Below are 72,089 nucleotides of genomic sequence, written 5' to 3'. Positions count from 1 at the left end.
TCCCATTTTCTGAGAGTCTCGACTCTTTCTAAATCATAAGATATGGTATATCTGGCTTGTAGGTTGTTGAATATACTCTTGGTCATTATAAGTCAGCCACAAGGGTTGATCCATGGACCTCCCCTAGATTAGTCCAAGGAGTTACCAATTTACTATGGTTAAAAAAAAACCATGCCCAAACGAAAGTGACGTTCTATAGAAATTATGCCTTCCACCAAAAGACTGTTATTTTATGAGGTTGGATGCAAATTCATTTTTGTTGAATTTTCACTGGTACAACCTTCATCACTGACTATAACATTTACACCTAGTCATGATAGAATCCTAAAATGTCTTTCATATGATTCTTTATTGAGGGATGGAAAGATATGTAAAATCATCGGGGTATGTATCCATGTTTCATTTTCCTAGTATTCAGTCAATGGAGCATTGATTCTGTTTCTAGGGGGCATTCTCTTTTGTTTATATGTGTCTATTCAGGAAAGTTGTAGTTAGCAGAGAATGGATTTGCATCTATTTGTTTGTTTTGAAAATTGATGACAACTTTTGAGATAACATTTTGGTCTTCCAAAAATTCACCATGTACCTCAGTTCTAGAGCGTAGTAGTGGAAATATTGACATCTGGTACCTGTGAAGGAGGCCTTAAGCAATGTATTTTTATTGTTTTATAGAAATAATGTGCTTTTCCCCTCGACCTATCAAAGAAACAACTTCATAAGATCCTTCCAGTTCTTTCTCAGGATTTTGATGAAGCCCTTGGTGACTTTAAAGAGAAGGTATGGATGGTTTGGTTTCATATTGCTCATTTTTATTTTTATAGTTTGTGGAAAATGTCCTAATTGCAAGTGTCTTGGCATATATTATTTTAATGTCCAGTAGCATAGATTTTTTTGTAAAAAGGGGATTTTTATTCTCAAGATATCAATATTATTACATATAAATGACAAGTTTTTCAGTTGGGTCCTATCGAGTCTCCACCCACGTTTTGTTCCTGTAAGTGACATGAAAAGAATTTGAGCTTATACATAATCCAGTTTATTTTGGGGACCATCCTTGGAATGATGGGAAGTTCCTGGTGGCTTCCTTGGGAAATGCATCACGTGGAAAAAATAAAAACATATAAAGGCCAGACATGGTGACAAGATGAAAAGTTGTATTGAGAATTACACTGACCCATTACATAATATGAATTGATTAAAAAATCACAAGGCTATTTCGATTTCCATCTTTCTATTTCACTTATTTAGAGAAAAGTATATACTCAAATGCAAACTCAACTCAAATCAAATTAAAATAGAGAAGCTTAATTGTGAAGATGTTTCTTTATCCACTATCTTGCAATGTTATTTTTTTGAATTATACTTGAATTTCACTGATAATAACCTGGATTTATATATTCCTTCTAGCTCCAAATTGACATCATGGTAGCATATGAATATCGCATTAAGAATGACCTAAATATGATTCATATAATCTCACCTTTAGCCTAAGCACGTGACAAAGTAATTTATGAGGTATGAAGTTTTATTGGAGGCATTGTTTGTTTGTTTGTTTTGCTTAGAAAAGGGTTTGTTCTTGGTTTTATGTGACTTTCAATTTATCATTTGTAGCATGTTGAGAAATGGAAAAGAATAATGTGTGACTTTTATCTTGTAGAAATTGATATTAAATGAAAGGATAAAGAGCTTAACCAAGCTACAGTCCCCTTTGGTAAAGGAAGAGGAACATATTAAAAAGCGACCTAAGAATAAACAATATATAGAATTTGAGCACAAATAATATATGGATTTTTGTTTTGAAGATATGTTCTCTTTTCTACCCAAGATATCATAGCAAGAACAATATTGATATTGTAGGAATTGTTTGAGGACCTCATTGAGGTATATTTTTCTTATGTCCCACTTGATTGATACATTCTCATGATAGGAAAGCTCTAAATATGAATTAATATGTTCTTGAAACAAATAAAATTCTAAGTTTATAAATATAAAGGATAAAAATAAATCTCAATGCCTTCATTTAATTGTTACTTCACTCTAGTGTGGGCTAGTTATAGGAAAGGGATTAGAAAAATGATGGGGAGACAATTCAGAGCATGTCTTAGATATGATTCATTTACTGTTGGAGATCCTTTAGGCACCCGATCCATTGACTTTGGAAAGGTTTCTAGTAGGGATTCCTATGTTTTTTAACGCTCAGATTCTTTCACCTCATGGATATTTTGGTCAAGAAGATGTTTTAGGAATGCCAAACACCAGTGGGCAGGTCCATTCCATGATATCCCCTCTTTATTGTTTGATTGTATTTTGGAACATTTCCTTTGATTTTGTTTTTTCTTTTAAATATGAAATTGAAAATACTGGGTATCATGTCCATTAAATAATATCCAAATCTTGAAGATGAAATTAGTATTACACGATATTGATTCCTTTTAGTTCTTTTGTGTTAAAATATTTTCATGAATATTAGAAATGTTTACTTCCATGTTGTTATTTGAGCACACGTTGTCTATATACGTGACCAAGTTCATGAGTTGGATAATGAATTGTTGTTGTGAATAAAACAACAAGGATTAGACATCACACCTCAAATCATTTTTTCTCACAATCTATCTATAGCCTAGGATTTTTATCATGTAACTTAGTTGGCATGATTATGCCTAAGATTTCCCTAAAGGTTGAATACTAAGTTACTAAGGTGTTCTTTTCTATGGTGAAATTTATTTTCTTTGTTTATATAGGTCATCTGGCCACATAGTGGCCACTATCGCCCAACTGAAAAAACCTTGCTCCATTTTCTTACTTTTCTGGAGAAAAATGGTATTGACATTGTTGATGTTGAGGTATATGTCATATAAATCCCTTATAGTCTAATTTAATTTATATTTTAGTGTTCATCGTATTTCATCTCTTATACTCTGCATCATAACTTCTTTCGTCTTTAGAAGAGGAACTCAATATGATGGTAAGAAGCAAGAATTGAAGAAAGGGGAGAACAATAACACTGGAGTGACAAATGTAAAAAGACAGAGAGTAGGGAACCGTCTAGTGATACCCTTAAAGCCAATATCTCGCATGAGACACACACATAGAGACTGATATTCAAGTCTTTAGAGTTGGTGAATTCACCTGAAATGTCTTGGCAACACAATGATAATATTTTCAAGTGATGAAACAATATTTCATGTGTAAATTGTTGTCCAACCAATATTAATATGGAAACTCATATTCTAATACTTTACATTTCATACAATACAATTTATGTGGTTGAAATTATTTATAGTTGTACTTGATATTATCGAGTATTGTAATTAAAATATGTAACTTTGTGTTTTCATATTAGATTAACATGCACATTATATGTAATTTTTTTTAATTTAGTCGCAAAATCATACTAATTAATTTAGGTTGATCAACAATGAACACATAAAATCAATTTAAAACTACTAAATCAGTAGTTGATATGGATTAATGATGAACACAAATAAAGTGAATGTATGACTAAATTAATCGTTTATAATGATTATTAATGAAAGTAAATGAAATGAATATAAACTACTAATTCAATAGTTTATATAATGAAACATGAAACTACCTAAAAAAGATAAATGACTACTATAAATGATAAATTTGTGATTACAAATGACGACTACATTTTTCATATATCCTACTACTAGTAGCTAATTTACAATATTTTATAACAAGGTGAAAATTTAGTTATATTCCTTTGGTCAATAATTGGTTTCAAATGATGAATAAGCATAGATATGACTATTAGTGGCTAATTTATAGTATCTTATAACTCAACCAACATTTTGGTCATTAATTGGTTTTCTCGGATGATCATAGAGTATAATATTTTGTTGTGTATTTGGTCATTAGTTGTGGCAATTAATGACTAAATATACTACTAGACGACAAAATTGAGACAACCAATTAATGACTAAGTTAAAACTGAATAAACGTTGGTCGCATTATAAGATACTATAAATTGTTTATTATTGGTCACCGGCTAAAAATGGTTGTTGATATACAAATTTTAGTGATTTTTTTAGTAACTAATTAGCCATTTTGTACTAGTTTTTGGTCGAAAGGAAGCGCACTTTACCTATAAACCAAGAGTTCTCTCCACTATCTCCATCAAGTAAGCTCCACTCTCTCCAAGAAGTGTGATAGGACTATCTTGAGAGCATGCACTATGAAGGGAAAATGACTTAGGCTTGTGAATGCATGGTGCACCGACACTTAGGATTTTCAAAGAAAGGAATTGAAGACTTGAGAAATATGACCATGTAAAATTTTAACGACGATAAATCACATGATCATTACGGGGATCCAAAATTTAAATGAACTCAAAATTTTGTAGGGTGTTGTAGCAGCTACAACACATGGATAGAGGAATTGCTAGACACAAAATTGTTACCTATACTCTTCAGTAAAATTGCATTTCTAAATGTATGAACATGAATCTTCTAGAAAGAGACAGGAGCATGATCAAAAATATTAATTTATATAAGGAGGCGTGGAAAAGAGCAATGACCATTGCTTGTTTTTTTTTTCTCAATCTGTCTACTTCTATTATTATACAAAAATATTCAAAAAGTTACAGCAAGGCCGTAGCCTTGAAAATCTTGCCATAAGATTGAAAATTAGCCCAGATGAACACATTCCAAAATTGGTGAACTTCCTTCTGTTGCGTCTTCTCCTAAGACTCGAAACATTGCGAAACAGGGACAAGCTGAGACAAACAACCATTGCGCTGCTGTACAGCGCTAAACAAGGACTTTCAGACATACAGACCCAAACAGTCGACACAGAGACATATAGACACATACTATGACCTGACACAGGCAGAATTGCGAGTTTCAAAAACAGAGTAATGCGCCTACTTCTTAGGCTGCCGAGAGCAGAATGCCATACAAGATCAGTCATCATCCGTAGTGTAGGGTTCCTCCACTACCCTGCACCCAAATTGCAAAGAGTCTTCCGAGTCTGAGCGAAGGACCACCGAGCCGGTTGGGACTCCCTAAGCAGGCTCGCTTGGACCAGCAGGGGCAGCTTGAGTCGCCAAGGAGGAGCTTCCCATGACCGGGCGTTGAGTATCAATTGGAGGCGCTATCCCTTGTTCTAGTGGAATTGCCAGATGTGTTGCTGCCTGGCCGCTGAGATTTTCACAATTTTCTATAGTAACAGAAACTAAGAAAGTGGAATTGGCAAGAGTGCAGGGGATACGATAACGGACTGTTGGATGCGCCACATGCTCACATTCAACCATCCTTCCACGCCCGTGACCTCTGCCTCTTCCAGCTCTGGTAACATGAGGACGGTTTTTCTCAGGTGCCAACTCGACCGAGGAAGAGGGGGAGATGGGGGCAGGCCTCTGAGTGGTGGCACGTCCACGGGAGCCTCCACGTCTGCCTCTTATTCTAGGAAGCTCTCTCGGCATTGCAATATACCGAGGGTTGACAAGCGCGCAAATACACGGAGGGGAGTGACTAACTAGAACGTGAGCCCTTTGAACTTGAGCGCGTTGCCTATGAAACACTCTCGAGCCTGAAACAGAGACGGAATTGGGCACTGAGAGTGAATGCCCCTGAGCTACCAACAACACCGCAGAGGAGTGCGAAGAGGCTACAGAGGAATGCGAAGAGGCCGCAGAGGAATGCCAAGAGACCGCAGAGGAATGCGAGGAGGCCGCGGGAGCACAAAGATTTTGAAGCGCCATTGCACAATTTACCAGGAGGCAGATGGAGGAGTAAAAGAACCGCATTAAAAACCTTGCGTGAGACCAGCTCACTCGTTCTGCAAGGTACCTCGTGGCGTGCATGGGCTGACACCTGCCCATGTGAAACGCCACCTTTGTACCATCATACCATTTAAACACCCGCATCCGGGAGATAACCATTGCTTGTTATTTGGTAAACAAATCAACTTTATTTGATATTAACTATAAAATTTATGAAAATATTTGGTTAGGTCAGTATTGTGACAATTCAAACTTAAAATATTTTGGCTGTGATGTCTATGCTATTATTCCAAAGAATCAACGTTCAAAAATTATACCCAAAAGAAAAAAGTTATGTCTTTGTTGGGTATGATGATGTTGTGAAAGGATACAAGTTGTGGGATTCCTATACACACAATATCATCCTTAACATAAACTAACATTTAACAAATCTTCTCTTCTAAAAGAATATGTTGAAAAATATGAATAGAAATAGGTATCATGGGATCAACAAATTCAATTGGAGACGCATGTTATTTTTCCACGCTATTGGTGTCTAGGATAGAATATTAAATAGTTGATGCTACCAAACCAAGTATCACGACAAGTCTACTTTGCACAACAAAATAAGAAATAGTAGAAAATATAATAGTGCACAATATACACAATTATGTACAACAACCAAATGTCGTTATATTAATCAACCTGAAAAATAAAACAGCCTAGCGCTCACGTACCAGGGATAATGGCCCTGATACATCCACAAGTACAAGATACAGAAACCGAGGCTTGGTTTTCATCCATCGACAACCAATATACCCTCAAAAAGATACTCTGACCATCTAGCTAATGTAGTGCTCTCAATGTATTTCATTCATACCCTATGCCTACCCAGTTCGTCAACTACTGATCTGCAACAACACTAATCTGCCTCTATCAATGGTTCAAGTCCATCTGGCCACTGAACCTTGGCTATCCAATCTACTCACTAGTTGTTCCTTAGTCCATCGAGGGCACAACACATTGAGACTTCACGCCCAACGTTTTCTCCTCAGCTACTCAGGGACTTATATCCACTACAATATCCTTACACTGCTCCAATAAAGGCTAACAAACGATGCAAAGGGCTTCCACCTATCACTATAAGAAGTCCTTCTCCCATAATGAACATGGGCTAGGAGGATTTCCCATCTTCTGCTGTAGATTTCCTTCTCCACAAGATAAGATTAGGGCTACTCAAACTGCTCCTAGCTGATCAAATATGTTAGCTCTTCTTCTGTCACTTCTAAAAATACCTTAGTCTTTCAAGGGACTTATTCCTTAGGGCTTGAAGCAAGCTTCTACAATCATCCCAAGTTGTTCTTTAGGCTGCTCCAACTTTTCCTTATCTAGGCCCACATTTGGTCCACTCTCATGATGCCCTCCATTAGATCAAAAGTCTCCAATATAATGTTGTAGCATTTACTCATTAGTTATGGAATCCAACCACTATGATTAACCTTCCTCTTGGTTTCTAACAAACTCCACAAATTTTCCTCTTCTAGGACCCCAATATTGCACCCTTACTCCTTTACTATATCCACTTTTGTGCTCCAAAACACCTTGGATATGAGAAATAATTCTCTTTAGCTCTGAAATGATGAATTCCTGCAATCACACTATGAATTCTTATAATCATGAATTCCTGCAATCATGAACAAATTCCTGTAATCGCAAATTCCTACAATCACTCATGAAATTCTTGTAATTGTGAATTCTTGCAATAACACACAAACTCCTGTAATCACAAATTACTGCAATCACACATGAATTCTTGTAATCACGAATTCTTGTGATCGTGAGCGATTTCTTGTAATCATGAATTCCTCCAATCACATGAGAATCCATGTAATCATGAATTCCTACAATCACGTTCGAATTCCAGTAATTGCGAATTCCTCTGCTTTGATTCATATGAGAAATCAGTGTGATGATTGGATGAGGAATGAGGCACCTCCTCACTTCTATTTATACACTTTCATGTGGTGTCAACAAACATGTCTTGTGGCACACCAACACACCAAGATGACCTAACTTATGTGCCTCAACAACCATAAAAAACATATAAAAATTAATATCTCATGATAGACACCTCAAATTAGAGCAATTTTCACTACCCCTTTATCCTCTAAGGGTCCTCTAACACTTCCATGTGTCAAATCACTCAAATGTCCCATGGTTTCACATCCACATGGTTGGGTACAAATCCCACAGGCTTGGGTTATAAGCCCACAAGCCATACTTGTGTGCCCATTCCTCCAAAAACCTCAAGCCTTGGGTTTGGAGTACCTCCCAAGCTACAAATATCAACACTCCCTCTTAGCAAGGGAGGTACTTCCACAACTAGGAAGTCTTCATGAACATATTTAGCGACATTGGCTCATATGGCATCCATCACTACAACATACTCTGTAGAATGAACCCTGCAATCTCGGTAGTGAATTTGCCTCATCATATTTGAACTTGAAGATCCCAAACCTCCATAGGGATGCTCCCTCTAAAGCTAGACTTCCTCTGAGTCTACATGATCTCCACTGGCTCAACATGTCACTGACCTTATGCCCTACAAGGTCAATATAGGTTGCAGTTGAATAGAGAACATCATCCTCGCAACCCAATCCAGCAAGTACTAATCCTCCTAGATCAAATATTACTTGTGAAAATCCCTCCAATCTCATATATGCAACATCACGATTCGATGAAGGCTCTATCTTGCCAATTTGTATTCCATCGCATGAAGCAATCTCTATCATCTTGATCTCATCCATACCAAAGAAATCCTTGAGCTATCCACATCATCTATGATAACTAATAGGAAGTCTACGATAAACAACTTGTACTACAACAAAATGTTGTTCCCCAGGCTCACCACTAATCCACCAGAAATCCCAACCAATCTCGCTACCAAGCCCGTCAAGACCACATATCCATGTCTTTAGTTGAACCCTCAGCTCCATGATCTAGAATCAACTCCCTCTTAGTTGCTTTGTTATGCACAGTGATTCATTGGCCCTTCAAAGTGCCTCTGATACCATGTTGTTTTTCCATGATACTAGTGTCAAGGATCGAATCTTAAATATTTTATGCTACCAAACCAAGTATCACAACAAGTATACTTTGCAAAATGGAATAATAAATACCAATAAATCGACTAATGCACAAAATATACACAAATATGTACGACAACCCAACTTCATTATATTAATCCAATTGAATAATACAACGATCTAGGGCTCCCTTACCAGGGATAATGGACCTCATACATCCACAAGTACAAGATACAAAAATGAGGGCTTGGTGTCAGTCCATCAATAACCAATACACCCTCAATAAGATACTATGACCATCTGGCTAATGTAGCATACTTTTTCAGCTCCTCTAGGTCATACCTTGTACTTGCCCAGTCAATCAACTCGCGATTTCTAGCAACATGAATATACCTCTATCAATGATCCAAGTCCATCTGGCCACTGAACCTTAGCTGTCCAATCTGCTCACTAGTTGTGCCTTAGTCCATCAAGGACACAACACATCGATACTTCATGCTCAACTGCTTCTCCTCAGATACTCAGGGACTTCTTCCCAATATATTCTCCCTATGCTACTCTAATGAAGACTAACATAGGGCACAAAGGGTTTCCACCTATCACTGTAAAAAGTCTTTCTCCCATAATGAACACGGTCTAGGAGGACTGCCCATCTTCTGCTATAAATGCCCTTCTCCATAAGGCAAGTCTAGGGCTACTCAAATATCTCCTAGTTGATCAAACCTATGAGCTCTTCTTCTACCACTTCTAACAATCCCTTAGTCCTTTAAGGGACTTGTTCCTTATGCCTTGAAGTAAGCCTCTACAATCCTCCCAAGTTTTTCTTTAGGTTGCTCCAACTATGCCTTATCTAGGCCCACACTCATTCCACTCTCACGATACCCTCCATCAGACCATGAGTGTCCAATATTTTACTGTAGCATATGGTCACTGGTTAGGGAATCCAACCATTATGATTACACTTCCTCTCGGATGCTAACATACTCCACAAATTATCCTCTTCTAAGACCCCAATCCTACACCCTTCCTCCTTCAAGATGTCCACTTCTACTCTCCAAAACACCTTGGATATGAGCAAGACTTCTCTTCTACTCTATACTCACAAATTCCTACAATCACACTATGAATTATTGTAATTGTGGATTCCTGTGATCACATACGAATTCTTGTAATCGCAAATTCCTGTAATCACTCACAAATTCCTGTTATCACAAATTCCTACAATCACACATGAAATCCTGTAGTTGTGATTTCCTACAATCACGTGAATTCCTGTAACCATGAATTCCTAAGATCACACGTGATTTTCTGCAATCACGTGAGAATCCATGTAATCATGTGTTCCTGCAGTCACACGAGAATTCTTGTAATCATGAATTCCTCTACTTGGAATGAGGCTCCTCCTCTCTCCTATTTATACACTTTCATGTGGTGTCAACAAACATGCCTTGTGGCACACCAACACAACAAACCAACCTAACTTATGTTCCACAACACCCATCAAAAGCATAGAAAAATTAATATCTCATGATAGGCACCTCATATTTGAGTGATTTTCACTACCCCTTCCTCCTTTAAGGGTCCTCTAACACCTCCATGTGTCAAATCACTCAAATGCCTCATGTTTTTACACCGACATGCTTGGGTGGAAAGCCCACATGCTTGGGTTCTAAGCCAACAAGAAATACTTATGTGCCCATTCCTCGAAAACCATCAAGCCTACTGTTTGGAGTACCTCCCAAGCTACAAATCTTAACAACACAGGCAATTACAAAAAATTAGAAGCAAGAAGAAGCTTCTGAAGAAGAGAATGAAGAAAGTATAAAGGAAAGTGTATACCTTCAAAAAACATTCACTCTTAGGAGGTTTACAAAGGAAATAAATCCTCCCAAGAGGTATGAAGGTTTTGATTCATTTGTTTCCCTGATTATTGAGGATGGGGAACCTTCTTGTTACCAAGAAGTAGTGAATGATGTGGATAATGAAAAATGGAAGAAGGTTATGGATGAGGAAATGGAATCCTTGGCTAAGAACAAAACCTAAGACCTTGTAGAACTTACTATATATAGAAGTGTTCTTGGATTCAAATGGATCTTCAAATTGGAGAGAGATGTAGATGGAAATATTTAAATATATAAAGCAAGGTTGTGTTGTAGCGGCTACAACCACCCTCCAAAAATTTTCCTTAGCCTGTTTTGGAGCCTCCCTACCAACCTTACAGAACACTTTGTCTTGCTTCATCAAGTACTCAAGATTCAGTGTTTTCCTTCCACAAAGGCAGCCTGTTGGTCACAGTCGATCCATTCCCCTCATAGACTGCTTACTCGGACTTGGTCCAGCTGCAGGCTGAGCAACTTCCCCTTGAAAATTGCGTATTCCTAGAGGGAAACCAACCTTTCCCTCCAAGAGTGTGCAATCCTCTCTGACATCCTATTGGTCTTCTAGATTATGCAATCCTGCCAGCCAACCCTCCCAGCAGGAATTGCGCAATTCTTCCCATCAACAGGAAGTTCAGTCCAGGATCTGCACAAATCTAGGCAACATTCAGTTGCTGGGCTGAGAAATCTGCAATCCCCTTGGACAGTCAACCCAACTTATAGTCAGGAATGCACATTTTTCCCAAGCAGTTGAGCACAGGCATGCATGGACAGTCTGGTTGACCAGTTCCACCCAGAACCGAGGAAACTTGACTTGCATCCATGCATGACTTTATCTTCCTGGAATCGCAAGAGGCAACATGGAAAAGGTATCCCATGATTCAGGTAGCTATTTTTAGCAGGTAGGGGTTACATGCAAAGTTGTTTTATAATTTTCCCTCAAAGTGTCGTTTTTTCCTAGATTTGTGGCATGCGCGTCTTGAGACAAGTATTATTTATTTGACACGTCAGAGCTCATTCATTCACATCAATCTTGGAGCTCTAACATCCCACATCACATCCAGGACTCTTCAACACATCTCGCTCAACTATTCACGGGTAAGTGGCCTCAACTTGTCTTTTTCAGCATTTCTGTCGCTTTTTGTGTATTCACTTGTGTTAGTGTTGTTTGCTTGATTTATTTGAATGCCTGCTATCGTTTACATATATTCCATCTTGTCATAGCTTTGTTTCAATTTTCTTTGTATCTCAATGTTTTCACATGCATGAAACTGTTTTGCACGGACGTTCGCCCAAGCAGCGAATGGCCTCACACACATGCATGTTTGTCTATTTTCTCAATCTTCCATTCATTTTTTTCATGCACTATTTATCGCTTCCGTTATCACTTAGTTTCACCATGCATGTCATCGACTTACTTGCTTTTAGTTACCCGTTGGTGAGTCGGGCCAAACTTGGCTTGATCTTTTCCTTCACCAAGGTTGCATTGTGCAATTTGGAGAGGGAAGGCTCACCTTCCTCTCTAGATTTACGTATTCTAGCCCAGCACTAGCCTCCTAGACTAAGTTGCGCATTTCTAGAGGCTAGTGGCTTCTTGGCCCAAAAATTTGTGCAAATCTTCCCTTGGGCCAACAATCCTCCCCAGCTACGATTTCACATTGCGCAATCCCAGTAGCCAACTACCCAACTAGATTGTGCATTTTGTAGATCCATCAGCCAATTCGGCCTCCTAGTCAGTCCAAACTTCTTTTTGCATAGTCCTGGCAGCAGGGAAAATTTTAAGAACCCCCCTAAATTTATATATATAATAAATGGGTGAATCCCCATGATACCTAGGAAAAATTGAAGGAGATTTTATCAATAATATAATATGTATATATAATTTTTTTGGAGAATCTCTCACCAAATTATATTATCTTGTAAAATCATGGTGAATATTTCATTGGATTATAAAATCTTGTAAGATCTTGGCGAATATTTCACTGAATAATAAAGGCTTTGTAAAGGGCTAACAAAGTTCATAATGGCTTGAAGCCCTGCTAATCAATCCATCAAGAACCAAAACAAGTACATTCCTTATAAGTATATTCCTTATATGGAATATAAAGATATTTCTCATGGAAAGTCAATTAGGTTTAGCGCAGGTGGTAGGGAGAAATCCCACATGTGACAATGTGTTGGACTCATAATGAGTATTCCTTGTAATGACTATGAGCCTTGTTTTCTAAGCAATCCCTCGAGGACTGAAATATGTATATTATTCATATGGAATATAAATATATTTCTCATGTACTGGAATATAAATATATGAGTGAGGAATGGGAAATGAGCCACAATAAGTCCTTAGAAAATTGACATGAAGAAGATAAGTGCAAAAAATAAAAAAGATGAAAATGTAAAAATTGAGAAGAAATACAAGGGAAAAATGGTGAAACAACAAATTAATAATCCATGGGAGGAACAATGATTAGAGATAGTGAGGGAAGATATTCCCTCAGCCTAGGGGTAACAAAGGTAGACATTAGAACTCTCACTTATGCAAGTATAGCTAAACAAACATTAAGCTCCACGCTAGTCATGAGAGGGAGAAAATCTGGGAAAGAAATGTGAGAACAAGAATTTAAATGGAACAAAGAATTGGGATTACAATCCTTGCTTGTTGAGTTTGGGTACTTCCTTTGAGGCCTATTGAAAAATTAGGAATGATCTATCTATGTATCTTGTTATATAATTAGTTTGTAAAACAGTTGCCAAGTAGCTATGTTAGAGCATGGATTTTGTGAAATGTTTTTTACTCATCCTACCTATCTTTAGATGGAGATGAAAAAATATGAGTATTGGAGATAGAATTCTCCCATTTTTTTGTTGTAACAAATTGTACAAGTATAGCCATTTCCATCGTTAAGTATGCCCCAACTGTATCGACAATATTCACCAAAAACGTTTTAGTACTAAAAAGCATAAAAAAGTCCAACATTACATACTAAAAGAACATATTAATAAAATCTACATGGTGAAAATCAGCACGAAAGGTTATAGCGCATAAAGGTTTGCAATAGAAATCAGCCTTAAAACTCCTGCGGCGAAGCAAAACAGTGATAATAAGCCCGCGTCTCCCTTGGAATTTTATGTATCAAGATGAAACCCCAAAACGCAAAGCCCTAGCTGAAAATCAGTGAGAACCCCTCGCATCGGTCAAAGAAGAGGTTTCTACCCTGCAAAAATGCTCAACATTTCAAAGCAACTTCCTTAAAATGTAGAGCCCTACATATATTCGCAAGAGCTAAGAAGGAAGATGAGATTTTACTATTTGCGAGTAGGTAAATAGCCTAATCATGATTTAAGTAATGTTTTGTTAAATTTCGAGGGTTGTGGCTTGCAATTCAACTCAAAAGAATTATAATGTAATTAACTTATTTATTCTTTATCTTACAATATTTTTTGAATTGCTAGTTTTTACATCTTACTATCATCCTCCCAACAATCTGAGCGCAAAGAAGCCTATCTTGTGGCAAGGAATATTTTTTTCTACTAGGGTTTTGAATTTTAGACCATCATTGGAAAAACTTGGCTCAGTGTCAATAAAAATAAGTTTTGATTATTTAGTTTTTAAATATGTACTAATTAAAAAAGATTTTATATAACATTTGAAACTAAGGAGAGACTTAGTTTTCAGTTTTGAATATTTATATTTTAAATGTATATTAATTACAAAAGTCTAGGGAGAGATGTAGTTTTGAGAAAGATTAGTAGATAAGTGTTGTTATGATTTTGCTTAGTGAATTTCAGTTTTAAAATTGTCTATATTGACAAAAATTATTACAAAATATTTAAATTTTAAAATGAATATACATGGTCACCTTAGGTACTATGATTATTTCCTTAACATGATTAAAAATGAATTGGCTAGAATATAACAACACTTTAGGATACCTCTAAAGACACATTTAAAATAATAATTATAGTTATCATATTAAAATAATAATTTATTTTTTAATTTAACGGAGTCAACATAATATTATATTTCATGATGGTTAATTTTCAATATATATATATATATATATATATATATATTAGACAAACCCTTGTAACTTGAAATGACCTCTTTAGTTTTACAATTAAATAATAGATATTTTTTTATTATGTTTTGTGAGTGACCTTGTGCAAAAATATCATGTTTGAGTGATGATTATATAAATAAACCATTACAAATTTAATTATATCTCAATTCAAAAATTGAAAGTGAAGATAATAATTCACTCACAAATTTGGACAACTTGTAATTATAATTATCAAATCACCTTCCCTTTATATAATATTGTCTCATCAATAATTTTTATATCAAGTTAATTAATTATAATTTAAATGAATTTTAAAAATTTAACCATTAAGATAGAAAGTGATTAAGTCGTTAATATACCATATTTTACTATACACAAACTATAAAATATAAAGCAAAAAAAAAAAACGTTTTTCTCATGATATTAGAAAACTTGAAATCTCATAACATCTACTAGTGCTTCTACCTTTTTTTCAGCCCCATAATTGATATTTTTCATATTATTTATTTTTATTTTAATTTAAAATGAAAAAAAAAGATTAATTAAGTGGATAGATGTCTTTGTTTTGGAATAGGGTTTCACAATCATGATCACCCTATGCAAACCTCCCAAGTGATATGTAGAATATGGGCACTTAATAGGCAAGGGTCATAGATGCTTCACCTAATCAAAACCGTAATCAAAAGTAAACCATATCCCTATATAAAAAAGCCTTACATTTTGCAAATCCAATAAACTATATGCCTATGTAAAAAAACCTTACATTTTGCAAATCAGAGTATACTACTTTAAGAATTCACAATATACCTCTCTTTTGATACACACCAACCTAGATCCATCCTTAGTTAAGGTGAATGGGAAATGAGAATCAAAACCAAGGGTTTCGAGGGATACCAAGAGGAAGAGGGAGAATATGGATCTAGGTTAGTTTATGAGAATCAAAACCTAGCGAGTGGGAAATGAGAACCAAAACTGATGGTTTCGATGCATAGGAAGAGGAAGAGGGAGAAGATGGATCTAGGCTAGTTTAATCCCCCCTTTAAAAAGACTATATTCCACATGAATATCATGGGAAATACCATGGGTTCTCATAAACGTGGAGCTTAAAAACCACTGGTAACTTCACAGAACAAGACAACATCCTTGGATGCAATAAAAAAAACCTCCCAAATGATAGCTAGAATATGGGCACTTAATAGACAAGGGTCATAGACGCTTCACCTGATCAAAACTAGAATATAAACACTTAATAGGAAAGGGTCATAGACATTGCACCTGATCAAAACTATAATCAAAACTCATCAAAACCAGAATATGGTCACTTAATAGGCAAGACCATAATCAAAAGTAAACGATATCCCTATGTAAAAAACAATATTACATTTTGCAAATCCAAGTATACTACTTTAAGATATCCCTATGTAAAAAAAATCTTACATTTTGCAAATCCAAGTATACTACTTTAAGAATTCATAGCATACCTCTCTTTAGATATACACGAGCCAAGACCCATCCCTCTCTAAGCTTGACAGGTCAACAAATCTTAAGAGATCGACAATTAAGGCTAATGTGAAATGTCAATCAAAACTGAGGGAGAGAGAGAAAGAGGGAGAATGAGAAGATAGATTTAGGATGGTATAATTCCCCCTTTAAATAGACTATATTCCACAAGTATACCATGGGTTCTTATAAACCTTGAGCTCAAAAACTAGTAATGGACAAAACAATATCTCTTGATATAATAGAAAAATAATAATGTAGAATTTTCATTTTTACATAGAGTTATTTTTATTTTTATTTCAAATTTACCTTTACTCAACAAAAATTGATTAAAAAAATAATAACCTAAATTTTTTACATAAAATAATAACTTAGACTTTTCGTTTTAACATAGGGTTATTAATTATCAAATCTCTAGATAGATCCAAAGTTAAAATGGATCTAGGTTTGTTTAATTATTAATTATTATAATTATTAATGTTTTTTTCTTAATGTAATTTCTATTTTTATGTAATTTCATTGAGTCAAAATATTTTAATTTTTAATTAATTAATTAATCAATTTTTTTAATTTGATTGAGTCATAATGTTTAGATAACATAACATGACATTACAATATCTTTTCCATATCAAAAATGTAATAACATTAAATTAAAAAAAAAAACTATAAAATATTTTGATTGTAAAATGAGAGATGGTTTTTGGGCATGTGGTATTGATAAGTCCTGGTGTTGGCCCATGGTATTGTAACAAAGCATGTTCACAACTTAATAATGTCCATGGTAAAGTGGGGGTGAATATCTATGGTTAAAAAAATTGTTATATTAGAAGTATTAAATTTTTATGTGCTTATTAATAAAGTTTAAATATGGTTACAAAATTATTAGACTAACTTATATGGTAAAATGGATCTTCATTGATAACTACTATTTATATCTCATATATTTGAATGTGATAAGGGATTTAGATATATCTTAAAAGCAATTATAATATTTTTTCTTTTAGATTTAATTAAAAAATGTTATAAAATTTAATTCAAATAAAATATTTATAAATATTTTGATTGTGAAATGAGAGATGGTTTTTGGGCATGTGGTATTGGCCCATGGTATTAAAAAAATTTGCGCCCAATGTAAGGTATTAAATCATTTTAATCTCCCAAAGTAGGGGCAAATATCAAAATTCGGCGGTTTTAAGGGAATACGATTTACTAAACCAGCGAATCGGGCCAAATGAAGGTTTAGTTAGTTTATCCACCCATTTTTTATTTTGGGCTAAAATAAAAAAATTAATTATTTTTTAAGTAAAATTGGGTCTAACTATATGAAAATGGTTTTTAATAAAAAATTCGCACTCTTAAAATGTAAAAAACCTCAAATTTCGCCTTTGGGCTATAATTCGCCCCTAAAATTTACCATGCCTGGCAGCCATCACTCATCCTCCCAATGAAATTTGTGCAATCTTTCTCATCAGTTTCCCAGGTATGTGCTGTGACCTTCCTCATATTTGCTTTGTTTTCACTGACACATTTCTTCCCATGCATGCTTCTTGTTTCCAGATATTTCAGGTGTTCATATGTCTCAATGGCTTCCAAGAGGACAGGATCCCAGGACACTAATGGTGTTGCAGTTGGAACAACATTTGAAAAGGTGTCCTCTAGCATGCCGATCTACGAAGATACAAAGTTGTATCTAGACAAGGACATCAAACTGAAGTGGCAAGAGGTGAATGAAACATTCGAGGGTACTTTTGGGGAAGACCTTGAAGACCCTAAAGTGTATGTGAACATTCATAAGTCCAGCCTATACCGAATTGCATGCAGATACCTCGCGTTCCCATGTGCAGATATGATTCACTAGATCGTCTCTCACACTGACCCCAAGACGATGACCTTGAGTAGTGTAAGTGGGACGAAGCTTGCAACCTTCTGGGCACAATATTATGTTGAGATGTATCATATGGACAAGCCTGTGACTATCATGACCCCTATGTTTAGCTTGCCCAACAACAAAGGCCACTCCAGAGATATTCTGAAGGATTAGGTAAAGGAGCCAGCTCGTTTCAAGATTACCCTTAACCAGATCTATACGACGAAGATATTGAGGAAGGCATACCAATACTTGGTCATATTCACATATCGACTGAGTAGCCAAGCGAGCACTGAGACCTTCCCTCAGAGTTGGGTGGTCACGCTAGACCAACTAGCTAGAGAAGGAAGACCATGCAAATGGTCCGACATACTGTCTCATCAACTAAAGGAGCAAGTCACGAAGGCTCGACAGTCGCCCGAAGTAATTCATGTAGAAATTTATATGTCTGCCTACATTCTAGATGTAGTCTATGACCAACATAAGTTCCTGGGCTTAGAGTGGGCATGGTCATCGGCGAAGACTATTGTGAGCACATATTTCAAGCTATTCTCCGAGTGAAGCTTCAAAGGAGTGATCAAACGGTTGTCCGACCATCTTGTTTCTCCAATTTATAGGTTGATATTCGAAAAGGATCCACCCTGCATGTTAGAAGAAGTGATGAAGGCATTGTAGATTGGTATGCCTCAGTAGATGACACGTTCATCCAAGTGTTCAGTGCGGAGAAGGCTGCACATGTTCTGCCAAATTTTTCTTTGGACGTGATTGTCATGCAGGAAGTAGCGTATCATATCTTAGCAGGATTAACAGCTAGACTACAGTGGAAGAAGAAGGCACCTTGGCCCACTCTTCCATTGCAGATTTGGTTGTACGAGATCTGGAGCATCAATAAAGCGGATGTCGAAGCTGAACAAATGAGGAAGTACCCATTCGACCTCCGAAGCTTCAACTTGTATGACCCACATTGCATTGTGAAGGATCACTGCATGAGAGTTCAGTTCAATTGGATCCATGGGGCATTTCATTGGGCTGAGGAAGACTCATGGAGGTATTGTTACCATCATTCCAGACCAAATGAAAAAGTTGGTTTCACCGTAGAATGGTTAGCACGACAGCATGAAGCACCACCATGGAGAACACCAGCAGTAGCAGCAACAACAGAGGCAGCAAAGCCAAGCATACTTGCGTGTGACAAAGGAAAGAAAAAGATTGTGGAGGAGGAACAAAGTTGCAAGTTTCGAGTAGATTCACTTGTAGAACAAGTAGCTAGGGCTATTCAATAGAAGAGGCAATAGTGCAACAAGAGAATCACGCAAAGGCAGAGGGATCATAAGAGAATGAAAGAAGCACAGAAGGAGTTGCATGAGCTGGGGCAACAACTCCAGAAAGAACAAGAGTTGTGCGAACATGAGAAGGAAGCACAACAGCAGCAGATTCAACAGGGTGTGCATCACGTGTAGACAGATGAAGCAACACCGATACAAGTAGTTGATTCTTCTAAACAACTGGCATCAAGTGAACAAGGTGAACCCTCAGAGGGGCAAGACTTTCCTCATGAGATAGAATAGGATTTTGAAAAGCTAGATGCAAACATGGAGCAGCAGGAGTTGGAACAAGATACTGACCTCATGCCTTACTACAGAGAGGTCGACTCGCCCGCTGCAATGCATCCAGATGATGAGAAAGTCTTGACCGATGTGCACAAGGACCCAACTACTTTGGCTGATGCAACTAAAGTGTATGTTGAAGCCACTAGCTCCAGTGTTCACTTCCTCATAGCTGAGAATGATGAATGGCAAAGGAACTACAGGTGGCCAAGCTGGGAGGAGACTTGGTGACAATGTCCGCCCAAGCTGAACTGAAGAAGGAAATATTGGAGGAAGTGTTGTCCTTAGAGACGGTTATGCAAGCATTGTACTAAAAGTTCAGTACCGTGCAACAAGCAGTCATTCATCTACACGGATGACAACATCCATGTGTGAGAAGAGCTCACATCTTCAAGAACATACATGCTGTCATTGATAGCATGTGATCATGGACGATGAAGTGTAAAGGAGCCTCGCTTCATTTGCCCAAGATGATGAAGGCCAATGCGGTTGAGCTGCAAGCACATATCTGGAGTTAGATCCAGAACTATGAGGACCTACCGCAACTCATCACTAACATACAGGCTTCCCATGCATGAGTATTCAAGAGCATGGAGGATGTTGTGCACACATATGCGATTCCATCACTTGGGACTCTCACCCAAGCAAAGACCAAGAAGCAGGTCCAACAGGAGCTTGACTCGTACTTTGACGAGTTGATGCGCGTCGCCACTAGTCTAGACTTGCCTATTAGTGCAAACATCATGCACAAGTATGTTTCTAGTCTGACCACATTGACGAAATTGTTGCACATTGTTTCAGATGAGTTGGATAGAGGAGCCCAAGCTGTGTACCCGGAAGCCATGGAGGTAAGGTTCATGTTCCATACGGATGTCACAGCGGAACACACAGACACTATCAAAGACTACCAATCTTGGCACCAATATGTTACTAGTGATCAGCATGAGGATGTCGAGGAGTTGGACTTCTATAGTTGTCTAAGTCAGAGTGGTGTCTACTTGGGCTTGTTCAAGACATTTTTTACAAGGGCACATGTGCTTTGTATTTTTGATTCATGTCAAGTGTAATTCAAGTCTCAAGAGAGAAGTCATAGAGTAGGTGAAGAGTCATGAGGGTAGTTGAATGGTCACAAAGGGGAATTTCGAGGGTCACCCCACCCTTTGCTATAAATAGTCCCTCATAACTCATTGTATGGGCTTTTGGTCAGCCAAGCTTCTACTAAGACTATCTTGAAGAAGGCTTGGACAATATTGTAACACGCCTTGGCTTCTCCACTGTATCGAGATAGTACATCGCTTTGGAGGAGCAGGTAGATGTGGTTGTAACGTTCCACTGATGGGGCTAGCAGGTTTACATGGTGTATTGTATCATTGTGACTTACACTTCTTTAATAATAAGAGCCAGCACTTTTCATGCATATGTTGTTATTCTAGTTGGACTGTTCCGGTTTCCTTAATGATATATGTTGTTTAACTTACGTACTTGTATATGAACTAATTTGTATGCATTTATATGAATCTTGTTGCTAATGTGTTGGATATGTTGTTAATGTTATCACTGTCCGTGTCGACTGCTCTGCCGACACCAGACAAACCTTTCTCTGAAACTTGTTATATCAACCACCACACTCGTCTCAGACTGATCCGTGAGTGATGTTTGTGTTATCTTACCTTGAATGTTGTGACTACCACATCCATCTTGACTGCTCTACCAGAAGCTGTGCACATCCTTTGTGTTGTGTGTTCTTAGTTGATTTGGGACTGATCCCTTTCAACCTGGAACTCACCTTCACCGTCCTCTCCCTTTGAAGTGTTGGAACCTCTGATACTCATTCCTTGACTCACTGCATCAATCACACCCTTGCTACTGACAGAGTTATCTTACTTCCCTCTGTGCGACATCGCGGTCAAGGCATTACCTTATGACCCATTGCTGGGACTCCCACACGAAATGGTCTGAGGTATAATTAGTACTTCTTACTAGGGAGATCCCCTTGACATGTTGGCGGGTCCAACACCATCAACATTTCTGGTTCTAGAAGGAGGGCCGGATGATAAGTAGTGTCCTCTCATCTAGTTTTGAACCTTTGGATATATTCCATGGAGTCTTGCATTCTTCTTCTCTCGAGGTGTTTCTCGAATTGTGAAGATGTCTCCATCTTGGGGAAGCTTTTAAATCTCTTTTCCACTCACACGTATGATGGTGAAGGTGAAGGGCCCTAGCTTGAGAACTTACATAACTTCATTTCTAGGATTTATGAGGAAGATGAGTTTACTAACGAATAGGTTGGTCTACTACTTGCATACACACTTAGTGAATCACCATTTCGTTGGGTTCTCAGCCTAATGGTTGACACCATGCACTCATGTGAGCACTTCTATGATCTTATTGAAGACACGTTCCATCATTTTGATCGAGACCATCTTGACCAGAAACTGTTATAGTAACGGAAGGCCCCACATGAATCTGTTATTGATTTTTGGTAGCACTTCTGTGACTTACAGTTTCAAGCTCCGAAGAGCGAGATGAAGTTCACTTATCTCTAGGATCGGTTCGAGTACTTCCTTAAGAAATATGTCCGTCCCAAGAGAAATCTTGATGTCAAACCTCACTCAACCTTCTTTGTTGATGGAACTCCACAATCCCATACTGGAGCAGGAACTGTCTCAATGGACTGTCCGCCTCCCTTTCATTCAATAGTTCCACCATTTCCTAGTGATGCTGAGGATCATGTTCGCACATATGTTCATTCTTCACACCCTCCCAACATCACTCCACTCAATTTTCATGCAGAGTTGGTTATTAGTCCTTCGAGTTCCCATATGCATTCTTTTCTTCAACCTCCGTCTTTACACCTAGGTGTTCCTCCAGATGATGATATCTTGTTTTCGTCCATTCTGAATTCTTCACTTGTTGTGAATGAGGAAAAACCCGCAGATGGAGTTGGTGTTGCACAACCAACATGCGCTATCATTCATGTAGAGTATGAGTGGGATATTGAACATCAACACTTGGTGAAGGATGACTCCCCTTTGTCCCAGCCCCCTCCGTTCCTTCCTAGCTTCTTTGGTGAACCTGCCATCCATGATTCTGTATGTGTGTCTTCATCTATGGATGCACCCACTTTTGATCACTCGCAAGACTCACTGGACGTTAGTCCAGCATTCGAAAATGGAGAGGATAAGTTATTCATTTAAATCCACTTGATCCTTCATCTATCTTTTTTAGAAACATAGAGGATGAGTTCGTTCACTTTTCATCTACCACTCTGTTTGATTCATCTGATCATGAGGATGCCGCAAAATTCATTTATTTTTTTTATCGTGGTGGTCGTGATACATTTGCTTCCATTTTTTTATCATGATCATGAATCTATCACAGTTGATTTTTTGAAACCACCAATTTATGATGATCTACCTGATGATGAAGTTGAGACACCCAAGACTGTCAAGGCACTTTAGCCCGAGCTAATGGTTATGTCAGGCCCTTGGTCCCTTGGGGTCAATCTCACTTCTGATCATGAAACTGTTCAATCACCTAAGGCTCCTCATCACTCATTTGTATGCATTGAAGATCCATCTTAAACACAAATCAAACTTCCTCCACTCGAACTACACGATCCCATTGCTCATGCATTGGAGGAGTCTTACATTGCAAGCAATTGTGTGCGACGTAAGTTATCTTTGTTTCTTTCGTTTGCTTGCATGTCTCAGTTAAGAGTGTGCTTTTGCTTTAAAGTTGCATGTATTGTCACACAACACCATGATAAATCCACAGACTATCTGTCATGCACATGCACTAACTTATGTCCCGTGGGCACTTTGAAACACGAAGTGTGGCTGTCTTCACTGTGATATCTTTCCTGTATGCTGGTCTACACAACTGGGTTACCTGCAGACCAAGCCTTCACCCACATGGGTCTACCAATGCGCCGGTGGCTGCATTGGAAGTATCACTTCACGTGATCAGGCCCATGCACCATTACTGTAAGAGTAGGAGTAGTGTTTGCTTTTAATTGTTTTCTTGCATGCTTGTTTACTTTCATGCTTTTCTTGTTTCTTTGTGTGCTTGCTTGTTTTGCTTTTGCTTTCACGTCCTCTCTTGCTTTTCTTTGTTGTTTGTTTCATTCATTCGTAGGTTATTTTCCGTGAAACCATGTGTGACTGATGAAACAAGCTAGGTAAAGTACAAGAGGGTTTACACAACTATCGCTACTTGGTTATCTATCATATTGCCTCTCTATGATGAACTTGTTACTCTTAGTCCATGATAAGTCAAAGGAAAATACTTACTCTTCGAGGTGAACCTTGGTGTAAACACAATTCTTGCATGCTAATTAGTGTCACCTTCTCTAGATTATTGTTTTTGGGTTAACCCTTGTCAACTTAGTCAAGTAGAGTACGGTGAGGGGAAAACCTTAACAGGGACATCAAAGATATAATAAACTACTTCTCTTCTGGAACAACCTCTTCTACTCTCAATATGTTGGGATCCCTCTTCCGCCTCTGAAATGAATAAGTTCTATGCACACTGAAAATGGAAAATGAAAAATGAAAAAAAGAATGAAAAGTCAAAAAATTCAAAATTCAAAATGAATAAGGCGAAAGAAGAGAAAGGCTTCATGCATAGGGAGGTGATGCAAGAAACTCTGCCGGGGTACTGACTAGGCTCACTGGTAGTGGAGCCATGCTTGTGTTCATATGTGACTCCACCGGGGTATTGTCCAGGATTGCTAGTAGTGGAGCAATACTAGAGATGAAACTTAGACTCTAACGACTATACTACTTGTGCACTTATATATCCCTCAACCCCAGTCAAAACAACTGTGTTGCCTTGGCTTCGAATTTGTGTCAATCGACCAAGAGTCTGGCAGATGCTACATCTTACAATCAAGCTAGTGTGAAGCCAATATGAGCTGAGAGCAAAACACTACTTCCGGAGGTGCTAGACTTGCTTTTCATGAACAAGGTCCATTCAGAGAGCTGGATTTCTACCAATGTGTCTTCAAGTGTTGTAGAAGATACAAAAACCCTCCAAAATTTCACCTTAGCCTATTTTGGAGCCTCCCTACCAACCTTACACAAAACTTTGTCTTACTTCGTCAAGTACTTAAGCTTCAGTGTTTTCCTTGCACAAAGGCAACCTATCAGTCACAGTCGATCCATTCCCCTCATAAGATGCTTACCCAGACTTGGTCCAACTGTAGGCTGAGCAACATCCCCTTGAAAACTTCACATTCCTAGAGGGAAACCAACCTTTCCCTCCTGGAATTACACAATCCTCTCTCATAGCCTATTGGTCTTCTGGATTGCACAATCCTGCCAGCCAACCGTCCCAGCAAGAATTGCGCAATTTTCCCATCAACAGGAATTTTAGCCCAGGATTTACGCAAATCTGGGCATCAGTCAGCTGTTGGGCCCATAAATTATGCAATCCCATTGGAAGATCAACCCAACTTATAGTTAGGAATGCACATTTTTTCCAAGTAGTTGGGCACTGGCATGCATGGACAGTTCGGTTGACCAGTTCCACCCGAGACCGAGGAAAATTGACTTGCATGCATGCATGAATTAATATTCCCGAAATAGCAAGAGGCAACATGGAAAAGGTTCAAGGAGATATCTTTAGCAGTAGGGGGTTACATGCAAAGTTGTTTTAGAAGTTTCCCTCCAAGTGTCGCTTTTTCTAGATTTGTGGCATGTGCATCTTGAGACCAAAATTATTCATTCAACACATCAGAGCTCATTCATTCATATCAATCTTGGATCCCTGACATCCCACAGCACATCCAAGACTCTTCAACACATCTGACTCAGCTATTCATGGGTAACTGGCCTCAACTTGTATTTTTCAACATTTCTATCACTTTTTGTGTATTCGCTTGTGTGAGTGTTGTTTGCTTGGTTTATTTGAATTCCTGGTGTCATTTACATATATTATAGCTTGTCCTAGTTCTGTTTCAATTTTCGTTGCTATCTCACTGCCGTCGCATGCATGAAATTATTTTGCACGGACATTTTCCCAACCAGCGAATGACCTCACCCACATGCATGTTGATCTATTTTCTTAATCTTCAATTCATGTTTTTCATGCACTATTTATCACTTTTTTTATCACTTAGTTTCACCATGCATTTCATCGACTTACTTTCTTTTAGTTTCCCGTCGGCGAGTCGGGCCAACCTTGGCTTGATCTGTGCCTTCACCAAGGCTGCATTGTGCAATCTAGAGAAGGAAGGCTCACATTCCTCTCCAGATTTACGCATTCTAGCCCAGCACTGGCCTCTTGGACTGAATTGTGCATTTCTGGAGATCAGTGGTTGTTTGGCCCAAAAAATTGTGTAAATCTGCCCCCGGGCCAGCAGTCCTCCCAAGCTAGGATTGTACATTGCGCAATCCCAGTAGCCAACTGCCTAACTGGATTACAAATTTTGTAGATCCATTAGCCAGTTCAGCCTCTTGGTTAGTCCAGACTTCCTTTTGTGCAATCTTGGCAGCTATCACTCTGCCTCCCAGTGAAATTCGCGCAATCTTGCTCAATAATTCCCCAGGTATGTGCTGTGACCTTCCCTGGATTTGATTTTTTTTCATTGACATATTTCTTTATGTGCATGCTTCTTGTTTCCAGATCTTTTAGGTGTTCATATGTCTCAATGGCTTCCAAGAGGGTAAAGGAGCCAACTCATTTCAAGATGACCCCTAACTAGATTTGTAAGACAGAGATATTGAGGAAGGCATACCAATACTTGGTCATATTCGCATGTCTACTGAGTGGCCAAGCAAGCACTGAGACCATCCATCAGATTTGGATAGTCGCGCTGGACCAACTGGATAGAGAAGGAAGACCATGCAACTGGTCCAACATACTGGCTCATCAACTGAAGGAGCAAGTCACGAAGGCTCGACAGTCACTTGAAGGCATGCTTGCAGAGATTTATATGTCCACCTACATTCTAGATGTAGTCTGTTCCCGACATAAGTTCCTGGGCTTAGAGTGGGCATGGTCACCGACGAAGACTATTGTGAGCACATATTTTAAGCTATTCTCTGAGTGCAGCTTCAAAGGAGTGATCAAATGGTTTTCCGACAATATTTTTTCTCCAATGTACAAGTTGATATTCGAACAAGATCCAACCTGCATGTCAGAAGAAGCGATGAAGGAATTATTAGCCATTGCAGATTGGTATGCCTCACTGGACAACACATTTGTTCGAGTGTTCAGTGCGGAGAATCCTCTGCATGTTCTAGCAAATTTTTCTTTGGATATGCTTGTCATGTAGGAAGTAACATATCATATCTTAGCAGGATTAATAGTTAGACTACAACAAAAGAAGAAGGCACCTTAGCCCACTCTTCCATTGCAAATTAGGTTGTACGAGATCCTTAGCGTCAAGAAAGAAGATGTCGAAGCTAAATAAGTGAGGAAGTACCCGTTCGACCTCCGAAGCTTCAACCTGTATGACCCACATTGCATTGTGAAGGATCACTGCATGAGAGTTTATCTAAATTCGATCCATGGGGTATTTCATTGGGCCGAGGAAGACCCATGGAGGTATTGTTACCATCATTCCAGACCCAATGAACAGGTCGGTTTAGCCCTAGAATGGTTAGTATGAAAACATGAAGGAGCACCACAGAGAACACCAGTAGTAGCAATAGTAGCATAAACAGTAGAGGTAGTAGAGCCAAGCATACTTGCACGTGAGACAGGGAAGAGAAAGATTGTCGACCGCATGGAGAAGGAATAAAGTTTCAAGTTTCGAGCAGATCCACTTGTGGAACAAGTAGCTATGTCTATTAAACAGAAGAGGCAACAGTGCGACAAGCGAAACACACGAAGGCAGAGGGATCAGAAGAGAATGGAAGAAGCATAGAAGGAGTTGCATGAGCTGAGGGAGCAACTCTGGAAAGAATAAGAGTTGCGCCAACACGAGAAGGAAGCGCAACAACAACAAATTCAACATGGGGCGCATCACGTGCAGATAGAGGAAGCAACACCCTTACAATTAGTTGATTCTTCTGAACAGCTGGCATCAAGCGAACAGGGTGAACCCTCGAAGGGGGAAGAATTTTCTCATGAGATAGAACAGAATTTTGAACAGTTGGATGCAGACATGGAGCAACAGGAGTTGGAACAGGATACTAACCTCATGCTTCACTAGAGAGAGGTCAACTCGCTCGCTACAATGCATCCAAATGATGAGCAAGTATTGAATGACCAAGGATGCACTGAGATCCTTGATGGTTAGCCAAAACCAAAGATGTGTGACAATTCATTTGGTGAATCTCAACATAGATTTGTGAACCCTGACAAAGTACCAACTCTAGAGGACCGAATATCCCCTGCGCAAGTTGAAGAACAAGTGATCATGACCGATGTGCACAAGGACCTAGCTACTTTGGCTGATACAACTAGAATGTACGCCGATGCCACTCGCTCCAATGTTCACTTCCTCATAGCTGAGAATGAGCAAATGGAGAAGGAACTACATGTGGCCAAGCAGGGAGGAGACTTGGTGACAATGTCCCCCCGAGCTGAACTGAAGAAGGAAATACTGGAGGAAGTCTTGTCCTTGGATACAGTTATGTGAGCATTTTACTCTAAGTTCAGTACCATGCATCAAGTAGTCAGTCATCTTCACAGATGGCGTCGTCCATGTGTAATAATAGCTCGCACCTTGAAGAAAAAACATGCTACCATTGATAGCATGCGAGCATGGATGATCAAGTATAAAGGATCTCCGCTTCATTTTCACAAGATGATGAAGGCCAATGTTGTTGAGCTGCAAGCACATATCTGGATTCAGATCTGGAACTACGAGGACCTACCACAACTCATCACTGACATATAGGCTTCCCATGCACGAGTATTCAAGAGCATGGAGGATGTTGTGCACACATATGCGATTCCATCACTTGGGACTATCACCCAAGCGAAGACCAAGAAGCGGGTCCAACAAGAGCTTGACTCGTACTTGGATGAGTTGATGCACGTCACCACCAATCCAGATTTGCCTATCAATGCAGACATCGTGCGCAAGTATGTTTTTGGTCCAACCACATTGAGAACATTGTTGTGCATTCTTTCAGATGAGTTGGACAGAGGATCCCAAGTAGTGTACCCAGATGCCATGGAGGCAAGGTTCAAGTTCCAAACAGATGTCACAGCGGAACACATGGACACTATCAGAGACTACCAGTCTTGGCACCAATATGTTACTGTTGATCAGCATGAGGATGTCGAGGAGTTGTACTTCTATAGTTGTCTAAGTCAAAGTGGTGTCTAATTTGGCTTGATCAACCCATTGTTCACATGGGTACATATGCTTTGTAGTGTTGAGTCATGTCAAGTGTAAGTCAATTCTCAAGAGTGAATGTAACAATCATAGAGTAGGTGAAGAGTCATGAGGGTAGTTGAACAGTCACAAAGGGGAATGTCGAGGGTGACCCCACCCTTTACTATAAATAGTCCCTAATAACTCGTTGTATGGGCTTTTGGTCAGCTAAACTTCTACTAAGACTATCTTGAAGAAGGGTTGGACAATATTGTAACATGCCTTGGCTTCTCCACTACACGGAGCTAGTACATCTCTTTGGAGGAGCAGGCAGATGTGGTTGTAACGTTCCACTAATGCGGCTAGCAGGTTTACATTGTGTATTGTATGATTGTGACTTACACTTCTTTAATAATAAGATCCAAGACATTTTCATGTATATGTTGTTATTGTAGTTGGACTGTTCCAGTTGCCTTAACGAAATCTGTTGTTTAACTTACGTACTTGTATATGAACTGATTTATATTCATTTATATGAATCTTGTTGTTAATGTGTTTCATATGTTGTTAATTCTGTCACCATCCATGTCGACTACTCTACCGGACACCAGAAAGAAATTTCTCTGAAACTTGTTATATCAACCATCACACTCGTCGCAGACTGATCCGTGAGTGTTGTTCATGTTATTTTACCTTGTATGTTGTGACTCCCGCATCCGTGTCAACTGCTCTACAGGAAGCTGTGCATGTCCTTTTCGTTGTGTGTTCCTAGCCAAGTTAGGACCGATCCCTTTCAACCTGGAACTCACCTTCACCTTCCTCTCTCTTTGAAGTGTTGGAACCTCTCATACTCATTCCTTGACTCAATGCATCAGTCACACCCTTGCTGCTGACAGAGTTATCTTACTTGCCTCTGTGTGACATTGCGGTCAAGGCATTACCTTATGACCCACTGCTTGGATTTCTACACTAAACGACCTGAGCTCTAATTGGGACTTCTTACCAGGAGATCCCCTTGAAATTTTGGCGGGTCTAGCATCATCAACGGGTTGGTAGAAACAAGGTATTCTTAGACAGAAGGTATTGACTTTCATGACAATTTTTCAGCAGTTTTAAAACTTGTTTCTATTCGTACGGTGTTAGCAATAACCACATTACTTGACCTTGAGATAGAGAAGTTAGATGTTAAAAAAAATCTTCATGATATTTGGATGAGGAGATATATATCGAAGAACTAGAAGGTTTTGTACAAGATAACAATAGGAAATTAGTTTGCAAGCTTAAGAAATCATTGTATGGCCTAAAACAGTGACACAGGGAATGGAAAAAGAAGTTTTATTCATTCATAGTGACCCAAAATTTCACTAGAAGTGAATATGACCATTATGTGTACTTCAAAATTTTCAATGGTGTATTAATTATCTTGGTTTTGTACATTGACTATATGATTTCTTCCAAAAGAATCATGGAAGAGATCAATAGGTTAAAGGCTCAACTTGCTAAGAAATTTGATATGAAGGATATTGGAGTTGCAAAACAGATCTTGGGCATGGAGATATACAAAGATAGGAAAAATGGAAAGCTCTGGTTATCACAAAAAAATAATGTGGATAAATACTTGTAAAGTTTGAGATGAACAATGTGAAACATGTTAATGTCCATTTGGCTTCCCACTTTAATCTTTCTTCACGTTTATGTCTTATTACTGATGGAGAAAACAAGTACATGTCTTGCGTAACATATGCTAATGCAGTAGGAATTTTAATGTATCTGATTTAGTCAAACATAGGGTTGACCATGTTTGATCATGGTTAACTAATAATCATCGACTATAAAAGTTTACTTTATTTGACTATGTTTGACTAATGTGGTTGATTATGTTTGACTATTAACATTGATCAATAATATTAATAGGTGATTATATTTTATCGAAATTGAAAATTGTTGAGTGTCAAATAGAGTCAAACATTGTTGAGCATAATCAACCACATTAGTAAATGTTGTTAACTATTTTTTTATTGTTGCATTGTGATGTTGTATAAATTGCAATGTAATGTGATATTGTGACAATGTTTGTCACATTGTAGGGTTCGATAAATTTATGTCATAATGCAACAATGTTTATCACAATGTGATAATGTTTATCACATTATGATCTTTGTCACATGGCTTCACCAAGTTCACCATTTGTGATCATGACTTGACTAATTTGACCATGGTTCAACATAGTTTTCTATGATAGATTATGGTTGTCTATATTGATAACGAAATACTACGTTGACCATGTTTTACCCTAGTGCCCTAGGTTGACCATATTAAAAATAGTTGGCCATGTTGAGAATGGGATGACCATGGTTTTAAAATGTTGATTACACTCACTATAGATAACCAAATATGACCATTATTGACCTAGGTTTCCTGTAGTTGAACATAACTAACCATGGTTAACAAAGGTGAACTGTGCTAAATATGGTTAACTATGATTGACAATGGTTAACCATTATAAACCCTAATATTATAAATCCTATATTAAACCATATATATTAAATACGCTATATTGTAAACTCAATATTATAAACTGTAATATTAAACCTAATATTATAAACCCTAATATTAAACATTAATGTTATAAACTATATATATTATACCATCTATACTAAAAAACCCTATATTAAATACCCAATATGATAAACCAAAATATTAAAAACCACAATATTATAAACCGAACTATTATAACCCCAAACATTATAAACCCAAATATTACAAACCCTAGAACAACTGCATTAGTAAATATGGTTGACTAATTTTGTAATGTCCCATTGCGACGTTGACCAAATTTTATCATTGTCAACTATTAATATTATATTCAATCATATAATAAAAATAATATGCTCAACATATTTATATTAATATTAATATTAATCAACGTTATTGATATTAATCAACGTTACTGTGATCGACCAACTATGAGCTTAATTGACTAAGGTTGACAATGTTTGACTTTCATCAACTATGGTTCATTATAATTGAATATGGTTGAGTTACATTGATACAGGATAATGATAGTTGACTTTTGGCTTATGTTAAATATGGTAAACATAGCGTTGACCAAGTTTGATCATGGTCAGCTATTTAAACATCAATTATGAAGGATAACTTTGTTTTACTATGATTGACTAATGTGGTTGAGTATGTTTGACTATTATTATTAATCTATAATATTAAAAGGTGATTATGTTTTAAACGAAGTTGAAGAGTGTTCAGTTTCAAACATAGTTAAATAATATCGAACATACTCAACCATATTAGTAAATGTGGTTAACTAATTTTATAATGTCGCATTGCATCATTGCAAAAATTTCAATGTAATGTAACTTTGTGACAATGTTTGTCACAACGAGACAATGTTTGACACATTGCAACATTCAATAATTTTTTGTCACAATACGACAATGTACCATTGCAACAATGTTTGTCTCATTGCGACATTTTGTCTCATTTGAAAATGGTTGAACATAGTTTTCTATGATAGAATATGATTTTCTATAATAATGGAATTCTATGGTTGACCACGTCTAACCATGGTGACCTAGGTTGACCATATTAACAATTGTTGGTCATGTTGAGCATTAGTTGACAATGGTTTTTGAAGGAACTAATTATGGTGACTATGGTTAGCCAAATATGACCACGATTAGCCATAAGTGACCTAGGTTTCTCATGGTTGAACATAAATTACCATAGTTGAAAAAGTCAAACATGTTGAGTAAAGTCAACTATGGTTGACAATGGTTGACCATTATAAACCCTATTTTTAAAATCCCTATATTATAAACCCAATATTAAATCCAATATTATAAACCCTAATATTATAAACCCAATATAACAAACTCTAATAATAACCCTAATATGACAAACCCTAATATACAAAGCCATGTAAAACCTTACTACACACTAAATTCTCAAGATTTATATGATTAGGTAGCCTCCCTGCACTAACATATTATGGCAGCCATATTGACTTTTTCGAGCCTTTCAAAAAAACCAGATGCTTACTTCTATTCTCTTATTTGCTTTACTATTTAAAGGTAAAAGGAAAGATGAACCATACGTTACTAGAATCATTTGTTAAAAACCATCCTAACTCCATTTATTCCCTTTAAAAACTTCATTAATTTTATGTTTTATAAGTTGCTTCATGAACTTAACCATGCTAATAAACAAACTTTCATCATATTATTTGTTTTATTCAAATTCCTATTTTAAAACATTTTTAAATTTATCAAAATTATATTTAATATATTTTAGAATTTGTACAAAAACATTACACGAAAAACTATAAAATAAATAATAATAAAATATATAAATTGAAATGTAATTCTAAAAATATTTTATTTATTAAAATAACTGATTAGTTTGTTTTAAATATCTATAATATTTTATTTATTTAATAAAATAATTGTTTTGATTAATCAAATTTTACTTTAAATAATTAATTATATTAGTATTAATTATATATATATATATATATATATATATATATATATATATATATAATTGGTAGGAATAACTTATATTATCAATACCAATTCTCAAAAACACTCTGATCCAAACCTTTAGAACCAATTACTTTAAAAATATTAATTTTAATATTAATTTATACATTAGAATTATTAAATTATTAAAGTTAATTATAATATTAAAATTACTAAATTTTAATATTAGTATTAATTTTATTGTTAAATTTATTAAAAAATTAAAATTATTAAACTTATTAATATTAACCATAATCTTAAAATTAAAATTGATTAAACTTTAATATTAATACTAAATTTATTATTAAAATTTAACTAAAATTATTACTTTAGTATTGCTTAATGATCGAGCTGTCCGGAACGATGCGCGCTAGGGCCTGCGCAGACAGACAGCGCTGACAAGAGGCATAGCAGGGAGCAGACTGTGGAAGGCGGAAATCGATTAGTTTGAGCAGCGAATCCCCGCTGCAAACGCGTCTCAGTCTTCTGAGTTCTCAGTGGCAGAGCTGGGGTTAAACCCTAAAAACACGCCCTGAGCGAAATGGGAGAACCAAAGGGGGGGGGAGAGATCCCCTCCTTCAAAAATGTGGTAATAGGCGAGACCAGCGCAGGTGGTGTTCAGCAGAACGAGAGGGAAAGTCATGCCCCAGTAATGGGAAACCTGTGGCAGAAAAGGATGAGAGGAAAATGTCTACCTAGGGCACAAAAACAACCAAGGTATGTCATCCCTTGCAACAAATTGGAGGAATATAACTGTTACATGAAGGACCATGCCCTAATCTGTAAGTTCATAGGATACTGGCCTTCAGAGAAGGAGCTATATAGATGGATAGACCAGAGGTGGAGACCTAGAGGACATGTGGATCTCAAATTGGGAGCTCAAGGTTTTTTCACAGCGATCTTTACGAATCTGGAAGACAAGAACAGGATCTTTGAGGAAGGGCCATATTTCTTGAACAATGCAGGCCTGTTCATGAAATATTGGGAGGAGAGATACAGCCCAGAAAAGGAAAAACTACTTGATGCACCAGTCTGGGTTCGACTGTTTGGGCTTCCTGATGAATTCTGGGACCCGGAAATTCTGGAAGGAATAGGCAACACAATTGGAAGCTTTGTCAAAATTGCAGAGGCTACGAAACGAGGTAAATATAATGCTTATGCGAGGATCTGTGTATACATGAATCTGGCAGAACCCCTCCCGGAAAACGTTGAGGTGGAGTATCATGATGAGGTTTGGAAGCAGCCAATCGATTACGAACACATCCCATTCAGATGCCGCAACTGCCATGAATATGGCCATTTATATAGGCAATGCCCGCTGAATAGAGAGGAAGAGTCAAAGAAAGGTCAAACGGATTATTAGAGGAGTACTGAGAGAATGGAGGAGTCAGAGAAAGGTTTTCAGCAGGTTACAAGGAAGAAGAGACAGAATAAAGAAGGACCAAAAACCCAATCTCAGGAGAAACCCAGCCAAAAAAACAATCAAAACAAGTTTCAGGTGCTGCAGAGCAAAAATGAGGAATATGAAATAAATTTGGAGGACGATGAGGACCCGGGGAACACTCCTATGGAAATCGCCGGAGAGGAGAAGGGAAAGGAAAAGAACCTGAACAGAATCAGCAGAGAAAGACCGGAGGAGAAGGTGGAAGAAACAACAGTGGAATCCCAGATGGAAGTGGAAAACCAAACTGAAAGCGAAGTTGAAGAGGAGAAAATCATGAAAAGGTTAATCCAAGAATGGAAGTATCTTGACAACAGATTCATACCTGAAAAACAGAAACAGCTGTACAAGGAAGTTTTCCAGAAATACGAGAGAAAAGGGGAGCAACTGGATAAACAGGTAATGGCAGGAAGTGAATAGGGGAATGAAGCGGTGGGAATGGGCAGCTCTGGCAAAAACAACAGGAAAAGAGGCCGGAAAACAATGAATGAAACTATCCAGACGGTGGGAGAAACGTTGATAAACTCAGGTAAGGTGATACCTCTGTCTGAGGTATTTTTCCCCTCCTTTCAAAAGTTTTAAATGATTGTGATTAGTTGGAATATTAGGGGTTTGAACAGTAAAGGTAAACAAAGGTATATGAAGGATAAGCTGAAAAAAGAGAAGCCTAGTATCATGATTTTACAGGAGACAAAGATTTTGGTTCAGCAGCTTGAAGAAATAATTGAAAAAAGCAGATTGCAATACAAAGTAATAGGGCAAGACGCTATCGGTTCTGCAGGAGGTATTGCAGTCCTGTGGAATCTGAATGAAATCATATTGGATAGTTGGACCAGCATGAGTAGAGTCCTTACTGGTCTGGGTAGGATAGTAGGAACTAAGGAACAGGTGGTCATTTCAGGGGTTTATGGCCCCCCTTCTCCTGGGGAAAAAGAGAATTTTATAAACAGTATAAAAACCATCCGTAGACTTTATCCGGAAGCTGCTTGGATCATTGGAGGCGACTTCAATCTGATCAGATCTTTAGAAGAGAAAAAAGGAGGGGTAAGGAAGATGGACCACTTCATGGACAAATTTAATGAGATGATAGAGGACTTACGGCTTGTTTACATTCAGACCATTAATGGGATTTGCACCTGGAACAACAGAAGGGGAGGTAAAAATCAAATTGCATCAAGACTGGATAGATTTCTAGTATCTGAAGCCATCATGAACAAGGATGTTTTTGTGGAAGCCAAGATCATACCATCCCTGGGATCCGACCACTGGCCGATTCGACTAGAGGTTGATATCAAAAGGACTCAGGGGAAAAGACCCTTCAGATTTGAAGCCTTTTGGTTGAGGGATCCTGAATTCATCAAGAAAGTAGAGGAATGGTGGAAGCAATGTACTGTTCAGGGCAGAGGTAAAATGCATACATTCCAACTAAAACTGAAAGAGCTGAAAGGGAGAATTAAAAAATGGAACAAGGAAGAGTTTGGTAACATTCTGGAAGACAAGCAAAAACTAGAAGGGGAAATGGAGGATCTTCAACAGAAGATGATTTTGGAAGGCAGAACAGAGGAAAGCATTAACAGGGAAGGGGTAATCCTTGGTAGATTGGAAGAGAGACGGAAGCAAGAGGAAATCTTGTGGCGACAAAAATCAAGGATAAAGTGGCTAAGGGAGGGGGAAAGAAACACTAAATTCTTCCATCAGGCTATGATCAAACATAGACAGGGAAACAGAATTCTATCCATCAAAGACAAGAATGAGGAAAGAGTGGTGGAGCAGGCTGAGATTGAACAAGTCTTAGTGGATCACCATAAAGAAATTTTAACTGAACCTCAAGTTGATAGAACGAGAGCCATTCAGGAGATCTGCTCGGCCATTCCCAGCTTGGTTACCGAGGACCAAAACAAGGCGCTGATGAGAGCTGTGACCTTAGAAGAGCTTGAGGAAGTTGTGAGAGGAATGAAGAAAGGCACAGCTCCTGGCCCGGATGGCTACACGGTGGACTTTTACCAGGCAGGCTGGCACTTCTTGGGGAGAGAGATCCTGGATCTAGTGGAAGAATCAAGGATGCACCAGAAGGTATGGCCCGCTCTTAATTCTACTTTTTATGTCCTCATTCCTAAGGGAGACAATCTAGAAGATGCTAATGGCTTTAGACCTATAGCACTGTGTAATGTCATTTACAAGATTATAACATCCCTGATCGCCAAGAGATTAAAACCCCTCCTGGACAATTTAATCTCGGCTGAACAAACAGGTTTTGTGGAAGGCAGACAGATCCTTGATGGTCTTGTTGTAACTCAGGAAGTTATCCATTCCATGAAAGTTAAAAAGCAAAAAGGAATGATGATCAAATTAGATTTGTCTAAGGCTTATGATAGATTAAATTGGAGATATTTGGAAACTGTCCTAGAAAGATTTGGTTTTCACAAGAGATGGATTGCCTGGATCCATAATCTGATTTCTTCTCCACACTTTTCTATTTTAGTTAATGGTAGCCCCACGAAAACCTTTAATGCCTCTAGAGGTATTAGACAGGGAGATCCGCTGTCCCCATTTCTATTCATTCTAGCTGCTGAAGGCCTGGGTTGATTCATCAAAAAAGAGAGAGCAGCTAACAGGATAAGAGGTCTGAGAATATGGGGAAACAACTTGCCTCTAACTCATTAACAATTTGTTGATGATATTATGTTGTTTGGAGAACCAACGGTAAAAGAAGTAAAGCACCTCAGGAGAATCTTGGATCTGTTCGCGGAGGCTTCCGGGTTGGAAATCAATAAAGATAAATCTTGTATCTTCATTTTCAACACAGTGGACCAGATCAAAACCCATCTCATTAGATTACTGGGATTTAAAAGAGGTGAATTACCTACGAAATATTTGGGTAATATTCTGGACTCCACCTCCAAAAGGATGAGAAATTGGCAAGGTGTCCTGAATAAACTGAGCAACAAGGTTGCAAATTGGGCCTTCAGGGTTCTAAACATTGCTGGAAGAGTTGTTTTGGCCAAATCGGTCCTCCAGGCCATCCCCATCTACCCTCTTTCGATTATGGCTGCCCCTGTAGGAGTATGTGCTAAGATCAGGGAAATCATAAGGAATTTCATATGGAGCGGGTCTGATCAGAAGAAAAAATGGGCCTTAGTGTCATGGAGTCAGCTAACGGAAAGAAAGGAGAAAGGAGGGTTGGGGCTAAGGGACCCTGAAGTTCTCAACAGAGTTTTGGGAGCCAAACTGTGGTGGCGATGGCTCAGAGGGGGAAACGATCTCTGGAAAACTATATGGAAGACTAAATACAGAATGTCCGACTCTCCGGTCGAGATCCTAAGACAGCAGGAAATCCCCAAAGGATCCACAATTTGGGAATTAGCCTGTCAAAACAGGGATCTGGTTGAAAAACATACCTTCTGGGAAATACGGGGGGGGTACAGAGGCCAACTTCTGGGAAGACAGGTGGCAACAAAGAGAAAGATTGAGCAGAATCCAGAACCTTCACCAGATCCGGGGTAGAATTGATGGAGATAGAACTTGTGTAAGGGATTACTGGAAGGTAAATGATATGATAGAGGGATGGAGAGTTTGGGAAGACCCGGTAGAATGGGACCGAGAGCTAAGCACAGACCTCCATGAAGTTTACAAGAAAGAAATGGGATCTAGGAAAATCAGAGCTCGTAATGGGAAGGATATCCTCAGGTGGGGGAACTCCACGAAAGGTTCGTTTACCACCAAGGAGGCTTACTACCTAATGGATACTCAAAACAGAGGTGACATGAATTTGGAATGGAAAACAATATGGGAAAGAAATTGGTGGCCAAAAGTGTCCATTTTTGTTTGGCTGGCCTCAAAGAACAAAATCCTAAACTGGGATCGTATTCAGAAAAAGGGCTTCAATGGCCCTTCGAGATGTTACCTGTGCAACAATGATGGAGAGACCAGGGATCATCTGCTGGTCAACTGCCCGTTTGCAGAGAAACTTTGGACGAATACTAAACGAACTTTCAATAAACTTGGAATTAATATCAGAGAATTTAATGAACTGATATTCCAATGGAGTAAGGAATCCTTTCACTGAAGAGTAGTCCAGAGGGCATGGAATCTTATCTCTACATTTATACTCTGGATGGTCTAGAAAGAGAGAAATCAGAGGGTTTTTCATAATTCTGCTAAGGAACCAGAGGTAATCTGGGATCGGGTGGTCGAGGTTATGCGAGAAACAATATTAGTCGATAAGTAGGAGGGAGATGACTGGAAGGCGAACCAGGAAGAACAAGGAATTCTGAACAAATTAAATTTAAAATTTGAGATGGTCCAATTTAAGCATTCGGCTCGCCACGATATGAGGATTCAAAGCCCTGACAAATTCAGATATCCTAGAGATCAGTTTGTTAAGCTCAACTTCGACGGGGCCTCGAAGGGGAACCCGGGCGAAGCTGGCTTTGGGGGCATCTTCAGAGACATCAATAACCAAGTAAGGTGGATATTTGCAGAATGGGGAGGCGAGATGACTAATAACGAGGCCGAGTTCTGGGCTCTGCATCAAGGATTACGAATTGCAGTTAGGAATGGCTACACCAATCTGGAAATCACAGGTGACTCGCAGATTGCAGTGGACATGCTGAGGAGGCTCAGCAACGGGAGCAGATGGGAGAAAGTCACTAACAGCTGGCGGACTGCGGGTATTGTTCAGGAAATTGCTGATCTTGTAAAACGAATTGAATACAGAATTATAAACCATGTTCGAAGGAGAGGGAATCAGGCAGCGGACTGGCTGGCCAATTGGGGCTGCAGGGGACGTGGCAGCACGATTGACAGTCAGTGGAGAGCCGTGGAGGGAAACAGAGAGTGGAAGGAGCTGGCGGACATCATTAAGGCTGATCATGATCAAGCCACAGAGGAAAATACAAGGATCGGTGAGCTGGATCAATAGTAGGACGTGGAGATCCCGATATAAGAACATGGTTCAATCGGGCTTCGGTAAAGATATCATAACAGATTATAGGATATATGATCAGAAGTTACGAGGCAGTACAACGACGGCGGGAGGGGTGAATAGTCAGGAGTACACACAAGGTGAGGCAATTAATGCTCGATACATTAGAGGAGATGGGAGCGGTTCGTCAGATTTCACAGCAGAGGAGATTAATAAGGAAATGATGGTCGAAGGTAGTGGCACGTCGGAAATCCACCGGCGGCAATCGGAAGTTGAACCCAGGTGGTACCCCGCGGACAGGAAAACGCTATATTTCCAAAGCAGGATGAACGCAAAATCATTTTATGATTTCCTAATTTGGGGAGGTTCGGAGGTAGCAGTTGAGGGGAAGCAGTGAAGAACTAAGACCTTAGGAAACCAGAGTTCGGTGCGCGACAGAGCCACGGGCAACATGGAAACCAGACAGAAATTGAGAGGAGCAGAGGAGAAGCATAGCATAGAGGTGGGAAACAGGAGCTGAAAGGGCAAAAGCATTCTGCAGGACGAGCAGCCATTCAAGATATGGGATGTTGAAGATGATTCGGAAGAGGAGCTGGGTCCTGGCGAAGGGAGGGAACGCCTTTAACCTCAGGAGAACTCTGCGGATGATATAGATCAGCAGATGGGGGAGGACCAGACTGGGTCGTCGGTCCGATGGTATGGCTTGAGGAAACGAAGCAGGACTCCCAACAGGGACGGGGACTCGGGGCGGAAAAGAGGCCGAGGGCAGAGGAAGAAAGTGCAGGAGGAAGGGGAGACTTCCAGGCGCGACCAGAATAAAGATAAAAAACAAAAGAAGACCGTGAACCACAGGATTCAAAGGGCTGAACAGGCTTATTACCGCAACTCCAATCCTGCTGTGCGCAGAATAATGCAGTATCTTGAAGAGGAATCGTTACAGGATCAATCTGCAGAAGAGATGGAAGAGTGGGAGTTTCTGCTCCATGACCCTGGTCACACCAGGGGGCGAATGTCATTGTTCAAACAATCCCTGCATATCTATTGGGTGATGAAGGGGCTAATGGCAAAGGCTCTGGAGCAAGTGGCAAAGGAGATGGTTGAGTTGGCCCAAGGAAATCCAGACATTCGTAGAGAATTAAGCTTCATACGCATAGCAATGGCGAGGCAGGAGGAGAAGCTGGATGCAATCCAGCAAATGCTGAATCGGGACCATCCAAAACCAGCGGGAGCAGCTAACCAGCAACGAGATGGGGGCAACGATTGACATAAGATATGTTTAGAAACTGCAATAGTTTTTTTGATTATGGCTTTGTACATGCTAAAGATAGGGAAAAGCAAGTAGTGCAGATTAGTAGTATTAGTAAGTCTCATGACTGCATCGTTTATTTAGCTAAGACAAACAGACTGTGGACCTTCTATTTTTGGGCTGCAATTAAAAACTATAGGTGGATTTCTGACCCGGTTTCCCCATGTGGGCGGGCTGCAACATTTTTGAAATGATGTAATGTTCTGATGATCAAGTAATAGAAAGAGTACCATCCTAGCTTACAAAAAAAATAATTATTACTTTAGTATTATTAAATCTTCTAATGGGTCTATTTGTTTTTATTTATATTTAATAACCAACGTCATCCAAAAGACTTCATATAACCGATGATATACAAATGGATCATATACTAGCATTATTATTATTATTATTAAAATTAATTTTAATTTTAATATTAAAATTAAAACTATTAAGTTTATTAATATTAATCATAAAATTAAAATTAAAATTTTTTAAACTTTCATATTAATATTAATATTAATATTAATATTAATATTAAGTTTTTAATTCATGGTTTTTCCAGAAAAAAATCACAATGAGAATATTTGGTCGATGCGTTTCGAACCAATCAGTGTGATTCATCTTCGAGACAGGATGAAGAGACAGATCTCAAAAAAAGGTTAAATAAGACGATAGATCAACCTAACGGCTAGAGGAAAACGAATATATTTAACTAGGGGAAGGAATTAAATTGAATTGCTTAAATAATTAATAAATAATAATTTATTTTTTTAATTAATTATTTAATTTATTAATTAACTTATTCATTCCTTATTTATTTACAAATTAATATTATTTATTTATTTATTTGATTATCCGACTTGAAAAAATAACAAGGATTAAATAAAAATAATAATAAACTAAATAAAATATATAAAAATAAATAAATAAATAATAATACAATAAAAAGTATTAAAAATATATAAACATAAAAAGAGAGGATGTTCTTTTAAAAAAAGATATATATATATATATATATATATATAACAAAATAAAATAAAAATGCATAAATAAATAAACTAAATAAAAATAAATAATATAATAAAAATTATTTAAAAATCTATAAAAATATAAAAAGAGGGTGTTGATCTTAAAAAAAAATTACAAATGAATAAATAAAAGATAAAATAAAAAATAATAATAATAATGCTAATAGAGATAATAATAATAGTACTAAATGATCACTCATCATGAATCCATAATATTACTAAAAATTAATAAAATAAAATAAAAGAGATGGTAATCTTCTCTAATAGAAATTAATAAAAGGAAGCACAAAAAGAGAATAGAGTATGAAACAAACAGGAAAGGGGATAAAAAAGCTTAGATAGAGAGGAGAAAGACTAAGAAGAGAGGGAGAGAATCCTATCATTAATAAAATTTAACTATTGTAATAAATTTATTATTGTTAAGTCATAGGAAAACTTAATTGGTGATTGAAGTGATATGAACTATATGAAAACTAAAAAATCCAAATTTCAAGTCTTCGTGTTTGTGATCTAGTTTATGGAAAACAATACAAGCCATAAACCCCATACGTTTCCCTGAGATAAAAAAAACAATATTGTTATGAAATATTCTAATTTTATATTTACTAACCGATGTCATCCAAAACAAAACCCTTATATAATCGATCATATGCTAACACTTATTGTGAAGAACGTGTGACCATAGCTCTAGATATTGTAAGATGGATTTTAGAGTAGATTAAAATTAAGCACACAATTGATGGTTGCAATTGTGATACGTAAAGTTGAAAGTTTAGTTTGTCACAACTCACTACTATAATTTCAGTAACCATTGTTAAAATCGAATCTTTTTGGCAGTGATATACTTTGCCATGTAACCTTGTTAAAAACATGAAAAGAGCTTGAAACCACCCTTCCACATTAACATAACCATGAGAACAATAATATGAACAATGTTTCACTAATGTAACAACCAAGAAAGCAATGATATGAATCTAGTTCATTATTTATTTCATTATTTATTGCAGCCATGATAATATAATACAACATACATTCTTTTAAAAAGGAAACATGAATATATGCATGTAATGTGAATAAGGGTTTATTATCTTTATAATTAAATTATTATATAACATACAAAATATTCAAATAATAGATCACTGATGGTAATACTAGCACAACCATAATAGTAAATGTGATTTATATACCCTGATAGGCATATATCAACCACATTAATATTATTAGGTGTATGATAGGGATTTAATATTGATACTAATTATTATATAATTATAATAATTATATATGTAAGAATAAGTTAAGTATTCAAGGAAGTGAGTAACATTCAATTAAAATTAAAACTCTAAAGTGTATTTTAATGTTAATATCATTAATATTATCATTAAGATTGTTAAAACTCCATGATTAATGTTCCACTATATTATAAATCTTATATATGAAACACCCTATACTATAAACCCAATATTATAAACTCTATTATCGTTAACCCTAATATTAAGTTCCAATATTAAAAACCTTATAACCATATATTATAAACCCTAATATACATAATTTCTAATATTGTAAACCTAATATTAAAAACAATATTATAATATCATTATTATAAACCCTAATATTAAACACAATATTATAAAGCCTAATATTAAAAACCTTATATCGTAAATCATATATTAAACCCAATATTAGAAATGGGCCTCAAGATTAGAGGAGTCTGACATACTAAATCCCTTAGATATACACTAGTACAAAATGGCTAATTAGTTACTAGAAAAAGACTAAATTTTGCATATAAATGACCATTTTTGAGTCGGTGACCAATAGTAGCTAATTTACATTATCTTATAATACGACCAATGTTTAGTCATTTTTAGCTTAGTCATTAATTTGTTGTCTCAATTTTATCATCTAGTAGTATATTTAGCCATTAATTTGGTTATTAATTTAGTCATTGATTTAGTCATTAATTTTCATCATTAATGACCAAATATACAACAAAATATATTACTATATGATCACCCGAAAAAACCAATTAATGACCAAAATATTGGTCATGTTATAAGATACTGTAAATTAGCTACTAATAGTCATATATATGCAAATTTTAGTCATCGTTTGAAACCAATTAATGACCAATGAAATATGACTAAATTTTGGTCGCGTTATAAGATACTGTAAATTAGCTACTAATAGTCGTATATATGCAAAATTTAATCATCATTTGTAATCACAAATTTATCATTTGTAGTAGTCATTTATTTTTTTTGGTAATTTCATATTCATTATATAAACAACTAATTTAATAGTTTATATTCATTTCATTTACTTTCATTAATAATCATTATAAACGACTAATTTAGTCGTATATTCATTTTATTTGTGTTCATCATTAATCAATATAAACTACTAATTTAGTAGTTTTAGATTAATTTTATGTGTTCATTATTAATTAACATAAATTAATTAGTATGATTTTGCAACTTAATTAAAAAAATCTCATACAATGTGCATGTTCATCTAATATGAAAACACAAAGTTACATATGTTAATTACAATACTAAATAATATCAAGTGCAACTATAAATAACTTCAACCACATAAATTATATTATATGAAATGTCAAGTATTACAATACGAGTTTCCAACTTAATATTGGTTGGACTACAATTTACACATGAAATATTGTTTCATCACTTCAAAACATCATCATTGTGTTGTCAAGGCATTGTAGGTGAATTCACCAACTCTAAAGACTTGATCATTAGTCTCTATGCATGTGTCTCATGCGAGATATTGTATTAGTTAACGATATCACTAGACCAGTTCTCTTCTCCCTCTCTCTCTCTCTTTGCATTTGTCACTCCAGTGTTATTGTTCTCCTCTTTCTTCAATTCTTGTTTTTGACCATCAATACTGAGTTCCTGTTTTGAAAGAATCGAAGAAGATGTCATACAGAGTGTAAGAATGAAATACAATGAACACTAAAATATAAAATAAAGTAGAATACAAAGGATTTATACGACATATACCTCAACATCAGCTATGTCAATGCCATTTTTCCCTAGAAAAGCAAAAAACTCGAACAAGTTTTCTTCAGTTGGTGATAGTGGCCAGATGACCTGTATAAAAAAAAACAAATAAACATCACCATAGAAAAAGAACACCCTGGGAAATTAATAACAATCATGTCAACTAAGTTACAATCTAAAAAGATCAAGTTGTAGATATCTTGTGAAAGTAAATGGAAAGAGAAAGACAACATATAATAAATAATGTATGAAAACTAGCTAAAAAATTGCATCATAGAAAGAAAAAAAAAACTCCTATGGTTGCCCATACGTGTGGGTGGATAACATGCCCCAATATGCCATGATCCCAAGGGTCCAGATGAAGTAAACATTCTACTAACATAATGATTGATTGATTGAGTTTTGGCCTTGCCTCTCCTTTGCGAGTCCAAAAAAATAAAAATAAGTCCATAATTAACTAGTTGTACTCCATAGTATCATTTTTGCATGTTATCTCCACATGCCTACCAAAAATGTCATATATGCCAAACAAATGGCATTTTGGAATTGTTTCTAAAACTATGTCATTTATAACCCCTTCCAATGTATCTAACCAAATGTACCCACTTGATTTTCTTCTTTCATATTCATTTACATCCTAAAAAATATTCGTTTCAAAAATAAAAACAACCCCAATATCTCCAGATCCTAATGCTCATCCATATTTTCCATAAACCATAGGAATTAATACTTTCTTATGATCAACATTGTACAACAATGAAGCTACACAAAACTAAGTATTCATATAAAACAAAAATGAAGCTATTGGTATAAAACAAACAATGAAGCTTAATTTCTATTAGTATAATGAAACTTAATTTCAATTGGTAACTACATAAAATAGAAATGAAGTTATATATATAAAACAAACAACAATGAAGCTACACAAAATACTTAGTCAATCGGTATAAATTCCAAACATAATGAGAAAATGAGTAGTGCATCATTCTCTACCATGTGTTCCACCAAATAAAATGGTAAAAATACTAAGAGGAAAACTCTCTTCTTTACAATGAATTTTAAGAAGAATAAATGGATATTCAGTTCCTTATATTCTATTTTAAGAAATCCATTTTCATTCCAATGTCGAAGTACCTCCACATAAAGAGATATAACATTTCATGTTTCCAAATACATCATAGATATTCAGGATGGTACTTCCATAAACAAGAAAATGAATTAGAACCGGACAAATCACATAATTGTGACAAGAAAAAGTATCATAGTTGTGATAAAGAAAAAGTATCCAAAGCATTGGTTATCTTGCACACATAAAAAAAAATCATTGTTTTGTCTGTGGATCTTGTAGCTAATACCCACTCATTGAAAGAATTGAATGCAAGACAGTTAAACTGAATAAATAGGAATAAACTTTATCAGAAGAAAGACAAATAATACCTCAACCCAAAATAAAACTCATACTTCAATAGAAACAAGAAAATAGACCTTATTGATATGTACATGAATTTAAAGAGTAATGAAAACAATCACACAAGAAGGAAAGTGCAAGAGAAAATCAAACTATACACTCTATATTATATCAGGTATATACAAGAGTAGAGTTAGGAGAGTGATAATTTTTCACCCACCTCATTGTAATAAACTTACATATGTATAAATATTTGACCAAATCGACTAGGCCTAAGCCTCATCACTAAGCTAAGTTACTGAAATTACATCATGGAAGAATAGCCTAGCCTCAAAAGCAATTTTGATACAAAGAAAAAAATGGGTTATTGTGAGTATCGGCTCTATTTTTTCTTTGCCTTCTACACCTTACTTGGATGGTCTTTATAAATTTCTCATTCAATCTAATTTAGCACCTTATAAGTTATATCTTGTTTTATGTCTTGTACATTTCTCTTGGTTTAGAATCTAGATTTTATAACAAACATGGAAAATATTTCCTGAACAATAAACCTCAAAACCTGGTATAATTTTCCATAATATTGCATGGTAATAGGGTTAAAATATAAATTGTTGAGTTTTCTGAGTTAATGAAGAAATTATTAATCCTTTTTCCATTTTCTATGTATCACCAAAAGAAAAATAGAAGTAGGGCATGTTACATCTATCTAACAAGAGATCCTATTAACCCCAACTCTATAATTAATTGCAGTTGAATCCTTGGGCTACTTGATATATATCACATAGAGTGAACAAGGTTTAATCAAAGGCACTTCCCTCCCTAAACAAGGAACCAGGCAGCTAATTAATGGGCATTTTACATATGATTCCTCACATCCTGGAGGAACATGAATGAGTGGAAAATATGATGGACTTCCTTCAAACCTACCCAGCTTCAGGATCATGAATTCAATGTGTCAAAACAAAACCAAGTGTTCCAAACAATGTTTGTGAGACCACACTGGTTTGTTAGTTGATCAACTCTCATCCTGAATTCAACAGGGTCAAATATGTAAATTCATTGGTATCCCCTTCAACTTCCAGGATTGACACAAGAATATTTCGGACATGGTCATTCATGCAGTGGAAACATAATTCAAAAATTGTTGACCAAGGTAATGGCTAACATTACTACATTTCAAATATGAACTAAGGTTCTAGCTGCTACCCCATCTACATTCATCATGTTGGGGTTCATCATCTAATGCATAACAACGTCATGAGAAATCTCTCCAAAAATATCTGGGCTAATAAGGGAGGAGGCAAAGGCTTCCATCGCATCAACAAGAACACCTATTGCATCCGAGGAGACATGAGGTATAAGAATCATCAAAGCCTATACCTAAGGCTCAAGCCTTATCTTTTTTTATTTCCTATCGATTCGTTGAAGTTCAAAAACTAGTTTTTAGAACAAACATATTCAATCTTTGTGCACAAGTACTTCACCTTGTTGACCACAATCTTAGAACATTCATTCATAAAGGTGTTTTACAATTCTAAAAAATAGAGTCAATATATTGCAGTTATATGGGGGCATTTATATGAATTGGGGGTTCTAAAAAGGTATTTAATAAAAATAGGGTTTTTATTGGAAATATGTATTGGTAATGGGGTTCAATAGAAGACTTTTGGAATGAGACTAATATGCTAATAATATATTCCCAAGGGAGGGATGAGATTTGAGGGGTGATTTTTCTCAGATTTGGCACCATATATCAGTGTTTTCAGGAGGATAGATTGGAGATCAATCATCATATTTTGAAGCTGAGATAATACGTATGTTTCCTGCAGAAATTTGAGGCCAAATTCTTTGTGCTGAGAAACATCATTAAAGGGTTCAGAATTTCTGAAGGAGGCTAACATTTTGTACCTTCTTTTTGAGTTTATACCAGTTTATACCAATGGGCCGAGATTGGTCAAAAGTTGTCACCAAGTGAAGCTCCAATTTCCTTGATCTTCCTATATTGTAATATCTTTCTAAATTAAGCAATAAAATTAATGATTGCCTCTTATTTCCTCTTGTTGTAGTATTTCCCTTATTGTGCACACCAAGTGTTTGATGAAATTATTGCACTCTAACTATTTGTAAAAATTTGTCAAAGAAAGTTTATTTATGAAGGAAAAAATTGCATAATTTAGAATTGGTACATCACAATGGTATCAGAGCATGCTCCTGGCCAACTATGGAACTAGAACATATTGAAAAGGAATTATGGAACTAGAATAAAAAGGTCTAAGGTAACTAGGAAGAAAAAATGTTTCCAAATAAAAAATTTGAAGACTATAGCCAAGCCTTCATAATGGTAACAGAACTCTTGGAAGCCTAGGTATCATCAAGGGTTGCCAAGAAGGGAAGAAGTAATGACAAACCTAAAGTTGATACAAGCTGGACTGAAGGCTTAGTACATTCACTTGAGAAAGCAATTGATTCCGTAGAGGTTCCAGAAGACATGAAAGCAGTTGATATAAGGATGAAGACATGAAAGCGGTTGATTCCGTAGAGGTTCCAGATGCAGTTGAAGCTTTGAAAAATCCATTTAGAGGGACGAAAAATGTAAATAAAGTTATGGGAAAGATGTTAAATCCTACAAAAGAGACAACATCTATATTTGAAGGTGAAGTCCAAGATCGAGAAATCAAGGAAAAATTTGGAGGAATCTTACATGTTGAAGAAAAGGATAGGACAGATGAATTAGTTTCATTATTTGTTGACCAAAATCCTTCTACTCAATTATGTGACAACACAATTATAGTTTATGATCAAGGCAAGGGAAGACATACGCTTAAAATGTGATGTTTTAGTCTCTCTGAGGATTTCTCAACTACGGAGGTGGGCTATTCTATAGACATTTTGGAGACAAAGAAGCTAAAATCCCATAATCCACAAGAGGTGGATCGTTATACACAGACACTACAAATTTTCCCAATCCTATAAGTTAAGTGGCTCATTGTTTCTCAACAAATGCAAGAAGTAAAATGATATGGTAGTATATGATATCAAAATAATGGAATAAACTTGAAAACAACATACTGGAAGCTGTTCCTAAGCAATCAAAAAGGCCTTACAGTCTAACAAATTGAAATGGTTTATTGGAAATGAGAATTGTGAAAATGAGTGATGGCTATGTGAAACTTTGAAATATTAATCAGGAAGAAAGTGTTCTTCAGTTTCCACTAGGCTCTGCATTGGCTACTTGCATCCAAATCTGCAGATTATAAAATATATTGTGACAATCTTCGAAAGATAAAAACACCATGGTGCATTTTGGCACATCACAGGAAAACTATGGATAATATCAAGTCTCTTGATTCAACCAACCTTGCCTCAGCTTTAATTGATGGTACACTCAAGCCTTGGAACCTGGCAACAAGTACAAAAAGTGTACATTGCAACCCTATTCTGACATATTCCAGGCATAAAATGAGAAGAACCTCGTGGGGTTTTCTGTCGTTGATAGGTATAATTCTATTGGTTAAAAGTCAAATGAGGTGTTTTTCTATCAAGAATATTTTCTAATACTAGTGGCATCTTACGACTTTAATTATGTATACCCAGTGAATGGTCAATAGGTATATGATGCCAATGGGCAGTTGGTTTCCTCTATGTGCTAAAGAGGCCAGACACAAACTTTTTTTGCATCACCACTGTTAACATCTCTAGGTCAATATTACACTTGATTTGTAAACAAGATTGAATGTAAGGTGAAAATACGACTTCTTTCAGCTCACGCAGTTGTCAAGGTATATGCATAATTTTGCATGAAGAGTAAGTCTGACATTACAGAATATCAGGTATTTGTACCATTTTTTTCAAATGACCCCACCCTCCTTGAACAATGTTGGATTGGGCTTGTGCAAAATCATACACTTCTACATATGTGTGTGTTCTCAAAGGAATACAAGCTATTTCTGGATGGTACTCAATCAATAGCCATTGGATCAGTTGTGCTACCATATCTACATGAAGTCAGACCAATTATTCTTCAATCTAGTGTTTTGGATGTAGCCCCAATGAAGTTTGGGAATGGAAACCCTTACACCCAAAATACCAAAGAAATGAATTCACTGGATACTAACACGTCTGGTTGGATCGTGGTTCAATTGGGAATACAAGATTTTAGTTTTCTTTGGGGCCTTGCAATACTGATTTTGTGTGAGAAATACCATGCAAAATCATTACCATCATCCAACTCCTACATCTACATTATAAATGGAAAACTAGCTCAAGACATCCATACAAATGTAGACTCTAGGTTGCTCTCAAAACAAGACTTTTATGACAAAGAGATGTTTTGCTGCAAATTTTTTCTAGAGCTCTTGCAGATGCTTATATGGGTAGTCACTTTAGCCTTATCAATCTTGGAACAGGTTCTCAAGTTTTATCCGAATGATCACATAAACAATGAAATATTTTTATTTATTGCACCTGAACTTTGTATGTACTGCAACATTTTTGGAAATGATAACTCTAATATTCCTAATCATGGTGATCTAATAGCTACCTTTTAAAGAATTGTTGGAAGCCTTGAGTATTGGCTGGCTCACAAGTTTTTACTTTCAAAGGTCCCAAACAACAAGTTGAATCATGCTAAGCTTTTGAACAAGTGTTTGGAATTTTTAAATGAACAAGAGCATTTGGTGGTTTGTGCATGTTCTCATGAACAACTCAATTCCATGATGAACACTGAAAGTGATGTGCAAGTTCGTGTTGTTGGGGACCTTCTTGCTATGCTACAACAAGAGATGCTTGTCAACACTATTGAAATGAAGGAATATGACACTGCACCAATAAAATTTGACAGGGTTTCAGAGATCTCATTAAACAAATTTATGAAAATTGATGCTATAGGTTATGATGCCTTACAAATTTTTCAAGTTGATAAGCATCCAAGCAGCATGGGCATTGGAAAAGCCAAGGAAGGATTTTTGTTATTTGGCATGTTTAACAAGTGTTTCATTGTCATGGGTTGACATCTTTTAAGGACTTGATTCTTAATGCCTATATTAGATCTCAACATTTTGAATGGTCGTTTCAACACTATACCACTGCTCCATCATTGTGATGAAATGAAGTCAGTGTTGCACAACAATTTGTAATTTGTGAAAGATATTCCACACATACTCGAGATTTTGGTGTCCAAGTTATCTGTCAACATTGGATGATTGGAACAATGTCAAAGAGTATGAGTTCCATTTTACATAAAAGGAAAAAAATTTAAATTCGATTTTAGAAAGACAACATCAGCATGCAAGAATGTTCAATTTGAATATTGTAAGATAGAATTTTACATGCATTACAAATGAGCTTGTCCATATCTATGAAGTTTGAATGGATAAATGGAGTCTTTGACTTTAATCAAAGTAATAGAAACAAATATAAAATGATGATTACATCCAGAATTTGTCTAGAGTTGGATGAATTGAAGGAAATATACGAGGGCTTGCTTGAGGATATTTTAGCACTTGAGCTAAAATGCCTCCCATGCTAAGATAATAATCTGAAACACAGGTCCATTATGTATATACCTCAAATTGGTTATCAATTATGCCTTTATGGACTAAAACTCGACGATAGTGAATTGGAAAATCTTAAAGACACATAGTTTTCTTGTGCAGGTGAAAAGGAACATCAGGAAGCGTACTTTTATCATACTTCAAAGACAAAAGAGTTGGATCTTCTTCTAGGAGACATCTATCATAAAATGTTAGATATGGAAAGACCCATAATAAGAGATTTGGAATTGCAACTTTAGCCTTTCTCAATGCATTTTCATATGACATCAAAGTTCGTTGGGGAGCTAGACTGCATTCTCTCATTGGCATTAGTTGCACATCAGTACATGTATGTAAGCCCAGTTCACTGCAGAGGATGTACTTGAGATAAAAATAAATAATAAATAAAGGAAATCACTCATTTTATTTAGGGAATAATGCCTTCTCCCTCTTGAAATCCTTGAAAGCATTGATAGCTTGACTATACAGAATGTTGATGGCACTATTGTCCCTATGATCAAAAGGTCTTGATACATAAAAAATTGGAGACTGAGTAATCTAATCTATCCTGGACTAGTTTCCTCTCTGTGCTAAATAGGGCAGACCCAAATTTTGGTTACATCACTAATGTTAACATCTAGAGGCCTCTATTACCCTTCATTTGTAAAATGGATTGGATGTATGGTGAAAATCACACTTCTTGCAGCTCACACAGTTTTCAAGGCATATTCATATTGTTGCTTGAAGAGCAGGCCTGCCATAAAAGAATATCAGGTATTTGTACCATTTTTGTCAAATGACCCAACCCTCCTTGAATAATGTTTGATTGGGCTTCACCAAATCATACACTTCTACATATGTTTGTTCTCTCAAAGGAGTACAAGCTATTTTTGGATGGAACTCAATCAATAGCCATTAGATCTGTTCTACCATATCTACATGAAGTCAAACCAATTATTCTTCAATCTAGCACTTTGGATGCAGCCCCAACTAAGTTTGGGCATGGAAATCCTTACACCCAAAATACCAAAGAAATGAATTCACTGGATACCAACACATTTAGTTGCATCATGGTTCAATTGGGAATACAATATTTTAGTTTTCTTTGGGGCCTTGCAATACTGATTTTGTGTGACCAATACCATGCAAAATCATTACCATCCTCCAACTCCTACATCTACATTATAAATGGAAAACTAACTCAAGGCATCCATACAAATGTAGACTCCAGGCTGCTCTGAAAACAATACTTTTATGACAGAGAGATTCTTTCCTGCAAATTTTGTCTGGAGCTCTTGCAGATGCTTATATGGGTAGCCACTTTAGTCTTATCAATCTTGGAATAGGTTCTCAAGTTTTATCTAGATGATTGCATAAACAATGAAATCTTTTTATTTATTGCACCTGAATTTTTTATGTACTGCAACATTTTTGGAAATGATAACTCTGATATTCCTAATCATGGTGATCTAATAGCTACCTTTTCAATAATTGTTGGAAGCCTTGAGTATTGGTTGGCTCACAGGTTGTTACATTCAAAGGTCCCAAACAATAGGTTGAAGCATGCTAAGCTTTTGAACGAGTGGTTGGAATTTTTGAATGAAGAAGAGCATTTGGTGGTTTGTGCATGTACTCATGAACAACTCAATTCCATGATGAACACTGAAAGTGATTTGTAAGTTCATGTTGTTTGGGACCTTCCTGCTATGCTACAACAAGAGATAACACCAAGAAAATTTGACAAGGTTTCATAGATCTCATTAAACAAATATCTGAAAATTGATGCTACATGTTATGATGCCTTGCAAATTTTTCAAGTTGATAAGCATCCAAGCAGCATGGGCATTGGCAAAGCAAAGGAAGGATTTTTTTTATTTGGCATGTTTAACAACTATGTCATTTTCATGGGATGATGTCTTTTAAGGACTTGATTCTAAAGGCCTATATTAGATCTCAACATTTTGAATGGTCGTCTCAACACTATACCACTGCTCCATCATTGTGATGAAATGATGTCATCCTAGCAAAACACTTTGAAATATGTGAAAGGTATTCCACATCTACTCGAGATTTCAGTGTCCAAGTTATCTGTCAAGATTGGATGATTGGACAACAATGTCAAAGAGTATGAGTTCCGTTTTACATAAAAAGAAAATTTTTGAAATTGGGATTTCAGAAAGACAACATGAGCATGCAAGAATGTTCAATTTGAATATGTAAGACAAGATCTTACATGCATTACAATTGAGCTTGTCCATATCTATGAAGTTTGAACTGGTAAAGGGAGTCTTTGACTTTAATTAAAGCAATAGAAACAAATATAGAAGGATGATTGCATCCGACATTTGTCTAGAGTTGGATGAATTGAAGGAAATATACGAGGGCTTGCTTGAGGAGATTTCAACACTTGAGCTAAAATGCCTCCCATGCCAAGATAATAATCCCAAACATGGGTCCATTGTGTATATACCCCAAATTGGTTATCAATTGTGCCTTTTTGGACTAAAACTCGACGATATTGAATTGGAAAATCTTAAAGACACAAAGTTTGCTTGTGTAGGTGAAAAGGATCATTAGGAAGCATACTTTTATTGTACTTCAAAGACAAAAGAGTCAGATCTTCTTCTAGGAAACATTTATCATAAAATGTTAGATATGGAAAGAGCCATAATAAGATATTTGGAATGGAAGCTTTATCCTTTCTCAATGTATTTGCATATGATATCAAAGTTCATTAGGGAGCTGGACCGCATGCTCTCAATGGCATTAGTTTCACACCAGTACATGTATGTCATGCCCGTGCTCACTGCAGAGGATGCATTTGAGATTAAAAAAAAAAAAAAAAAAGGAAAGCACTCATTTTCTATAGGGAATAATGCTTTCTCCCTCTCAGAAAACCCTGCATGCATTGGCAGCCTACCTATATAGAATATTGATGGCACTATTGTCCTTATGATCTGAAGGTCAATACATAAAAAATTGGAGACTAAGGAATCTAATTTATCCTGGACAGGTTTCCTTTGCGTGCTAAAGAGGGTAGACTCAAACTTTGGTTTCATCACCACTGTTAACATCTAGAGGTCTCTACTACCCTTCATTTGTAAAACATATTGGATGTAAGGTGAAAATAAGACTTATTTCACCTCACACAATTGTCAAGGAATATTCACATTGTTGCATGAAGAGCAGGCCTGACATTACAGAATATCAGGAATTTGTACCATTTTTGTCAAATGACCCAACCCTCCTTGAACAATGTTGAATTGGTCTTCTTCAAAATCATACACTCCTACATACGTGTGTGCTCTCAAAGGAGTACAAGCTATTTCTGGATGGCACTCAATCAATAGCCATTGGATCAGTTGCTCTACCATGTCTACATGAAGTCAGACCAATTATTCTTCAATCTAGCGCTTTGGATACAACCCTAACTAAGTTTGGGCATCGAAACACTGACACCCAAAATACCAAAGAAATGAATTCACTAGATACCAACACATCTGGTTGCATTTTAGTTTTCTTTGGGGCCTTACAATATTGATTTTCTATGAGCAATAGCATGCAAAATCATTACCATCCTCCATCTCCTCCATCTACATTGTCAATGGGAAATTAGTTCAAGACGTCCATGCAAATGTAGACTCCAGGATGCTCTCAAAACAAGAATTGTATGGAAAATAGATGTTTTCCTGCAAATTTTGTCTAGAGCTCTTGCAGATGCTTACATGGGCAAGTCACTTTAGTCTTATCAATCTTGGAATAGGTTCTCAAGTTTTCTTTGGATGATCGCATAAACAATGAAATATTTTTATTTATTGCACCTGAACTTTGTATGTACTGCAATTTTTTCGGAAATGATAACTTTGATATTATGGTGATCTAATAGTTGCCTTTTTAGGAATTGCTAGAAGCCTTGAGTATTGGCTAGCTCACAAGTTGTTACTTTCAAAGGTCCCAAACAATAGGTCGAAGCATGTTAAGATTTTGAACAAGTGTTTGGAATTTTTAATGAACAAGAGAATTTGGTGGTTTGCGCATGTGCTCATGAGCAACTCAATTCCATGATGATCACTGAATGTGATGTGCAAGTTCGTGTTGCTGGGGATCTTCTTGCTAGGCTACAACAATAGATGCTTGCAAACACTATTGAAATGAAGCAATATGACATCGTACCAATAAAATTTGACAAGGTGTAAGAGATCTCATTAAAAATAATTTTGAAAGTTGATGCTACAAGTTATGATGCCTTCGAAATTTTTCAAGCTGATAAGCATCCAAGCAGCATGGGAATTGGCAAAGAAAAGGATGGATTTTTGTTATTTGGCATGTTTAACAACTGTGTCATTGTAATCGACTGACATCTTTTAAGGACTTGGCTCTTAAGTCCTATACTAGATCTCAACATTTTGAATCGTCATCTGAACACTATACCATTGCACCATCACTATGATGAAACGATGTCAGCCCTGGACAACACTTTGAAAAATGCGAAAGATATTCCACATATACTCAAGATTTTGGTGTTTAGGTTATCTGTTAACATTTGATGATTGGATAGAAATGTCAAAGAGTATGAGTTCCATTTTACATACAAGGAAAAAATTTTGAAATTGGGATTTTAGAAAGACAACATTGGGATGCAGGAATGTTCAATTTGAATATTGTAAGATAGACTTTTACATGCATTACAATTGAGATTGTCCATATCTTTGAAGTTTGAACTGATAAAGGGAGTCTTTGACTTTAATCAAAGCTATAGAAACAAATATGAAATGATGATTGCATCCAGGATCTATCTAGAGTTGGATGAATTGAAGGAAATATACGAGGGCTTGCTTGAGGAGATTTCGACACTTGAGCTAAAATGCCTCCCATGCAAAGCTAATAATCCCAAACACAGGTCCATTGTGTATATACCTCAAATTGGTTATCAATTGTGCCCTGGACTAAAACTCGACGATAGTGAATTGGAAAATCTGAAAGACACGAAATTTGCTTGTGCATGTGAAAAGGAACATGAGGAAGCATACTTTTATAATACTTCAAAGACAAAAGAATTGGATCTTCTTCTAGGAGAAATCTATCATAAAATGTTAGATATGGAAAGAGCCATAATAAGAGATTTGGAATTGCAGCTTTAGCCTTTCTCAATGCATTTGCATATGACATCAAAGTTCGTTGGGGAGCTAGACTGCATGCTCTTGTTGGCATTAGTTGCAAACCAGTACATGTATGTCAGGCCAGTGCTCACTGTAGAGGATGCACTTGAGATAAAAAAAGGAAATCACTCATTTTTTGTAGGGAATAATGCCTTCTCCCTCTCAAAAACCCCTGCAAGCGTTGATAGCCTGCTTGTACAAAATGTTGATGGTGCTATTGTGCTTGTGATCAAAAGGTCAATTCATAAAAAAATGGAGACTAAGGAATCTAATCTATCGTGGTCTTGTTATATCCAAATTTCTTACAGCAGAAAACCATCAGACAATGAAGAAGGGGATACTATTAAGTCTAGCCTTGGAGTATTAGCAAATAGAAAAGTGGCAACAAAATAAGTGGAAGATGTCAAACATAATTTCACATAGGAAAATTTAAAACATAATGTGAGGGTACAAATAGCATATGCCTGAATTAATGGCAACTTGGCTTTAATGATGATCATCCATATATGCTCAATCAAATAAGCCTAGATTATTTATGCCATGATGTACTTTCATGCGATATACTACAAAAATAGCTTTCTTTCAAGACAGTATCAATGCCTATATCTACTCAATCCTGAGAAGAGTCCTAGAAATCCACAATAAAAGAGGTTGTGGCTCCAAAACTTTACATGTTGGCTAAGTCCTCACAATATATGTGGAGTCTTTTGTAATACAAAAGTTGATTCAAAACTTGTTCCCATAGTAAATCTGGGCAATTGTATTTGTACTGTATTAAAAAATTTGTTATTCCTATACTCCTATATCAGACTAGTTACTTTGAAATGCATTTATAGCAGCTTTTCATTTACACATTAATTATTGTGTCATGCCATTTCCCAGTTTCCTAGAAATTTGTAAGTGGCATTTTTAAACATGTACCATTTCCCAATACCAAATGCACTTTTTGATTCCTAGTGGCAAGAATCACATTAAGTGGCAATGTTTTGTTGTTGAATTGTGTTTGTATGGTGAAGCGCGGACCTTAAAAGCATATATATGGTAGTTGTCCATTCTTCCCAACTCAAATTATCCTGCAATGATATTGTACCACCACTTGATTCTATAAAGAAGTTGCAATCAATCCAATACCACAAAGATGAAACCATAGTTCATGGTTTTACGACTCATATTCTAACTGAAATTATATCAAATGATAGAACATGGTCATAGGTTGAAGTACTTTGTCCACTTAAAAAGCATTTGATACTAGCCAACATGATGGAAATTCACTAGTGAGGTCGATGGAATGCTAAGCCACCACCATTGTTCCATTCCTTTAATGCTCTCAATAAATTCCTATCTGATTTGTTGGAGAAGGGCCATTTCATAGGAAAGGGGCAAGCAAAGTTTAGGAAAGATTATCAGACCATGTAGCACATATCCTGGTCTTCACTCTAAAAAAGGACTTCCATTTTTTTGACTAGCATAACTTCCCATTACCTCAAAGTACAACACTCTAATTACTAAATTAGAGTTACAAAAATACTCAGACACATTAGAGGACAAATCATACTAAAAGACATGTACCTACAGAAGTTGGTTCTTTAAATAGAGAAAAAGTTCCTTCCATATTTTCGACAAATAATGTAACTTCCCACTACCTAGAGAGACAGTAATCTAATTACTAAATGGAAGTTACAAAACCACTTGGACACATTAGAGGATAAAACATATTAAAAGACATGTCCCTATGAAAGGAGATAGTAATGGGCCCAAAAAATTCTTATAATCTAGATTAAAACACCCATGATCTTCTCCCTACTCAATGAAATTGTCTCAACTTTTGAATAAACAATCTTCACCATATTTACAAACCATAAAAAGTCATAAAACAATATGAATCTCCTTTTGATGTAATTAGATTGATATAGATAGTAGAGATACTATCCTTCCAAATTGTGAATTTGCCTTTACTGGTTGCTGAAGGAGAACAACGATATGCTACCAGTGGTCCTGACCTATTCTATTGAAGAGGAGATGTAATCCATATAAGTTATTGCATGATTAGTCAAAATCATAGCTATATTTCATCTTTTGGACAGTTGGTCAACACAATTTATAATTTTATTGATTTCAAAATGTATAATTTTCTAAACTATTTCAATGTCCTCTAAAAGGAGGTAACAAAATAACCTACTTTTTTACTTTATTTTAAGTAAGGAGCAAAGTAGAAGAGATGAAGGAGGCTTTCTAGTCATACAAGTATTCACATAATCATAACTCCACCCTTTTTATCTCCAATCTCGCTATTCTCTCATTGATACTCCTGAGCTTTAGAAGCAACTGGTTTTAATTGACCTCAATAATCCTTTGATCTTCTAGAAACCATGTAGTAAAGCTTTTCTTCTTTCGATATGTAGGCTTTTGAACATGTATAATTAAAATTTTCAAGATGGTTTTGTCCTCTTTGAGGTAATATGGAAAGTTTTTGACCCTAGGGGCCATGGAAGCTCACATCAATACAATCATTTGTTGGTCACCCCATAGACGAAAACAACACCTCTTCTCTCTTGAATAAGAATGTAAACCTGCCAACCTTCTGCACAACTCTAAGAACCATACGAAATTCAATGAATCTATCATCCAAAATAACAAAAAGTGTCTGGACGATGTTGAAATAACATATTGATGTTTCTTTGAATTTTGTCTTATAGATATATGAGCAAAAGACACATCAAAGTGGATCTCTCTAGACCTCAGTAGACTAATCCATCTCTGTTGAGCCTTCAGAGACTACTCCTAAGTACATGAAGACATGAATAGAGGAAAATGAGGAGAAAGAACATATGTAGATGTCAAAAAGGTTACAACCTTCATCCATCTGTCATGGCGAATACCAACCACAATTAGATGACAATAAGGCACTTTCTAATGCATGTCAGGGAGATGAAATTGATGTGATCAGTTCCAGATGTCGAGGGAAGGGCAGGGACATTAATGTTAAGATTTTCCCTCAAAGAAAGGTGGAGTTGGAAGGATCAATGACATGCAAGGTACAAATACTATAGAGGATGTGGCATGGTACATCATGGGCGATGGAGATGCATTGAAAGAAAATGAACATGGCTAGAGAGGTAATTTCATATTGCACAATGGGAATTTGGAAGTGAAGTGCGCTCCTAGAAAATGGTATACATAGGAATAAATTGTAGTTGAGGGATTCCTTGCATCATGAGAATATCTGAATGTGTTGGTAATGGGAGTAGTCAAATTTACGAGATGTTTAACCATATTTGGACACCCATCTGGCTGAACTAAATATCCTGGTGATGTCCTGTTAAATGGGTATGCACAGGGTATCACAGATGGTATGAAGTTATGAACACAAGGACTTTATGCCAAATAAGGGTCCAATTTTCATCATTTTGAGGGAAAAAGAAGTGAAGAATCACTTAGTCTGTATAAATTCGATTTCACATTAATAGAAATCATTAGACATCCAATGGAGTTATACATATTGGTTTAACACCAACTAAAATTCTGACAAATGGATAAAATCTCCAACTATGTGCAGGGTTCGTGCATTGCTTCTTTCACAATAATCATGTTTCTATGCAAAGGTGACTACCTCAAAGTACTCACAAAAGAATGTGTTGCAACTTGTATCATTTTCTCCAAGAGAATTCACCATCATTGTTACAACTGCTAGCCCTATACCCCATAACCCATCACATTGTCTATCTTTATGCAACACAGAGAATGGACCCTCTCTATCTCTGGAGCCTAATGAAAGTTCATCCCATAGGAAGTGACTAAATGTTGACAAGCTTGAAAAATTCCCAGCAGACTACAACATCTCAGCACCTCCTCTAACACATGCTAAAGATAAACAAAAATTCAAGATTACAGGAGCTGAATCTCTCCAACTATCATGTTGAAGCTGACTAATTACACATTGTGTGGCAAAATTCTTTTGAAAAATGGGCATCTAGGTATTAGGTGCCAGGAAACCTCTTAATAGAATATCAATTAGAGCTAAAGATAGGTTTGTAACATTGTTTTTTTCAACACAACTACAAAGAACATGCAGAAATCCCAAACTCATAAGAGAAACATCAGAAAAGACATCTCCCACATTCTTCCTATCTGTCTTTGATTCTCCATTTTCTTGGTACTTTTTATGTTGACAATGAATAAGATCTAATAATGTTAGAAGCAATTCTAAGAGACATCTAAGGATTGTTTCAAATCCATCTGGAATAAATGGCTTGATATCCATCAATGATCTTAAACTTGTGATCACTGTTTTGATCTCCTTTGCATAAAGTGTCCAAGTTTGCATCCTATTTTTTGTTGATATTATACAGTTGGACATCCATCTCACAGAAATAAGAAAAAGTTGGGCCTGTTTTAAGAGAAAATTTAGCATGTAATTTGTTGGATCGCAGGGCCTAACAACTGCATTGATGCCGATAGATAATTGAAAATATCTTCAACACACAACCCTATTGATTCTTCTGAAAAGGCTGCATTTAGGTTTGTTGATCCCAAATTTATCCCTTATTCAGAAAGACACAATATGAAGTCCTATAAACAGAAGGATAAGCACCAAAACAGACTGATCCAGAAATGTTATACCAGAAACAAGGAATGTAGGTAGAGTCTAGAGACATAACAAGCACAGAAATTGTTTTCGATAAGTATGATAGTTATCAAGCATGAATGAACTTACAACATTTTTGTTGAATATTTACAAGGCTAACGCAATCATCCACGTTTTTCATGCATTCAACTGCGAATCTGTAAGACAAGAGGCCTTGTTTACATAACTAAATATTTCTAATGCCTTTTCTTCTACAGCTATGAATCCTTTGTCATCAGAGTGAGACCACCACTCTATACCCAGTTCCATTTCGAGGGATTTGGTATCGTAAATATACTTATCTTCACACAATGGATGAAGCTCCTTTAAATGGAGATGTTTATCAGTTTTCAAAATTTGATTTATCTCCAACTTTCTGAGGTACTTTGAAACTCTTTGAAAGGAACCTGGGGGAATTTTTCAACCTTCTAACTTTGCTTGAAGATGATAATACAAATCATATACAATCAAAGCATGAAGTTGCATTCTGTAGATTCCAATCAAAGAAAAATTATTGTTCAGGTTTCAAATAGAAGAATACTATCAATTTCAATAGTACATTTTCATGCACATAAAATTAAAAAATATAGCATCTTAGCTAAAGGATACAATTAGCCATCAGTGGAGGAACTCATTTATGGGAGTAACTATGAAGAAATTTCAATTAAACATTAATACCCATGAATTTAATGGAAATTATTACATTTATGTTTTACTTAAAAACACAATTTACATCTCGGTCTATATATCGTTTCTATAATTTAATAAAAAATAATGTATGTGTGTGTCCTCTGTATCCTATTTTGGGGGATCTATGTATCTATGTCGTACACTGTGATACCCATGTTAGGTGACTCCAAAGCTTCTGGATCTGGCAGGGAAGGGAGAATGCTGACCATAACTCTTCCCAACTCTGTAGCTCCAGAAAAAGGAAAGAAGGTTCGCAAGATGACAAAGGAGGTGATTAGAGAAGCAGGTGAACTTTTGCTCAATTCAGGACAAATGGGGAAATTGACGGATTATTTCCCCGAATCCGTCCAACCATCTCAATGAAAATCATCTTGGAACATTTGGGGCTACAATATCAAAGGTAAGCTCCTATATCTAAAAGATAAAATCAATAAAGTCAAACTGAATATTGTATTGTTATAGGAAACCAAAATGACAACAGATAAATTGTTGGAAACAAGTCAATACAGCTGGAATTTTAGTGAACTTATGATGATAGATGCCATAGGAATGGCTGGAGGAATTGTAGTATTATGGAATCCCCAGTAGGTAATCTTCAAAGACTGGATCAGAACATGCTACTCTGTCTACGGTTCATGTTGGCCCATTGGCTTTGAAGTCTGGCTCAGCTTGACGACAATTTATTGACCTTCCACCCCTCATGCCAAGGAGTCCTTCATTAGAGACATTTATGCCTTGCACCCTCAAATCTCCTCCCACCTCTAGATCCTCGGTGGGGACTTCAATCTTATTCAGAACCTAGAAGAGAAAAGGGGAGGTGTCATAATGTTCGATTCAAGCTCCATTTACTTCAATGAGCTAATCGATGATCTCCACATAGCGGATGTGTAAACGAAGACAAGGATACACACCTGGAACAACCGGAGAGGAGGCACACACCAGATTGCCTGCCGACTTGATCTCTTCCTCTTGTCAGAAGAGATTCTCTTACAAGGCCTTCTCATTGGGGCTTCTATTTTTCCGTCTCTCGGCTCGAACCACTGGCCAATTTTCCTAAAGATAATGAAACTCTTTCCCCCAAAAAAGAAATCGTTTCATTTTGAAAGCTTCTGGCTAATGCATCTTGGATTCATTGAGAAGATAGAATATTGGTGGAACGCCCTAGAATCTCATCTATGGACGTGCATGCAATCCTTTCAGAAAACCTCCAAGCTCTGAAATTAAAGATCAAGGTTTGGAACCGAGAGGAGTTTGGGGATATCCTAAATGAGAAGCATAAGCTTAAGCAATAGATGGAGGAGCTCCAAATGCAGATCATATGCGATGGTTGATATGAGGACTTAGAAATGCAAGAAGGACACCTACTAGCCCAAATAGAGGAAAGAAGAATCTAGGAGGAAACGTTATGGTGTTAGAAATCTTGAATCCAATGGATCCGAGAGGGAGAGTGAAACTCGAAATTCTTCACTGATCGATGATCAGTCATCGCCAACATAATCGAATGACCTATATTACTACAGTGGAGGGAACTCACCTAGAAAACCACCAAGATATGGAGAGAGAGTTGATTTCCTACAACTCTTCTCTCTTAACTGAAGAAGATATCAACAAATCCAAAGATATAGAGAGAATCACCTGTCATATTACCCAGCTTGTGACTGAGGATCAGAATGAGGCTCTTATACGACGTGTATCATATGAAGAGGTGCAAGCAGTCGTAAATGAAATTCCCTCTAATAAGGCTCCTGGTCTGAATGGCCTCACTTCGAAATTCTTCAAAGCATGATGGCCTTTCCTGGGCTCTGAGATTATAGATCTTATGGAGGAGTCTTACCAAAGGCGTCAAATCTGGTCAAATATCAATGCTTCTTTCTTCACCCTTATCCCTAAGACCAAAGAGGCAAATACCCTGTGTGGGTTTAGACTGATTACCCTTTGCAATGTGATATATAAAATCCTATTCTTTGTTCGGGTCCGAAGATTGAATCCCATCCTTCACCACATCATCAACCAACAACAATCTGGGTTTCTCAAGGGGTGACAAATTCTGGACGGAATAGTATTCACTCATGAAGTCATCCATTCTCTCATGAGATGAAATAAAAAGGGATTGTTTCTTAAATTGGACCTCTTAAAGACCTACGATCAACTCAGTTGGTCTTACCTCATCTTGGTGATGCAAGCTTCTAGATTTGCAGATGAATGGTTGCGTTGGATTTACTCAATGATCTCTACCCACTTCTTCTCTATCTTGGTCAATGGGGCCCCTTCCCCTACCTTCCGATCCTCTTGAGGACTCAGGAAAGGAGATCATATCTCACCATTTCTATTTATTATAGCAGCTGAGGGCTTGAGTTGTGTGATTAAGGCAAAAAAATTGCAGAATGATCTGAAGGGCATCCAAATCCTACGCACTAACATCTCAATGACCCACCAACAATTTGTGGATGATAACTTGTTGTATGGGGTGGCGATGGTTCGATAAGCCTTAATGTATGATGGAATCATAGTAGAATTCCAAGCTACTTCAAGTATGCTTCTGGACAAGGAAAAGTCCAATGTCTATTTTTTCAATACTCCTCGGCCCATTCATGTGTTTTTGGCCCATATTCTGGGATTCCCTATTGGGGCCCTTCTGTCAAAGTATCTGGGCATTCCATTGTTGGTAAATCCTTTGTGTATTAGCCACTGGAAGGAGTTATGCACTAAAATAATGAAAAAACTGTCAAATTGGACCTTTAGAATTATGAATCTGGCTGGTTGAGCTACACTCTTAAAGTCAGTCCAGCAAGCGATCGCTATTTATCGACTCTCTGTTCTCCCTCCCCCCAAGGGAATATAAAGAGAAATGGTCTCTATCTTCAGGAAGTTTCTATGGCAAGGTGCAACCCAGGAACATAAATGGCCACTCATTGTTTGGGAAAAACATTGTCTTCCTAAGGAATGAGGGGGTCTTGGTTTGATATATCCTAGAGATCTTAACATGGCACTGGGGGTGAAGCTATGGTGGCATTGGATACAACGCGGAATAGATCAATGGAAAAAAATTTGGACCCAAAAGTATGGTCAAAGAAGAATGCAGAGTATGCTACTAAGAGATCACTTCTACCCATAAGGTTTTGTCATTTGGAGCTTGGCTAACCAAAATAACCACCTCATTAGGGACCATTTCTTCTAGGAAATAAAAAATGGCAAAACAACGCTATGTTGGGAGGAATCGTGGCAACAATTACCATGCCTAGCTCAAGAATCCTCTCTATAGGCTCTTCACCTCTCGCCTATTCCTCATTCAAAGGGTCATATAGCTGATTACTGGATTGAGGACTAGGCTCTGCAAGAATGGCGACAATGGAAATATGAATTTGACTTGAATATAGAGGTCCCTCAGGCTGATTAGAAGCACTTTATGGAGTAGATTCAATAGAGACACATCCCCTTCTCCCTGGAACACGATAAACTATGTTAGGAATACTCATCTACGGAATCTTTCTCCCTTAAAGAGGCCTACTTTAAGAAGACTCAACCCCACAACACGTCGAAACGGAAAATCTGGAGCAGACTTTGGGGGGGGGGGGGGGGGGGGGTGGGGGGAGCATATGGCCCAAAATCGCTCATTTATTATGGTTGATAGGGCACAAGCGGATACTTACCTGGGACTGCCTACTGAAACACGACTTTGTCGGTCCCTCTCAATTCCCTTTATGCCGATTTTAGGAGGAAACTATGGAGCACCTTCTACCTGTTTTCTCCTTTGCTAGGGAAGTGTGGGATCTTGCTGTTGATCTCTTTGGAACCACATATCATCATCAAGAGGACCTTCTAGCTATGATTGAGTGTTGGCCCAAAAACTGTTTCAAAAACCCCATTGTTAACCAAGCTTGGAGCCTAATCCTAGGATTTATCCTTTGGAATGTATGGAAAGAAATGAACAAAGCTATATTTCAATACTAACCTTGTAACAATGCCTCTACTTGGGGTCTTGTGAAACAAAACACAAGGGAGAAAATCATGTCAAAGAGATGGGATCTGGATGATTGGAAGGCCAACCTACATGAGACAACCATTCTTGTAGCCCTTAACCTGGCTCAAAACATGTCCATTCCTCAAATTCCCTCTATAAAATATCCCCCATGTATCTTCACCATCTATATTGCAACTACCCCTAGAAGGATTCGTTCAAATCAATTTCGACAGAGCCTCTAAAGGGAACCCAGGCCCTGTTGGGTACCGAGGTATCCTAGGATCCTCTAACAACTCTCCCTTTGGGATCTATGTTGCCTTATATGGCTCCACGAAAAACAATGTAGAAGAATTGGTGGCTCTTGAGAAAGGCCTCCCCCTTACTCAAAATCTGGATTTTCACAAAGTTCATATCATAGGAGACTAAACATTGGTCATCCAGATGGCCCAGAAGCTCATTAATGGTTTTCCTACCACCAGAATTTCCAAGAGTGGGCAGCTAGAGGCTCAGCACGAACGCATAAGATATATCTTCGAAAGATTTGATTATGTCACTACTGGTCATGTTCTCTGAACTGGTAAGAAAGTGGCAGACAGGTTGGCTAACAAGAGAGCATCACATAAGTATCATGATTTTACCTCCCCTTGACACGAAGTTCTCAGTACAGCTAACTTAGATCCTAGGAAATCTCAACTGCTTTAGGAACTCATAGAAAAAGACTCTCCTCCCCTCGATGGAGGTGATTGGACAATGGTACAAGTGGAACTAGAGCGACCCTCAGCACCTGCTTCGACTCCATGCGCTTCATAACTTCACACTCATGCAAACTTAGTGAATTGAATCCAAAGTTATGTGGGAGGCTCCTACTGTGTTTATAATTGCAAGATGGTCATGAAGGAAATTTAGTGTGGAAGCTTGGGAGATGAGTTTTTGTATGTAGGGAGTGTGTGTGTGTATCCATGGTGGCTCCCCGGGGTTTTGACCTTAGCTGAGAGGCATTTTGGGGGATCAAGGCCATGTGGTGTGTTTTGGGTTTCATGGCTTGCTTTTCCCTTGGGACCTGGGGATGCGAACAGGCATGGAGCTCAGCCACCACCAAGCTCTTGCCCATCCCTTGTTCGAGCATAAGGAATTTGTCTCACTGGGCCTTCTTCCCTACGTGTGGGATAAGGAGTGTAAGTCTCTTCGTCTCTCTGTATGGTGGTTAGTCTAGAAATCTACCCATCTAGTGGTGCTCGGGCAGTAATTAGTGGGTTTTTAGTGGATTGAATTGTGCCTGGGGTGTCTGCAGCAGAAGAGGTGAAGGCCATCTGGTGTGGAAAACGACTTCTTTGTCTTATTCCTATCAAAGGGTGGTGAGCAGTGTGTGGGTTGAGGAGTTTGAACCTCCCATTTATGTAGGGTGGTTTTCTCAGAACCTCACCCATCTGGTGGTGCTCGAGTGTGAATTTGTGGTATCCGTGTGGCTGTCCTTTGGAATTGTGTGGTGTAAAGTCGGCCTCGGTGTGACTGGGGCACATACAATGTGCCTTTATGGGTTGAAGTGCACTTAGGGTGGTTATGGCAGAGGGTGGTGCAAGCAACCTGATGTGTTTAGTAGCTTGTTTATCCCGGCCTTGCAGGAGGATGGTGATCAGTCTGGTGCAGCAGTCTCCTCACGGGTGGTTCAACAACCCAAGTATCGGTTATTGTTATTGCAGGTGTCCTTCTTTTCGGGGAACCTTACCCTTCGCTCTGTTTAATTTTCCTCTTTCCTCAATGCCTAGTCAATGGGGTCAACCCTACCGTGGGGGTGGGCAGCAGCAGTAAGAGAGGTGTCCTGAGCCTGGACATAGCCCATCCTTGGTGAATTCTAGTAGCTGGGACAACGAGGAAACATAGGTTGTCTCTCCAATTCGTTTGCACAGCCAAGTGGTGGCTCCGGTCACTTCGGAATCTCTTCTAGTACAGCTTCGTCAAATCTAAATCAATATGGATATCCTCCGAGATCACAGTTATGAAGACAAGAATGAGACTATGGCCTATTCTTAGGACATCCATTATAGCCAGAATTAGATATTGGAGCAGCAGGATAGTCTCTGACGTTAGTATCGTTGTACAAACAACCACCTTCACAGTCTAGGAACGAGGGTGGAGCATATTGACTTCCATATCCATGACCGTGTCGGTTTCTTTGTTGCTCCTCCTGTACTTCCTCCTCACCTACTACCCTGATATTCAACTATCAATTATGGTTTTCTTTTTGTTTATGTCAGTTATGTCTAGGCTTGAACGCCCTCTGAAATAATGTATTTTAGTTTTGCTTTTCAGTATGTCCTAGCCCCCACTCTCAAAAAGTTTAGTCAGAATGAGAGAGCAGAGGTTGCCATGATGATATTTGTAAGCTGTATTTTATTGAAAATCTAATGAAAACATTTTTGACCAATAAAAAAAATGTAGTTAGGATAACAAAGCTTAGTTGTGTGCACAATAAACATTTGGAGAGGTTAAGTTGTGTCTAATAAATGATGCAAAAGGCTTAGTTTTGTGTTGATTTGAGGCCCGAAACCAAGAGGTGGAACTGTGATAGCAAACCCCCTTTACCGAATGGAAAACTTTTCACTGATTTGGGTAGTTGATTGTTGGCCATAAAATTTGAAAACCAAAAAATTTCAAACAAAAAAAAAAAGAAGATAAAACTTCTTTGTATGAACCACGAATACAAGGATAACCCTGGTGTATTTATGAGGCCTTATTAATTCGAGGGAGATACATGGTTCAAACATTCTCCCTCCATGATAAATTGGATTTTGGTGTTCATAGCTACCAATAAATTAGTTGGGCATTATGATAGTCACATAGGAGGAGAGGAAAACACAGAGTATTATTTGCATCCAAAGCATGTATTGAAAGACTTATATAGATACCCAAACTGTCTTCCACACACCCTAAACTGATGGATGATCTAATAGTGTATTGGAAAACGCATTGTTAATGAATGGTATAAAGAAGTGCAAGTTTAAAAACCTCGGAATCTCTCCGACCATGTGAAATCTTTCTTGCGTATCACTGATCAATAAAAAAATAAAATGTACCAATAAAAAAGTCATATTAACTCTAAACCCAAAGGAAACCTAGGAATCATTTTACCTTTTAATTTCCTTGCAATATTGTTAAAGCGTCTTGATGAATTTCACTAGGGTTCAAAACTCCTATGATTAAAAATCGAAAGGGCTTAAAATAGGGCACGAACATAGAATCAAACCCTGAGCATGGCCAAGCTTTACGATGTACTTACAAAGCATATGAAGCAGTAGATCAATGGGCTTCTTGTTGGCATTATGGCACAGGTTTGGAGCTATGGCACAGGCGTTGTCCTTGATGGCAACTCTCTTTTTGGTAATAGATCTCAGTTCAGGATTTCAAAAGACATATACGCAAGTTCACCTAGACTAAGATGCGTATACACACAGGTTAGACGTTTCAAAGGCGCGTATGCATATACACGCACTATCATGCAAGGAAAAGCAGGTATATGTTGGAGAACTTACCTTTGGTCCATGGTAGTTAGTCCTTGGTATTTGAACCTATGGTTTGGACCATGGTGTTGTGGGGAAAAATGCCTATTTAGGACGATCCTATCCACCTAAGGTGTGACAGCGCCTTAGCAACAAACGAATACAGCTATCATGATTACTTCCTTTATGAAATATGAAAGAGAGGAGATTGGCAAACTTACTGTTGTCTTCTGGTTGTCCCTCGAACTAGATCCTCTTCTCTTTGTGTGTCCACAGCTACTTGCCTCCTCGCTTGATTAAGAGAACAGCTACTTGAATCCCACGAGATCACAAGAGAACAGCTACCTGTGACAAGAGAAAAGCTACTTGCAACAAGAGAAGAACACAATACAAAGGCAAATATACATATTCATAAATGATTCAGGATTAGAAGTAAATCAAATATACTAATGCAATCATACAAAATACACCAGCATATAGGAAAGAATCAAGATAGCTTTATTGAAAGTAACAGGATTCAGGAAGAGATACAACCCATAGGGCTCCAACCCAGCATCTCCTTCCCAGCAGAATGGAATTCCTTCTTCAGCTCCTTTCAAAGCATAACACACCCAATCTTTCTAGCCACAAACCAACAACAATTCTTTGCAAATACCAAATTCCAGCCCTTCTGACCTCATGGAGAGAGATCTATATATAGGAGTTTTGGAGAGAGGAAGAGTCAACTTGAGACTGGTCTGAGACTGACTAGTGTCCTCTCCCACTTCAGTTCTTGAGTCCACTTGGAGGTTCTTGCTTCCACTTGGAGATTTGGAACCTCTTACTCATCACCAGTCGAATTCCCTGATCCAAGTGTCATTTTGGAAGCTTCCTGGGCATTGACACCTTGAGGAATGACTTTGCCACTTGTCCAAACTCGCTCAATGCAGGTAGCCTTCTTTGCAGTTGACATTCAACGCAGGTAGACAGTGGAGCAGTTGACATTCAGCGCAGATGCTCAGTGGAGCAGTTGACATGATCCAGAATTGCCTTGTTTTGAGTGTTTTCAGGTGGAGAACTTTTGTGAATTGCTGTGGTTACTTGGCCTTGTTCCTCTAGGGGTAAGAACAACATGTTTAGGGACTTTGGATCCCTTGATTATTGACATTTCATGCTCAGTGATGCAAGGCACAAAAATGTCTATAACAGTTGCCCCCTAAAGTATGAGGCCGTTTATCGGGTGAAATGCTTTATCCAGGAGGGTCCGAAGTTCATCCATCTGCTAGGAGGAGACCTGTAATAAAATACAATACAATACATTATGATTCATACTGCTTTCATGATCTAGCTGAGGCGGGCATTCCCATGATCAGCTTTATAAATTCATTTTTGTACATAGAACAGACGATCGTCTGATAGTAGACTGATAATTTTGGTGAAAATTATCATCCTTTGAGTAGGATGATCATCTGCTGCAATGATGTACATGTCAAATGTCTTTATTTTTCCTGAATATATATCGCAGCCCGGATGGATGAAACTAGATCCGGGGTCTTCAAACTCATTCGATCTTCACTCTAAGTACAAGTCGATCCATGTGAGAATTGCGCTGAAGTCGAACATGGAAAGACATCGCTTGATTACCGGTCAATGATGTAAACCGTTAACAAGCGCGAGAGGAATCACCGATAATGATAATGACCCTCAAAGTACTGCAGTACAATTCACGTGGTGTGAATAAAGGACTTGGTGTCGGACACCACGCAAAATCTTCTGGTCGAAGGTCATTGATGTATAAAGTGAGAAACTTGCCATTGAGGCATGCAAGCTTCAAAGTACTGAAGGGGTTGTTCCTAGATCAACTCCTTGGATAATGAGCTGATGTCGACAAGGAGCGATCCGTCAAAGAAGGGCCTTAATGAATCCCACATCAGTGACACGGAACGGAGCTAATGATTTTAATGGAGGTGAAAACAATCCGTGACATATGATTCAGGGTGGCGG

At 37.2% G+C, this 72,089-nt stretch overlaps 1 protein-coding gene across 1 annotated transcript; it reads left to right on the top strand.

The window, feature by feature from the left end:
- The first annotated feature begins 34,292 nt into the window (after nucleotides 1-34,292).
- Nucleotides 34,293-34,854, top strand: LOC149233144 (uncharacterized). Its single transcript, XM_089382106.1, has 2 exons — nucleotides 34,293-34,674; nucleotides 34,841-34,854. The coding sequence occupies exons 1-2, from the start codon at nucleotides 34,293-34,295 to the stop codon at nucleotides 34,852-34,854; spliced, it is 396 nt and encodes a 131-aa protein (XP_089238232.1).
- The last annotated feature ends 37,235 nt before the right edge of the window (nucleotides 34,855-72,089 follow it).

Source organism: Pinus tabuliformis, chromosome J (assembly GCF_031772625.1).
Source record: "Pinus tabuliformis cultivar Carrire ecotype Pingquan chromosome J, CPIR1, whole genome shotgun sequence".
Taxonomy (NCBI): Eukaryota; Viridiplantae; Streptophyta; class Pinopsida; order Pinales; family Pinaceae; genus Pinus; species Pinus tabuliformis.
This window is presented reverse-complemented; position numbering and strand designations above follow the sequence as displayed.

What these genes read in the sequence shown, in the direction of transcription:
- LOC149233144 (XM_089382106.1), top strand. Translation starts at nt 34,293, where the DNA reads ATGAAGGACCATGCCCTAATCTGTAAGTTCATAGGATACTGGCCTTCA.